We start from the raw sequence: 72,089 nt of genomic DNA, 5'->3' as shown, positions 1-72,089 counted from the left end.
TGATAGACTTTTTGTTTTCTTTTTTGTTTCTTGTTGTTTTTTTTTTTTTTTGTTTTGTTTTTCCCGCTCTCACCACCACCGCCGCATCACGCCTTCCGTTTTCTTGGTTTCTTTTCTGTTCTTCAACATCACCGCGCCCCATTTCCACACCACAGCCATCAGCCTCCAAGACGGGCGGGCGCAGTGTGCCATTTCCGGCGCACAAGCACACCCGTACGGTACTCTCCTCGCCCCCACGCCACCAACAACACAGCGACCACGCGGCTTTCAGGCATGGCACGGCACGGCACGGCACCGGCGAAATGCGCCGCCCCCGCCCCTCCGCGCATCCGTCCGTCTCGCCACGTTCACTGACAGCCGCGTCTGCGGCTACACCACGACAACCACAACACAACACCGCTCCCCTCCCTGGCAACTCACATTGTTTTTCTCCTCCTCTTTTGCACAAACCACAACGCCGAGCACAGGCGCAAGCCACCCACACCGCGCCCCTCCCCGTCCCGTCTTTGGCCGCCGCTCCTCGTTTCCTCGTTTGCCCCCTCCCATCTCCCGAAATGCCATGCCAGCAGCGTTACGCATGCCCCTCCCCTGTCCACACAACACTACCGCCTAACGAACAGCCTTTTCCGGGCCACATGCAGGGCACGCCCACCTCCAAACACTGCCAATTCACGGACGCACACACACACTTTCCCGACACCTTTCTGTACGGAGGGTGCGTCATCTCGACCGTGACAGAGTGACGGCAACTATCGACGATCCATTTCCCCCCACTGGTAAAACATGTCCACTAACACCTACATACATCATTCAAGTACACAGACAATAGCATACACACAATGGGAGGGCACACGAACATGGACGGCACGGCACTGTCATACACTCTTCCTCAGAACCATATCAACAAACGTTACGTACATCCGGGAAAGCGAAAGCGAACGCGAAAGCGAAAGCAAAAGCAAAGGCAAAGCCCAATGCAGCCGTCAAAGGTAACGTTCACCACGGCAGACACTTGCAGCCGCGCCGCCGTTAAACGCATTTCAGTGCGGCTCCAATACGCCTCCGACACGGGAACGTTCCGTTGCTCTACGAATGCGTTTCCTCCCCTTTTTCCCTTCCTCTCTCTTTTGCCCCCCCTCCTTGCACTCTTGCCTCATTCCTCACGTTCTGCCCAGACATTCGACCGATCAAAGTCAACCTTTCGTTACCGTTCTCAGCGCGACTGTGTACAACAGTATGACGGGTGTGCCCAAGACTTCGGTTCAGTTGCGTGACGCCGGTCTATCGCGCCGATCGACAGTTACTCAGGGGGCGACGGATCGGACCACGTCACCGACACACAAAACACTTTCAAACAAACAAATACATACCGGATGGACACAGACAAACACGTGTACAGACATTCGCCAAACAAACGACCGCCGCCGCCGCCGTCGTCGTCTAGCGTGCATCTTGAATGACGACATCGGTGTGCGTGCGTCGTACGCAATCAGTCAGACACGGCTATCAAACATCAGAGTCGAATGGTACATCATCGTGCGTGTCGCCGTACACGTACAGTACAATACAACAACAAAACAATGCGTCTTAATGGCACGTTCATTTCAACGTCACTCACACACCTCCACGCTGCAGTTACGTCGCACCATTGTCAAACTCGGCGTACAGCAAAGGGAATAGTGGGCGGCAAAAAAAACCAAACAAAAACATTTCACATTTCACCCTCGCCATGTATGATGTGCAAAAAAACAAACCCGCAAACGGCCGTCGTTACGGTGACACAAAAGTCGCCGATCACACTGTCCCCCCTCGCAGACGGGTAACACACACACACACACACACACACACACCAACAACACCAATGGGTCAAAAACCACGCCAACGAGGCGTGCCACCATTCCACGCCACGGCGACCAACCTCGTGGCCGTACCCCGCGCAACACGCTTTGACGCGCCCCCCCACCCACAATCAAAATGCACACATACATCACAGCCGTCCACACAAACAACAACAACAATTCCGCCCTTCCCGCAAAAGGCAAGTTGGTGGCCCTGAAAAGGGCCGTTTTGCCGCTCTCGCAACGGAGGAGCCTTCTCCATCCTTCCTTCCATTCCAGAGCCACCTCCTTACTTGGAGCTCGTGTACTTGGTCACCGCCTTCGTGCCCTCGCTCACGGCGTGCTTGGCCAGCTCGCCAGGCAGCAACAGCCGCACAGCGGTCTGGATCTCGCGGGACGTGATGGTCGAGCGCTTGTTGTAGTGCGCCAGGCGAGAAGCCTCGGCCGCAATGCGCTCGAAAATGTCGTTCACGAAGCTGTTCATGATGCTCATCGCCTTCGACGAGATGCCCGTGTCAGGGTGCACCTGCTTCAGCACCTTGTAGATGTAGATGGCATAGCTCTCCTTCCTCTTGCGCTTCTTCTTCTTGTCGCCCTTCGAAATGTTCTTCTGCGCCTTGCCAGCCTTCTTGGCGGCCTTCCCGCTAGTCTTGGGCGGCATCTCGAACCAACGTACGGCAGCAGCAACACCAGTAGCAAGCGCTCCGCTCTAGTCAGCGTCTCCCCACACAGTGGCACCCGCCGACCGACCTGATATGTTTGGGGTTTTCTCCCCCTTTGTTAATTGAAGTACCGGCATCCTAATGATGCCCTGACTTTCGAGATGGTACCTTTAGGTTAAGATTGGCTTTTTGTCTGTAACTGTTTGGGGGTGTTCCCCGGGTATATGAACTGTGTTTGATTAATGATGGTTATGATATGAGTGGATGAAAGTCAGTGTAGCTCGTCATCTGAACTGACGGTGAATGGTAGTGATGGGAGTTCTGTGTGTAGGGAGAATATCTGGTCCCAGGGATCTAATGAGAGGGAAAGGTGAAGAATGAGATGTTTCATAGAATTTCGTTGACTTGATTTTTATGAGATGGTTAAATGCTGGTTGACCTAGCATACCTCTAATTTCCTCGTTACTGGAGAACCAGGGGGCATCTGTGATTATTCTAAACGTCTTATTTTGTATCACTTCTAGTGAGGCCAGGTGTGTGTTTGCCGCCATGCTCCACACCTCCGATCCATAAAGAATAACTGGCAAAATTATTGTTTTCCATATTCGGAGCTTCGCCTCTGTTGATAAGCCCCTGCCCTTAAGAAGGGGATACAGTTGGTAGAGCCGGGCGGAACCTTTGTTTTTGGCCTCTGTTATATGCTGTTTGAACGTGAGATTTTTGTCTATGTTCAGTCCCAGGTATTTTATAACTTTTCTCCATGGGAGTTGTTGTCCATTGTGGTTGAGATTTCTGATGGGTCTTGTTATTTTGTGTGTGAAAATTATGGCTTGGCACTTGTCCGGATTTACTTTTACTTTCCACAAGTTACACCAGTGGTCGACTTTGTTGAGGTGCCGCTGGAGGCTACACGTTATACGATTTATGTTACGCCCGCTGTGGTATAGCGCTGTGTCATCAGCGTAGAGCGCTATGTTCCCACCCGGCTCTTTTGGGATATCATTTGTGAACACAAGATAGAGGAGGGGGCCAAGCACAGATCCCTGTGGGACACCTGCTTCTATATTAGTTATTGGACTTTTCGCTCCATCAACTGAAGCGAAAAACCTCCTGTCTGTCAGAAATGAGTGAATCATTTTTAACAGGTGATTGGGGCAATTTAGCTTCGACAGCTTGTAGAGTAGGCCGTCGTGCCAGACACGGTCAAACGCCTTCTCTATGTCGAGGAATATGGCTGCTGTGCTGTCTCCATGTTGTTTCTCGGCACAGATGTGCTCCACCAGGCGGATGGCTTGCTGGGTGGTGCTATGGCCAGCACGAAAACCGAATTGTTCCGGGGTAAGGATAGTGTTATCATTTAGGAATTTAAGTAGGGCGTTTAGGATGAGGATTTCGAGAAGTTTTGATAAGTGATTTAATAGCGAGATAGGACGATAGTTTTGTGGGAATAGATGGTCTTTATTGGGTTTGGGGATTGAGATGATCTTGGCAACCTTCCAGGCTGAAGGGAAATATTGTAGTTTGAGACAGTGGTTGAGGATATTTGATAGATGGGAAATGGCAGGTGGTGGAAGGTGTTTAAGAAGTGGGGGTTTTATAAGGTCAGGACCAGGGGCCTTTGCATTGCCGATCCGCCTGATGTAAGCTGTTATTTCGCGTTCATTTGTGTCTGCGAAGGTGGTGTTAATCCTCTCATTGAGTTTTCGTGCGAGGTGCCTCTCGATTCTCCTCTCTAGCCTCTCTGCTTCTCCCTCGTCGTTCTCTACTATGTTTTCTTGGAACTGGAGTTCGTAAGTGTCTGACATGGCGGCCGCCTTATCTGCAGGGGTGTAAACCAGCCCCTGTTGCCCATGCAGTGGTCTTGTGGCTGTCTGGGGTTGCCGCCTAGCCTTTATGATTCGCCAGAATTGTTCAGGGTTTGATTCGGCTGCCTGCAAGCTATGTTGGTACCTGCTGCACCGGAGCATATGCAGTCTGGTTTTGATTTCACGGGCCATTTGGTCCATTATCCTCCTATCTTGAGGGTAACGGTATGTTTGCCATCGCTTCCTGGTCCGGTTTTTGTCTGTTATCAATTGGGCTAGGTCTGGTGGTAAGTTGGTCCTGCCCCTATTTTGTGTGAGTTTGATAGTTGTGACTTGGGCACAGCTTTTGATGATGTTAGTAAAGTCTGCTGCGGCTTTGTCTATGTCTTCTGTCGATGCATATTCCGGTGCTGGGTCTGGTATGTGATGTGCCACTAGTTCTTTATATCGTACCCAGTTTGTGTGGTACGTAGTGTGGATGCTTTCTGTTGGTATGATGTGGTCATTTTCGAATCTTAAGATGACTGGGTTATGGTCAGAGTTCAGCGTGTTTATGACTTCTGTGCTTGTGCCCAGGTCAATATTTTTTAGTAAGAATATGTCCAGCTTGTCTGGCAGATGGCGTGAGTTGTACGGGAAGTGGGTGGGTTCATCTGGGGCTACCACTTGAACTGCTGGGTGGGTATCCAGGTATCTCAGCAGCTGGTTCCCACTTGTATTTCCAGTGCGGCAACCCCATGCCCTGTGCTTGGCATTCAGGTCCCCCCCTACTATGGTCCTGTTGTTCACATTTAGCAAGCTGTCGAGGTCACTGTGATGGAAGCGTTCGTTTGGAGGGTGGTAGGTTGCCACCAGGACAGTTGGGTGTTGGTTTAACATGATTTCTATTGCAGTTGCCTCTGTGTTGATTAGAGGTGGGATGGTGACTTGTCGGTGGCATATCCGGTGTTTTATGAGGACTCCAGTTCCGCCACCAGGTCTGTTAGGACGGTCAGTCCGGATTAGAATGTAATTTTTGACTCGAAACTGTTCATCAGGGGTTAGATGGGTTTCATTTACTAGTGCTACGTCGATGCCGTAATCTTCTAGAAACATTTCCAGTTCGTGTCGGTCGTGGAATACTCCGTCTGCATTCCAGATGGCGATGGTGATGTGTCGTTTTCTATTCGCCATCGGAAAACAGCGGGAGAATGGTGGTGAAGAACATTGATACCTTCGTGAAGGTGTCTGGAGCTGCTAGGATTTGGCTTATTGCTTTTTTCACTTTCGTGAAGAAGTCGGTGGTTAATAATTTCTGGATAAGGTTTATAACCTTCTTGACGAAGTCCCAGGGCTGGTTTTGGTTTGGACTATGCTCCTGGGTATTTTGGTTTTGTTGGATATGTGGTGATTGGTGCTGTGTTGGAGATGCTGTGATCTCGACAGTTCTGATATCTGATTCTGTGTGGGGTGTTGTGGAAGAGATGGGGGTTTGCAGGAGCTGCTGGGATGCTGTTTGTGGTGGTGGAGTTGTTGCGGTGGTTGGTGCCAGTAGTGGCAGGGGAGGTACTTCTGTGGATGTTGCTGCTGGTGATAGCATGGGTGTGGGGAGAGTTGGTGAGTCTGGATTGTTGGCAGGGTTTGTGGGCAGAGGGGGGGTTTTTGTCCTTTTGGGGGAGGGCCGTGAGACCTGGGTGGCAACTGGTTGGTTTGGTGGGGTGGCTGGGCGTCTTTGCGCTGCTGGTAGACGTTGGGGTCGTGGTTGGGCTTCTGGTTTTGTCGCCTTTGCCGGTTGGGGGTTTGTTTTTACCACCTGGGCTAAGGTGCGGTTATCGTTTCTGTGTTCTTTAGGTGGTCCTGTTGTGCAATCTTGCGGAGGAGGTGGCGAAGTGGTTTGGTTATTAGGGTTTCCTCCCGCATTTGCGGGTGTTGGTGGCGTGGAGAAGTGCGCTTCCTCCAAGATTGATGGTGGGGGGGGTGGGGGTGGGGCATTTCTGGCTGTGGTCGTGTGTCTCGCTTCCCAGGCCTCGACAAGCTTGATACGTACTGGGCATCCCCCATAGGATGCAGGGTGAGCCCCTCCACAGTTTGCGCAAGTGGCTGGCGTGTCTCTCGATTTTGAGCAGGTGCTCGACAGGTGTGGTCCAGCACACTTCACACACCTTGGGGCCATGTTGCATTGCTGAGCTCCGTGCCTGAAGCGTTGGCAAATGTAGCATTGGGTTGGACCTGCTGGTTTTTTATAAAGCTCTACTGCGATCGTCATGTGCAGCAGTCTTTGCAGCTTGAAAATCTTCCTGGATTCTGCTGTATTTAGTAAGTTTACTTGGAAGTTCCTGGTCTTCCTGCGTGGGGCAGAGATGACTCTACCTTCTGCATCTATTTCTGTTTGTGGCTGCGCCACCTGGTACACGCCCTGCACCTGAAAGCCGCTTTCTAATAGTGCCTCCTTCACTTCGTCTGGGGTCCAATGTGGGGTTAATCTCTTTATGACCACTTTTAGTGTGTGTTTGGGGTCATCATTATAAGTATAGAATTCTATTTGTCTTTTTCGGAATTCCTGCTTTAGGAAATAGAAGTCTTCTGAGTTTGTCGCCTGGTAGACAATACTGTCTCCCTTGTATGTTGTGCTGAGGGCCCCTTTCAGCTTGCCTTGTATCTGGCCGATAAAAGTTGTGTACCCCTTTGTCTCGAAAACTGTAATGGGGGGTATTTTTCTTCCCCTGACTTGTGATGCCTTTGGTATTTGGGTGACTTGTGTGTCTTTGTTCTGCGGTGCAGGCTGGGCAGTGTCCAACTCTCCTTGTTGTGATGTAGTTGGCTCCTGATTCGCTGCATGGCGCCTGCTCGTTTCTTGTGGGATGGTTTTGTGGTTGCCTTTTTGGGCTGGCTCCGCGATGTTTTTGGTTGTAGGCAGTTGTTGCTCTTGCCTCATAAGTGTCACTCTCTTTCCGTTTCGGAGATGGAGGGGAGAATTTGGTTCAATTCCAGGTGTTGAGGAATTAGAGTTGCTGTCAGAGCCAGAAGAGTCGGTGTCTACTATGAGCTTATCTGAGTCAGAGCTGCTGCTCAGTGAAGGTGTATGAATTGGTGAGATTAGTGGGGGATGTGGGGCAGAAGATGATATTGACAGGTTTGCAGGTGGGTCCATTTTGGCCTCCTGATGTTCAAAGTCATGCGGGCGCTCCATGGAGGGGTAGCCACGATATGAAATGGTTTACTAGTACTTCCCTATATTTCGACAATTTCCGTGCCAATGTATTTTCCCTACACCTGGCAGGCGCGGGATGCCACCACGGGCCTCACAGTCAGGCTGTTTGACTGTGTGGCTCGGCGGGTCCCTGGACTGCAACTTCCCTAACGCCTATGGCACCGAAATTCTCGAAAGATGGTGATTTATAGCCACCTTCTCTAGGCGGGATGTTCTTCTTTTCTTCTCCTCGAGCTATGCCATTCGTCCGAACGAGCGCCCCAGTAGTCTAGAGCTCCGTCCCGTGTCGTACGTGTGCTACACGACTTTTGCTTTTCTCGACACGACAATTTGCTTTTTCAGATAGCACACGCCCGACCACGTCCGGAAACCCAGAAAAACAGCGCGGCTCGATAGCCCTTACGATCCGGCGAAACACGCCGCTACGGCGCGAGCACGCAAGGCGACGACCAAGCACACGAGAAGCAAGCAACGAGGCGAGCTCTGGACAAAGGCGGCGAGAGCGCGCGGTGGGAATTTCCAGGGCTGGGAGCACAATAGCGGCGCGGAGCACAGGTAGACGCACGTCCGTCCGCTTCGCAGTCCCACCTCGGAATGGCCTGGCCTGGCCTGGCACCCGCCGCCAGCCGCCGCCGCACCTTTACCAGCTCGCCCTGTTGCGGCCGCCGACCAATGGGGCGCGCGCGCAACCGGCCGCCGCACCCGAGCCCATAAAGCACCCCCACCCCGGCTGCGCCGGCACGCACTCCGCTGCTCGACTCGCTGCCGCTCGCACCGGTCGTTTTCGTTTCCGTTTCGTGTGCACCGTCGCTAGCCCATCGCCATGTCCGGACGCGGAAAGGGAGGCAAAGTCAAGGGCAAGTCAAAGTCCCGCTCAAGCAGGGCTGGGCTCCAGTTCCCGGTCGGCAGAATCCACCGCCTCCTGCGCAAGGGAAACTACGCAGAGCGCGTCGGCGCCGGGGCGCCCGTCTACCTCGCCGCCGTCATGGAGTACCTCGCGGCTGAGGTGCTCGAGCTGGCCGGAAACGCGGCCCGCGACAACAAGAAGACGCGCATCATCCCGCGCCACCTGCAGCTTGCCATCCGCAACGACGAGGAGCTCAACAAGCTCCTGTCGGGCGTCACCATCGCACAGGGTGGTGTCCTGCCCAACATCCAGGCCGTCCTGCTGCCAAAGAAGACCGAGAAGAAGGCCTAAAGGAGGCCAGGCAATCGCAGCGCCGCGTGCTCCCCTGCACGCAACGCGCTTTGCCGGCTCGGCCCACAACAATCGGCCCTTTTCAGGGCCACCACACACACCTACGTCCAAAGCAAAATTTCAGTCGTCCTCGCCGCACCTTGTTTTGTTTTAACTTTGCACTGTCACAGCACAGCCGCCGCCGGCGCACGTCCGCCATCTTGTCGTCCACACAGCCCGTGTGGCCCAACACACACACACACACACACACACACACATTTTGCACGGTCGCAGTCGCCTTCCAAACCGACAACGGCAGCAATAATGACCATTGTTAAAGGGAGGCGTGTCGACACACCGCCCTCCACTCCCGCGCGCAACGGCCGTCGACACGAACGAAACAGCTGATCCGGCCGCCTATGCCCACACGCCTTGCCTCGGAAACCCCAACGCCGCCGCAAACAAACACACAGAGACAAACCACGCAAGCAAATAATCACCGCCTCTCGCACAACAACACACAGCCCGCCATCTCCGTCGCGATCGATACAAAGACACACAATAACAAACACACAAACGAAGCAGCTCCACACACAGCCAGCCACATGACACGTTTCCTTTCCTTCTCCCCTCCCAGTCACATCACGTCGCTCAAACGGAAAGAAAGAAAGAAACAAACAAACAAACAACACAGCGCACACACGCAGCAACAACACAGACTCTTTCGCACTTTTCAACTTCCGAACAGTGTGGTGGCCCTGAAAAGGGCCGTTTTCTAGTCTCTCCCACCCACAAGCACGGCCGCGGGAAGGCCAGCGCCCGCTGCGACGCAGCCTAACCGCCGAAACCGTACAGGGTGCGCCCCTGCCTCTTCAGGGCGTACACCACGTCCATGGCCGTCACAGTCTTGCGCTTGGCGTGCTCAGTGTACGTCACCGCGTCGCGGATCACGTTCTCCAGGAACACCTTCAGCACCCCGCGGGTCTAGTCGTAGATCAGACCAGAGATGCGCTTCACGCCGCCCCTGCGAGCCAGGCGGCGGATGGCGGGCTTCGTGATGCCCTGGATGTTGTCGCGCAACACCTTGCGGTGCCGCTTGGCGCCACCCTTGCCGAGCCCCTTTCCTCCCTTGCCGCGGCCTGTCATCCTTCCTTCCTCGGGCAAAGCAAAACGTGCACAAACAGCAGCTGCAGCGGCTGGCGAGTCGGCTACGGTCTGCGCCCAGCGCGCCCGCCGCCCCCCTATATAGACTCTGGCCCGCCCTCCCCCCACCACGCGCAACCGAGGGCATATAAGCGCAGCACGGAGGCGCGCGGGCCCGTTGTCAAGGCAGCACCGGACGCCGCGCCGCACCTAACCTCCACGCACGCCGCTCCGCTACCGCTACCGCTACCGCCATGGCCCGCACAAAGCAAACGGCCCGCAAGTCCACCGGCGGAAAGGCGCCGCGCAAACAGCTCGCCACCAAGGCGGCGAGGAAGAGCGCGCCCGCCACCGGAGGCGTCAAGAAGCCCCACCGCTACAGGCCGGGCACCGTCGCCCTGCGAGAAATCAGGCGCTACCAGAAGAGCACAGAGCTGCTCATCCGCAAGCTGCCATTCCAGCGCCTAGTGCGCGAGATCGCCCAGGACTTCAAGACCGACCTGCGCTTCCAGAGCTCCGCAGTCATGGCCCTGCAGGAGGCCAGCGAGGCCTACCTCGTCGGCCTCTTCGAAGACACCAACCTGTGCGCAATCCACGCCAAGCGCGTCACCATCATGCCCAAGGACATCCAGCTCGCGCGCCGCATCCGCGGCGAGCGCGCCTAAACCGCGCCGCGGCACCGCACCGCACAAACAAAAACGGCCCTTTTCAGGGCCACTAACATCTCTCCGTCGCGAGCAAACTTTGTCGGTCGCCTGCCTCTCGCCCCGCAACCCAAAAACAAAAACCACCACTTCCCGTCCGTCCGCCACACCCGCTCACTCTGCCTGCCTGCTAGCAGCGCGCAACAATCACACATCATCCCTCCCCGGCGCTCAAAGCGCACAATACCCAACGGCCGACGTCACACCGCACGGGTGGCTGGCCGGCCGCCGCTTTCGTTTCGAAAACAAAACAACCCGCACTCCACTCCGACGGCCAACGGCCAGGCAGGCGCGCTCGCTCGCTCTACACGCCACCGAAATCCCCGCCGACTCCTTCCGCATCTCAACGTGCCCCCCGTTGCAAAACATAACACACACACACACACACACACACACACACACACAAAGGAACAAAACAAAACAAAGACCAGACACGACTCGACAAGACAGACATCCGAGAAGAACGAACGCAGGCAAGCCAACCAACGTATTCAAACAAAACAACGTGACAGAAAACCAACCGTCGGCCGCCGCCACAAACACGGCGACAATCAACCACGACAACAACAACAACAACAACACCGCTTACCGCTACCGCCGCCCACACCCGCCACCGACCCCCGCAATCCAACCACCACGGCACGCAAACAGCATCCCCACGGGCATACAGAAACGCCAGACAGACACCCACACCAAACGCAACACGACAATCAAAACCTTCCCCGACGTGCTTTGATGGCCCTGAGAAGGGCCGTTTTGGGCCGCGCGTCTCTTGCGCGCCACTAGACGACGACGGGGGGTGGGGACGACGGAGTCAAGCGCCAAACCCTTCCTTTCCCATCTCTTTCTCCTCTACTCTACTTCTTCTTCTTGGGCGAAGCCTTCGCCTTAGACGGCGTCGTCGCCTTCTTCGGGCGCGGCGCCTTCGGCTTCTTCGTCGGAACCTTGGCGGCCTTCTTCGCCTTCGACGGCGACTTGGCCTTGGCCGGCTTGGCCGCAGCCGCCTTCTTCGCACCCGCGGGAGCGGCCGACGCCGCAGACGCCTTCTTGGCGGCGCCCGCCTTCCGACCGGTCGCCGCCTTCACGCCACCAGCCTTCTTTGCGCCGGCCGCACGGGCGCCCTTCTTCTCCTTGCTGGCCGGAGCGGCGCGCTTCTTCTTGGCACCGCCGGCACGAGCCTTGCCGCCCTCGGCCGCCCCCCCGCCGCCGGCGCCGGCAAGCTTGAACGAGCCGGACGCGCCCTTCCCCTTCGTCTGCACCAGCTCGCCCGCCACGACGGCCGACTTGAGGTACTTCTTGATAAACGGCGCCAGCTTCTCCGCGTCCAGCTTGTAGTGCGCGGCTATGTACTTCTTGATCGCCTGCAGCGACGACCCGCCGCGCTCCTTCAGACTCTTGATGGCGGCCGTCACCATCTCAGAGGTGCGCGGGTGCGCAGGCTTGGCGCGCGGCTTCTTCGCAGACGACGCAGACTTGGCCTTCTTCGTAGTGCCGGTGGCGGCGGGTGCCGCAGCAGTCTCGTTCGTAGCCGCCTGATCTGCCATTTCGACGACGCGCGTAACACACAGCGAGAGCGAGCGGGACGGCAGGCACGCAAGCACAGCACAGCAGCAGAGCAGAGAATCATTTTTTTTTTTTTTTTTTTTTTTTTTTTTTTTTTTTTTTTTTTTTTTTTTTTTTTTTTGGTGTGTTGTGCGTCGGCAAGGGTACTACCTCCGGAGGAGGTTGGCCCCTCAAGTGTGCGGGGTAAGGATTGCTTATTGGGGACACCATTTATTTTACAAAAATGGGACACCTTGTTTGCTTTGGAGAGCCTTTGGGCACATTATGTTGGTCCTTTAGGCTCACGTTCTTGGTATTTTTATATTTTGTTGAAGGTTCGTTGTTCTGATGGAGCTGTTCTATTGATTTTTCCTCTCTTAGTTGTCTTGAAGGATGGAGAGTGGAACTCTTATTTTTTGCCATTGGGCTGGTTCTGTAGTTGCTAGGTCCTGTAATTGCTGCGTGGTAGGTCTGAGCCTTTCAATCTTTTCGATTAGTCTTCTTGTTGTGGTGATGATTTGACTGTCGACGGTCGGCATGTTAAGTTCTTCATGTATGTGAGTAGTCCTCGTCCACCATGGTGCATTCAGGATAAGTTTTAGACATCTATTTTGGAGTGTTTGGAGTGGTTTCCGATTTGTTCTGCTGGTTATGCCCCACGACGAGCAGCCGTAGAGTATCATGGGAATTACTATTGCTTTGTATATGTTTAATTTCGTTTTTTGGAACATTTCCTTGCTAGCCAAAAGAGGGTAAATCGCGTGAATGGTTCTTGAAATACGTAGACGTTTTTGTTCAATATGCTGCTTGAAGAGCATTTTGTTGTCTACTGTTACACCGAGGTATTTGACGGATGTTTTCCATGGTAATTGCGTTCCATTTAGTTCAATTTGGTCGTGAATCTGTGGGCGCCGGCGTGTAAATAGTATGGCAACTGTCTTCTCCGGGTTTAGTTTAATCCTGTTTCTTTTGGCCCATTTTTCTGTAAGGTCCACTTGTTGTTGCAGTCTAGTTATTGTCGTTGCTAACCGTCGGTGCGTCTCGAGGAGTGCCGTGTCGTCTGCAAATTGGGCTATTGTCGAAGTTTCAGTTTTTGGTATGTCATTGACGTATACTGTGAATAGGGTCGGCGAGAGCACCGAACCCTGCGGTATTCCTTCTTGTAATGTTTTTCGAGCTGAGTGTTTGTTATCAATTTGAACAAAACATCTTCGGTCCTGTAGAAAACTGTCAATGATTTTAATGTAACATTCGGGTATGTCTGTCTGGTCTTTTAATTTAGTTAGTAGGTTGTCCTTCCACACTTTGTCATATGCTTTTTCAACGTCTAGAAAAACTGCGGCTGTATATCGTGAGAGGTTCATGTTTTTGGTGATGTGTTCTGTAATACGGAGGATCTGGAGTTCGGCTGATAGTTTCTCTTGAAATGCAAATTGTTCTTGTCGGATAATGTGGCCATCGAGTAAAGGTTGTCGGATTCTTGGGAGCAGGATACGTTCCAGGAGCTTGGACATCGTAGGGAGAAGGCTTATCGGTCTATAGTTCTGTGGTTTCTTCAGGTCTTTTCCAGGTTTAGGTATCGGTACTATTTTAGAAATCTTCCATGCTTGAGGAAAGTATTGGTTGATTAGGCAGGCATTGATGATTCTGGTGAGCAGGACGAGAGGTTTCCTTGGCAGGTTCTGGAGATGAATGTTGGATATGAGGTCCGGTCCAGGAGCAGAGTTTTTTCCAAGTCGGTTGATGATCGTTTTTAATTCAGCTGGAGTGGTAAGTTCTAGTAGATCGCGCGGAGGTGTCTGACGGATATTCTGTGCTGTAGTTGTGACATGTTGTTGATATTGTATGATGTCGGGTTGTAGGTTTCCAAGTGGTTCTATGGTGTTTTGCTGTTCATATGTGGCTGCGAAAAGTTCTGCCTGGCTAAAAGCATCGAATATGAGATTATTATTATGAAGTAAAGCCGGTTTGTGTGTTTTCGTACGACGGAGGTTCTTGATGAGTTTCCAGTCATTTGTATTACGAAGTTGTAGTGTACTCATGCGGTCTTCCCAGACTTCTGCTCTCCATTCCTGTACTCGGTGATGGATTTGCTTTTTTAGTCTGTTTAACTGTCTTCTGTCGTCGTCCGGGTTTCGAGTGTGGAGCCATCGGCGTCTAGCTGCATTTTTCAGGTATTTTAGATCTTGTATGAGTGGTGGCAGATTGTGAGTGTTTGATTCCGGAAATATTGTAGTTGCAGAAGCTTTTTTTTTTTTTTTTTTTTTTTTTTTTTTTTTTTTTTATATGCTGTTTTAATTTTGTCTGTTAACAATCCGATAGCTTCTTCTATTTTTTGTGTGGTAGTTAGGTCCAATGTGGGACGAATGTTGTTATTCAGCCATCTCTGAAACTGGTCCCAATTGATAATGGTTTTGTGTCGTGGGTGAGGCGGTTCTATTGCATTTCCGATGTGGCCGATTACTGGTAGGTGGTCAGAAGTGAGGTCTTGAAGGGTTCGGAGATGTAAATCAGGATCGAGGTTCTTGGTTATACAGATATCCAGGACGTCGGGTTGCTGGCGGTGATTGAATGGAATGTAGGTGATGTCTTGAGGAGCGGAAATTACGGCGTTCAGTCTTCCTTGTAAGTTATAAAGTGTGTTTCCACGTGCATTGTTCCTTCGCGAGTTCCAGGTAGTGTTTTTAGCATTTAAATCACCGGCCAGTAAAATTTTATTGTTATTGTCAAATATTTGGAGTAGGTCGTTTTCTTCGAGTGTAACTCTGGGGCTGAGGTATGCAGCCACCAGGGTTACTTTCCCTTGTGTTGTTTCAATTTTTACGATTGTGGCTTCTAGAGATGTCATCTGTGGCGTGATTTCCGGGTTGTGTCGAATATGAGATCGAATGAAGATGGCTGTTCCGCCTCCCCGTCGATTAGTCCTGTCTGTTCGGTGGCATATCATATTGCGAAGTTTAAATGACTGTGATGGACGTAAATGAGTTTCCGTGGCAAATAGTATGTCAATCTTATTGTCTTCAATAAATTCATTTAGTAAGTCTGCTTTGTTGTGAATCCCTGACGCATTAAAATTACAAAAACGGAGGTTTTGGCTCTTAGTTGGTCTAATTTCCATTGTCGGTTGCAAAGAATTTCATGATTCCGCCGACAATTGCCATTACTTTAGCTACTAAGTCTGGTGCAGTCATGAAATTTTGAAATGTGGTGGTAATGATTGAAATGAAGTTCGTCCACTGTGAATTCTTCCAGAAATTTGTCATATGATTTAGGAAATCGAGGAAGGAAGCAGGTCCAGTTGATTGGTTTGAGGTTGAGGTTGTTGTCTGGTGAGCCTGGGTGGTTGAAGGTGATTCCTGGGTTGTCTGAATATTTGTCCATGTTTTCCGTCCTCTGCGGCTGGCTTCGGCTGGAGTTGGCATTGGTGTGTGTTTAATGGTTGGTTGGATTGTCGCTACTGTGGGATTGGTGGTTCTTGGTCGTTGTGCGTTGTATATCCGGATTGCTTTCTGAAATTCTTCGCAGCCGCGAAAAGATGCGGGGTGGCCGTCTTGTTTGCAATTAACGCAGTGTGAGGTGGCATTAACTGGAAGGTTACAGTCTCGTGCTCTATGTGCGCCACCGCAGCGGACACAGCGAGTGGGCATGGAGCAGTAATTTGCAGTGTGGAAAAATCCCTGGCACTTTTTGCATTGCGGAGGACCATCTTTGTTCTGGTATGATTCGACTGTTACTTTCGTATCAAGGATGTATCGGACATGGTAGATGGCATCGTTTTCTGGTTTCCGGTCAAGCGTTACACAGAATACATCCATGGGTCTGAGTTGTTTCGTGTTATTATCTCTCTTCTTGTATTGGTGGACGTTGCGCGGCATAAAGTTGAGGTCTCGTAAGTCTTTATCTACTTCAGCTTCTGTCACTGTTTCAGGTAGACCTTTGATTACTACTTTTAACTGTCTTTCGTGCTGTGGTTGGTGCGTGAAGTTGGAAATGTTGTGGTGCTGGAAAAAGTCGAGTGCTGTTCTTTGGTCCTTCAATGAATCGAAATGGTACTTGATTGTATCTCCTTTGTAGATCGCCTGTATTGGTCCGTCCATATGTTTCTTGAGTGCAGCATTGAGTGTTAAGTAATGTCCCTTGTACTGAATTGTGATAGGCGGGATTCTTGGTTTTCTGGCGGTAGCTTGGGGAGCAGTTGATGATGATGGAGTTGGATGGGGTGCCGGTACTGGATTTACATTGCTATTGCTTCTCTGAGGTGGAGGTGAAAGAGGTTCAAATCTGTTTTCAATCTGGATGGAGAATTGTTTGTGTGGTACGGTGTCATCTTCTGTGTTTTTCCTTTTCGCTGTTTTACGTGGGGGAGGGGTTTGGAATTCCCCTTCCCCATCGTCCTGTTCCATGTCTTCTGTTTCAGAGATTTCAGAGTCGGATGAGCGGTAATATTGTGAGCAGTTATCGTCGTCATATGTTTGGTTGGTGTCTTCATTTGTTGAATTTTTGTCAGTGTCCGAACGTGGTGCGTCGTGATTGGCTGGTTTATCATTTCGAAGTGTCTCCATGTTGTTGTCTTGTTGTGCTTGTAATTTTTGAATCTGCTGTCGTATTGCTAGTTCTACGTCTGTATCTTGTGTGGTGTTGGAGTTAGGCTCAGACCTACCCGCGAGCTCGGCCTCGGCCCTACTACTAAATCTTTGCCTCGAAGGCCGCGGACGTACAGCGCGCGGGGGGCCGGCCTGCTCCCGGTCGGGCCCCCGCGTCTGAGGCCCTGGGTCTTCATCTTTCCCTGTACTACTCATTACTAGTCCCAGCTAGTCCGGGCACGTTCTCCTGCCACCTATCTCGCCCTAACACCCTGACGGCACGACAATTTTGCGCTCCGATCACCAGGTGCGAAGTAATAACGCCGCCCCTAGGTGATCGACACACAGCACAAGCTGCTCGGAGTCCGAGCGAGAGAATCACAAGGCCCAGCCAGTGTCGCGGGCGGGCGCGGACGGCCGAGAGAGCGGCCGCCACTCTGCGCGCCGCCGCGCCGCGCCTCCCGCGCTTGCTACCGCCCAACGTCCGACAGCCTGTGCGGAGCAGCCCCAAACCTGCGCCACAACCGCCCGCGCCTTTCAAACCACCGAGGATGGGGCTACACACAGCCACACCACAGTCGCCAACCAGTCGCCACGGCAGCGCCGCAAACCACGGCCAAACTGCAGCTACCGCGCGCTACAGCCTGGGTCGGCCCGCCGAGAATCGCCGCCCCCGCCCAAATGCCGCCCCCACAGCCCCAGCCGACGACCCGCCACAATGGCCAAACCTTCGGCAAAACTCCCACACCGTCGCCGCGGCAGCCCGGCCAGCGCGGCCGGCGCCACAGCCACACAAGCCGAGGCGTGCGGCGATGACGGCCGTGCAAACGCGCCTCCGCCGCCCCATCGCCTTCCGTCGCCCTCCCGCCGTTTCCCGATCGGCCCGCAGCCGTCGGGCCACATCGCGCGCCGTCCTCCTCCTCTCGCCCGCCAACATTCACAGCCGTTTCTCAACAATTGCCCGCCGCAAACGGACGCCGCCTGCGCAACAGGCGCCGTCGCCCCTCGCCGCTTCCGACCCAACCCCTCGACCGAGGCAAACCGCAATCCGAATCTACAGACCAACCCAATCTGCCGTCAAGCACACACGACAGCCGACCTTACACGTTACGCGTTACACATTACGTTTACACGTCTACGTTAGGTTAGGTTAGGTGGACGTGGGTTAGGTTAAGGGGACTTGGGTTAGGTTAAGCGTCAAACTTAGGTTAAGCATTCAAACACGTCAGGCGTCAGAGGTTAGGTTAGGTTGGGTTAGGTTAGGTTAGGTTAGGTTAGGTTAGGTTAGGTTAGGTTAGGTTAGGTTAGGTTAGGTTAGGTTACACGTTAGGTTAAGGGGTCAGTGCTAGGTTAAGAAGCGTCAAACGTAGGTTAAAAAAGCGTTCAAACGTGAGGCGTGAGCCGGACAGCTTACCTTACGTAGACGTTAGGGGCTCACAGGCTGAGCTCACCTCGCCACACCACAGGTTAGGTTCGGTTCGGTTCGGTTCGCTCGGCTCAGCGTAAAGCGCCGAGGTCAGGGTTACGTTCGTTCACCTTCGGGCGCCACACTTTCGGTTGAAAGGTCGCGACGGGACGACGTCGGCAGGCACGCCGCAAACGAACAAAAACGTACAGACGACGTCGGAAACCGCCGACAGACGGGGGAGCAGCACGACCACGACCAGACACCGAGCGCGAACGAGACACACGCGAACCACCCCCACCGGCCAAAGGGCACCACACAACAACCCAGAGCACCACGTGTCGACACCAGAGCAACCCGCCGCTCACGCGACATGGCTGGCACCGAAGGGCAACCGCCCGCAACTGCGCTTTCCGCGCCGGCCCGGATGCACGTCGTGCTACAACAACACCACTACCGTACACAGCCGCTGTTCACAACATCACTATCAATGGCGCGCCCGCGGCTCGCCGCCGTCGCAGTCGCAGCCCCAACGCCAGCACTTTTGCACCACCATTCACACGCACCGCAACACAGCTCGCCGACACAGCCGAACAAAACAAACACCACACAACAACAGCAACAGCAACAACGCCGCCGCCTCTACTTGTGCCGGCGACCCACCCCGCCGATGGCGCACCTTTCGCCAGCCGGCAATCGACACACACGCACCCACCCACCGGGGCCCAGTGCAAAAAAAAAAAAAAAAAAAAAACACACAAAAACAAAAAAACCAAACAACACAAACGACACGGGAAGCGCACACCGCCACTTCGCGCGCACGCCACCAACCAGTCGTCGTCTCAAAATAACAAACACAAACAAAATAAACTAACAACTAGGGCAACACAAAACAAAAACGCCTCGCACGAACCGCCCACAAAAAGGACAAGCACACGCACAGCCTCTGCTGACGACCACGACGCAGCGGCACGCTGCTCCTGTCCCGCGCCCCGCGCCCCACTCGATTCACAACTCACGCGACACCGTCAACGACGGGCTCGCTTCCCGCAACCTACCACCTTTCCGCCACGACGCACAGCCCCAGCCCCACCCGACGACGCCCGTGGCAACGACTGCACTTTCACCACCGCCTCCCCCTTCCCCCCCAAAACACACACACACACACAGCCAGCCAAAAACGCACTCGCGACCCACACATGCACGTGCATCGGCACACGCCAACCAGTCAACGTCGACAACCACACGCAAGGCTCGAAACGAAACCGGCGTCCTTCCACGTTGCCATCAAGCTACGCGACACAAGACACAAGGAACCAACACAACAGCCGGCCCCACTAATTCCCACTCTCACGCCGCAAAAAGCACACCGAAACCGCCAAACGCACGCACATTCCCCTTCGCACTGACACCACCGACCGGCTCGCTACCACACACCTCTCGGCAGCCGTTTCACGCCAATTCGCCACACCGCCCACACAGTCGACAAGCGCCCGCCCTGTACGGCACACGCAACGACGCAGCGCAGCAAAGGGCGCCCGCAACACATACCTCTCCGCCGCCCGACGCGCCAACCGCCACACCACACCGCCAGCCACTCGCAAATTGTGCACTGCCACCAGCCACACGTCCAACACGCCGCGCCGCCTCCGGCCACCCGCCAGGGGGCGCTCACGTCCGCGACAACAGCGCGGCCCGCCGGGCCGGGCCGGGCCGAACCGAACCGAGCCGCCGCTGCTCTGCACTCGGCACGGCCACACCCTGCTGCAGACCGGGCTCGTCCCTCTGTACGCGTCTGCCTGCGCATCAACACAACACGACCTTTTTTTTTTTTTTTTTCTCTCTACCGCCATCCCTCCTTCTCGCGTTTTACTCGTTGTTGCAGCAGCGGCGCACACCTACACATCCACAGCCCCAGCCGAGCCGGCCTCACCTCAGGGCCCGCCGCCAGCGTCTCCTCCTCGGGCACAGGTGCGGTGCTGTGGCCGCCCATCCAACCGCATTGCTGGCCGTCCAGCCACCACCAGGCGTTCCCACTGCCGCGAGCCACGCCGCGCACCGACCCTGCTGCAGAAAACGAAGCATAGCCAGAGACCGACCGATACACAAAGCAAGCCGTCGCCTCGCCTCTTGTCCTTCCTGCCTTCCTTCCGCCCCCGCCCTTCTCACACCACCGCCTCACCACTTTCGCCCCCCCCCCCCTCCTTTTTTTTTTTTTTTTTTTTTTTTTTGTTTTCTTCTTTCTTTCTTTCTTTCTTTCTTTCTTTGGCCCTCTCTCCTTCCCGCCATGGCGGTTACGGCACCGCCTGCAGCGGCAGATTTTTTTTTTTTTTTTTTTTTTTTTTTTTTTTTTTTTTTTTTTTTTTTTTTTGCGCCTACTCCTACCACCATTAACCTTGCCCTGCCCTGCCCATCAACGTCGCAGTCGAACCGACGCTTGCCAACACACTGCCCACGTTCCTTTCTCTTTTCGGCCTACGCCCATTACGCGCCGCCGCCACAGCACCTTCCCTTCCCACAACACACCGACGTCATCACACGCACCCAAAACAGGGGCCACGACCGTGTTCCTCGCCCACTCCCATCCCGCACGGTACGCACATTCCCAACTACTACCGCGCACCCTCCCTTTCCAATCTGTGTGTCTCTGTGTCTGTGTCCTGTCCGCGCGTGACGCCTCTCAACATCCGCCGTCCCCCGTCCCGTTTTCGCCCCCATGCCGTCGTCGCGCCGCCTCCTCCCCGTCCACCGCCGCCCCTGTCCGCCCCGCACCACACCATACACCGCTGCTTGTCCCGGCCGTTGCCACCAAAGGCGCCGACCGCAAACGCGCCACGCCGCAGCCCCCGTGCGTCTCGCGCTCGCTTGCATCTCCGTGCCGACGCTGCCTCTCTTCCCACTCGCACTCGACCTCGACAACACAGTCTTTGGCTCCGCCACTGCGTGTTCCGGTGGTACGCACGCTGCAACACGTATGTATTCATTACCAGAGCGATGGCGAGGCATGACAGCATCTCTGTCTGACCAGAGAGTTCTTTATCGCTGCTAGTCGGCGCTTGGACCGCGCCAGACGACAGTAGTGGCACGCACCGGGTCGCCAGGAACAGTTGTTATATATATTGTAGCGCGAGTCGGGAGAGGTAGTAGTCGGTCGACAGTAGTAGCGGGTGGACGGTTGTACTGAGCGGGCGTCGGCGGCGTGCTCTGCTCGTCTCGCGACTCTGGTCACGGTTCGGGACGATGTATAGTATATTGTGTTATAATCAAAAAGGTGGTGTGACGCTGCATTGCGCAAATCTGATAACGTATGTTCATTGTACTTCTTTTGTTCAACAACAAAAGCCCCACTATTACTTTTTTTCTAAAGTAACTTTTGTCTCTTAACGAAAAACATTCACTTTTTAAAGACTACTTCCTATGGCATTTCCCTCCAAGGAGTGCAATTAATTACCAGCCAGCACTCATTCATTGCACACAGCTGTGTAAGGGGTATCTACAATTGAGGAGCGGATATAAATGCAATTTTTTTGTTTTTTTTTTTTTTTTTGTGTGTGTGTTGTAACCTCCCAGCAAAATTTAAAATAATGGACAATGTTATTTACGGATGCTAATGGACATTGCGCTAATTGTAACCTCGCCCACAATGAGAGGTATTGAAAATGGCAACAAAAATGTGAAATTCGCAATCTGACTCAAATATAAAGTCTTCACACAACATTTACAAAAGTCCGTTCAGTGACAAGAAACTTCAATTAAACCGAAATATCGGTCTTTGGCCCTGTGCAAAACAATCAGAATTAAAGTCTTACCTCCGAATAAATGGATGTCACATTTCTGCTCTGGTTGTTGCGCAGCGCTTGGAGGAACTGCATTGCAAATAATAATATTCTCTTTTTTTGTGATTTTAGTGACATTTTTCTTCAAAGACGTGGAATGAAATGTGAAGTGCAACGAACTCTTTAGTTCAATAAAAAATTAAATGTTTGAAAAATGCTTTTGAAATAAAGATTATTATTGGGGAACTTGTTGGAGAATAATTACAATTTTTCATTATCTAATGATTATATTAATTAACAGTATACCTTATTCACCATCTTGACCAGTGTTGCCGACCGCCTACATCACACAACCGCACTCGGCTGCTACTACTGACCGACCGCTCTGCATGACGACTATTAGCGTACTGCACGCGACGACTACTGACAGAGTACAGCCCTCAACTACACAGAGCTACGGACTCGCAACGACTACTGACAGACTGACTGACTGAGAACCGCTCGCAACACTCGCGCAGTCCAGCGCAAACTCTCTGGTCACAGATGCTACAATGTCTCGCCATCGCTACTATGTTACATACGTGTTTCAGTGTCTTTTTCATTGGGGTAACGATCTTTGGCTCTTTTTATTCTGAATACAGGGCCAAAGGTCAACGCTGCTGCCCTTATACAATTTATCAGGTTTCATTATGTCTGTTGCAATGTTACATACGGTTCACTCTTTCATTAATATTATCGTTGGGTTTGTTTTGTAGGGACGTTAACATTCTGGCACATTTTTATTATCATCGGACTCTCTGCTATTTGTGCAGGGAGGTTATACCTGGGTCCATTTCCATTTCCATTTACATTTTAATATTGATAGACTTTTTGTTTTCTTTTTTGTTTCTTGTTGTTTTTTTTTTTTTTGTTTTGTTTTTCCCGCTCTCACCACCACCGCCGCATCACGCCTTCCGTTTTCTTGGTTTCTTTTCTGTTCTTCAACATCACCGCGCCCCATTTCCACACCACAGCCATCAGCCTCCAAGACGGGCGGGCGCAGTGTGCCATTTCCGGCGCACAAGCACACCCGTACGGTACTCTCCTCGCCCCCACGCCACCAACAACACAGCGACCACGCGGCTTTCAGGCATGGCACGGCACGGCACGGCACCGGCGAAATGCGCCGCCCCCGCCCCTCCGCGCATCCGTCCGTCTCGCCACGTTCACTGACAGCCGCGTCTGCGGCTACACCACGACAACCACAACACAACACCGCTCCCCTCCCTGGCAACTCACATTGTTTTTCTCCTCCTCTTTTGCACAAACCACAACGCCGAGCACAGGCGCAAGCCACCCACACCGCACCCCTCCCCGTCCCGTCTTTGGCCGCCGCTCCTCGTTTCCTCGTTTGCCCCCTCCCATCTCCCGAAATGCCATGCCAGCAGCGTTACGCATGCCCCTCCCCTGTCCACACAACACTACCGCCTAACGAACAGCCTTTTCCGGGCCACATGCAGGGCACGCCCACCTCCAAACACTGCCAATTCACGGACGCACACACACACTTTCCCGACACCTTTCTGTACGGAGGGTGCGTCATCTCGACCGTGACAGAGTGACGGCAACTATCGACGATCCATTTCCCCCCACTGGTAAAACATGTCCACTAACACCTACATACATCATTCAAGTACACAGACAATAGCATACACACAATGGGAGGGCACACGAACATGGACGGCACGGCACTGTCATACACTCTTCCTCAGAACCATATCAACAAACGTTACGTACATCCGGGAAAGCGAAAGCGAACGCGAAAGCGAAAGCAAAAGCAAAGGCAAAGCCCAATGCAGCCGTCAAAGGTAACGTTCACCACGGCAGACACTTGCAGCCGCGCCGCCGTTAAACGCATTTCAGTGCGGCTCCAATACGCCTCCGACACGGGAACGTTCCGTTGCTCTACGAATGCGTTTCCTCCCCTTTTTCCCTTCCTCTCTCTTTTGCCCCCCCTCCTTGCACTCTTGCCTCATTCCTCACGTTCTGCCCAGACATTCGACCGATCAAAGTCAACCTTTCGTTACCGTTCTCAGCGCGACGGTGTACAACAGTATGACGGGTGTGCCCAAGACTTCGGTTCAGTTGCGTGACGCCGGTCTATCGCGCCGATCGACAGTTACTCAGGGGGCGACGGATCGGACCACGTCACCGACACACAAAACACTTTCAAACAAACAAATACATACCGGATGGACACAGACAAACACGTGTACAGACATTCGCCAAACAAACGACCGCCGCCGCCGCCGTCGTCGTCTAGCGTGCATCTTGAATGACGACATCGGTGTGCGTGCGTCGTACGCAATCAGTCAGACACGGCTATCAAACATCAGAGTCGAATGGTACATCATCGTGCGTGTCGCCGTACACGTACAGTACAATACAACAACAAAACAATGCGTCTTAATGGCACGTTCATTTCAACGTCACTCACACACCTCCACGCTGCAGTTACGTCGCACCATTGTCAAACTCGGCGTACAGCAAAGGGAATAGTGGGCGGCAAAAAAAACCAAACAAAAACATTTCACATTTCACCCTCGCCATGTATGATGTGCAAAAAAACAAACCCGCAAACGGCCGTCGTTACGGTGACACAAAAGTCGCCGATCACACTGTCCCCCCTCGCAGACGGGTAACACACACACACACACACACACACACACCAACAACACCAATGGGTCAAAAACCACGCCAACGAGGCGTGCCACCATTCCACGCCACGGCGACCAACCTCGTGGCCGTACCCCGCGCAACACGCTTTGACGCGCCCCCCCACCCACAATCAAAATGCACACATACATCACAGCCGTCCACACAAACAACAACAACAATTCCGCCCTTCCCGCAAAAGGCAAGTTGGTGGCCCTGAAAAGGGCCGTTTTGCCGCTCTCGCAACGGAGGAGCCTTCTCCATCCTTCCTTCCATTCCAGAGCCACCTCCTTACTTGGAGCTCGTGTACTTGGTCACCGCCTTCGTGCCCTCGCTCACGGCGTGCTTGGCCAGCTCGCCAGGCAGCAACAGCCGCACAGCGGTCTGGATCTCGCGGGACGTGATGGTCGAGCGCTTGTTGTAGTGCGCCAGGCGAGAAGCCTCGGCCGCAATGCGCTCGAAAATGTCGTTCACGAAGCTGTTCATGATGCTCATCGCCTTCGACGAGATGCCCGTGTCAGGGTGCACCTGCTTCAGCACCTTGTAGATGTAGATGGCATAGCTCTCCTTCCTCTTGCGCTTCTTCTTCTTGTCGCCCTTCGAAATGTTCTTCTGCGCCTTGCCAGCCTTCTTGGCGGCCTTCCCGCTAGTCTTGGGCGGCATCTCGAACCAACGTACGGCAGCAGCAACACCAGTAGCAAGCGCTCCGCTCTAGTCAGCGTCTCCCCACACAGTGGCACCCGCCGCCAGCCGCCGCCGCACCTTTACCAGCTCGCCCTGTTGCGGCCGCCGACCAATGGGGCGCGCGCGCAACCGGCCGCCGCACCCGAGCCCATAAAGCACCCCCACCCCGGCTGCGCCGGCACGCACTCCGCTGCTCGACTCGCTGCCGCTCGCACCGGTCGTTTTCGTTTCCGTTTCGTGTGCACCGTCGCTAGCCCATCGCCATGTCCGGACGCGGAAAGGGAGGCAAAGTCAAGGGCAAGTCAAAGTCCCGCTCAAGCAGGGCTGGGCTCCAGTTCCCGGTCGGCAGAATCCACCGCCTCCTGCGCAAGGGAAACTACGCAGAGCGCGTCGGCGCCGGGGCGCCCGTCTACCTCGCCGCCGTCATGGAGTACCTCGCGGCTGAGGTGCTCGAGCTAGCCGGAAACGCGGCCCGCGACAACAAGAAGACGCGCATCATCCCGCGCCACCTGCAGCTTGCCATCCGCAACGACGAGGAGCTCAACAAGCTCCTGTCGGGCGTCACCATCGCACAGGGTGGTGTCCTGCCCAACATCCAGGCCGTCCTGCTGCCAAAGAAGACCGAGAAGAAGGCCTAAAGGAGGCCAGGCAATCGCAGCGCCGCGTGCTCCCCTGCACGCAACGCGCTTTGCCGGCTCGGCCCACAACAATCGGCCCTTTTCAGGGCCACCACACACACCTACGTCCAAAGCAAAATTTCAGTCGTCCTCGCCGCACCTTGTTTTGTTTTAACTTTGCACTGTCACAGCACAGCCGCCGCCGGCGCACGTCCGCCATCTTATCGTCCACACAGCCCGTGTGGCCCAACACACACACACACACACACACACACACATTTTGCACGGTCGCAGTCGCCTTCCAAACCGACAACGGCAGCAATAATGACCATTGTTAAAGGGAGGCGTGTCGACACACCGCCCTCCACTCCCGCGCGCAACGGCCGTCGACACGAACGAAACAGCTGATCCGGCCGCCTATGCCCACACGCCTTGCCTCGGAAACCCCAACGCCGCCGCAAACAAACACACAGAGACAAACCACGCAAGCAAATAATCACCGCCTCTCGCACAACAACACACAGCCCGCCATCTCCGTCGCGATCGATACAAAGACACACAATAACAAACACACAAACGAAGCAGCTCCACACACAGCCAGCCACATGACACGTTTCCTTTCCTTCTCCCCTCCCAGTCACATCACGTCGCTCAAACGGAAAGAAAGAAAGAAACAAACAAACAACACAGCGCACACACGCAGCAACAACACAGACTCTTTCGCACTTTTCAACTTCCGAACAGTGTGGTGGCCCTGAAAAGGGCCGTTTTCTAGTCTCTCCCACCCACAAGCACGGCCGCGGGAAGGCCAGCGCCCGCTGCGACGCAGCCTAACCGCCGAAACCGTACAGGGTGCGCCCCTGCCTCTTCAGGGCGTACACCACGTCCATGGCCGTCACAGTCTTGCGCTTGGCGTGCTCAGTGTACGTCACCGCGTCGCGGATCACGTTCTCCAGGAACACCTTCAGCACCCCGCGGGTCTCCTCGTAGATCAGACCAGAGATGCGCTTCACGCCGCCCCTGCGAGCCAGGCGGCGGATGGCGGGCTTCGTGATGCCCTGGATGTTGTCGCGCAACACCTTGCGGTGCCGCTTGGCGCCACCCTTGCCGAGCCCCTTTCCTCCCTTGCCGCGGCCTGTCATCCTTCCTTCCTCGGGCAAAGCAAAACGTGCACAAACAGCAGCTGCAGCGGCTGGCGAGTCGGCTACGGTCTGCGCCCAGCGCGCCCGCCGCCCCCCTATATAGACTCTGGCCCGCCCTCCCCCCACCACGCGCAACCGAGGGCATATAAGCGCAGCACGGAGGCGCGCGGGCCCGTTGTCAAGGCAGCACCGGACGCCGCGCCGCACCTAACCTCCACGCACGCCGCTCCGCTACCGCTACCGCCATGGCCCGCACAAAGCAAACGGCCCGCAAGTCCACCGGCGGAAAGGCGCCGCGCAAACAGCTCGCCACCAAGGCGGCGAGGAAGAGCGCGCCCGCCACCGGAGGCGTCAAGAAGCCCCACCGCTACAGGCCGGGCACCGTCGCCCTGCGAGAAATCAGGCGCTACCAGAAGAGCACAGAGCTGCTCATCCGCAAGCTGCCATTCCAGCGCCTAGTGCGCGAGATCGCCCAGGACTTCAAGACCGACCTGCGCTTCCAGAGCTCCGCAGTCATGGCCCTGCAGGAGGCCAGCGAGGCCTACCTCGTCGGCCTCTTCGAAGACACCAACCTGTGCGCAATCCACGCCAAGCGCGTCACCATCATGCCCAAGGACATCCAGCTCGCGCGCCGCATCCGCGGCGAGCGCGCCTAAACCGCGCCGCGGCACCGCACCGCACAAACAAAAACGGCCCTTTTCAGGGCCACTAACATCTCTCCGTCGCGAGCAAACTTTGTCGGTCGCCTGCCTCTCGCCCCGCAACCCAAAAACAAAAACCACCACTTCCCGTCCGTCCGCCACACCCGCTCACTCTGCCTGCCTGCTAGCAGCGCGCAACAATCACACATCATCCCTCCCCGGCGCTCAAAGCGCACAATACCCAACGGCCGACGTCACACCGCACGGGTGGCTGGCCGGCCGCCGCTTTCGTTTCGAAAACAAAACAACCCGCACTCCACTCCGACGGCCAACGGCCAGGCAGGCGCGCTCGCTCGCTCTACACGCCACCGAAATCCCCGCCGACTCCTTCCGCATCTCAACGTGCCCCCCGTTGCAAAACATAACACACACACACACACACACACACACACACACACAAAGGAACAAAACAAAACAAAGACCAGACACGACTCGACAAGACAGACATCCGAGAAGAACGAACGCAGGCAAGCCAACCAACGTATTCAAACAAAACAACGTGACAGAAAACCAACCGTCGGCCGCCGCCACAAACACGGCGACAATCAACCACGACAACAACAACAACAACAACACCGCTTACCGCTACCGCCGCCCACACCCGCCACCGACCCCCGCAATCCAACCACCACGGCACGCAAACAGCATCCCCACGGGCATACAGAAACGCCAGACAGACACCCACACCAAACGCAACACGACAATCAAAACCTTCCCCGACGTGCTTTGATGGCCCTGAGAAGGGCCGTTTTGGGCCGCGCGTCTCTTGCGCGCCACTAGACGACGACGGGGGGTGGGGACGACGGAGTCAAGCGCCAAACCCTTCCTTTCCCATCTCTTTCTCCTCTACTCTACTTCTTCTTCTTGGGCGAAGCCTTCGCCTTAGACGGCGTCGTCGCCTTCTTCGGGCGCGGCGCCTTCGGCTTCTTCGTCGGAACCTTGGCGGCCTTCTTCGCCTTCGACGGCGACTTGGCCTTGGCCGGCTTGGCCGCAGCCGCCTTCTTCGCACCCGCGGGAGCGGCCGACGCCGCAGACGCCTTCTTGGCGGCGCCCGCCTTCCGACCGGTCGCCGCCTTCACGCCACCAGCCTTCTTTGCGCCGGCCGCACGGGCGCCCTTCTTCTCCTTGCTGGCCGGAGCGGCGCGCTTCTTCTTGGCACCGCCGGCACGAGCCTTGCCGCCCTCGGCCGCCCCCCCGCCGCCGGCGCCGGCAAGCTTGAACGAGCCGGACGCGCCCTTCCCCTTCGTCTGCACCAGCTCGCCCGCCACGACGGCCGACTTGAGGTACTTCTTGATAAACGGCGCCAGCTTCTCCGCGTCCAGCTTGTAGTGCGCGGCTATGTACTTCTTGATCGCCTGCAGCGACGACCCGCCGCGCTCCTTCAGACTCTTGATGGCGGCCGTCACCATCTCAGAGGTGCGCGGGTGCGCAGGCTTGGCGCGCGGCTTCTTCGCAGACGACGCAGACTTGGCCTTCTTCGTAGTGCCGGTGGCGGCGGGTGCCGCAGCAGTCTCGTTCGTAGCCGCCTGATCTGCCATTTCGACGACGCGCGTAACACACAGCGAGAGCGAGCGGGACGGCAGGCACGCAAGCACAGCACAGCAGCAGAGCAGAGAATCACAAGGCCCAGCCAGTGTCGCGGGCGGGCGCGGACGGCCGAGAGAGCGGCCGCCACTCTGCGCGCCGCCGCGCCGCGCCTCCCGCGCTTGCTACCCATTCGGAGTTAGTCTTCCGACGAGAGCGGACGTGTCGCGCGAGAGCTCGTTATGTCTACCTACGCTACTCCGGCTGAGGGTGTGGCGGATCGCCGTCCGGCGGAGAATACTTCGTCGGCGGCCTCATCCGGCCCCCCACCTATGATGACCAGGCAACGCCTCCGTGAAAACGATCTGTTGACGACCTGTGCAAGGACTTTGGATCTCGGTATGGATTGCACTCATGACTCTTCGGGTGAAGATGACGACGGCCACCAGCAGCATAGTCGTAAGCGTACCGGCGACGCCGCCACCGGCGCAGATGACGGTTTCCGGAAGCCACCAAAGAAGAAGGTCTCGAAGCAGCCGCAGCGGCGGCCTGACACGGACGCGGTGCCAACGTCTAACCGCTACGACGTCATCCAAGACGGCGCGGACGACGTTCCACCGCCCCAGCAGCAACAGCAACAGCAGGGGGCGCAGCAGCAACCGTCCCCGCCTCAGCTGCAGCGGAAGGTGCCGCCCATTGTGTTGCAGTTTAAGAACTCCTACAAGCAACTGCACACGTGGTTAAAGGAACATTGTAAGCAGTCGTTTACTGCCAAGCAGACAGGGGGTGATACCCTCAAACTCAACCTCTCCTGTACTGAGGATTATGTGACTGTAATGGATATGGTTGGGCGAGAGGGTATCCCCATGTATACCTATCCAGCGGTCCGTCCGCCGACTCTGAAGGCGCTGTTGAAGCACATTCCGGCGTCTCTCACCCATGACGAACTGAAGGAAGAACTGGAGGACCTCGGCTTCGTCGCGACGGTGGTGGATTACCATCGTATGCCCGGGACCAATCAGCTTACTGGCCACCGCGTCGTCGTCCTGCAGGACACTCCTCGGCATCGGGAAATATTCCAGCTAACCAGGATTTACGACCTCTCCGTCACCGTGGAACGTCTGCGGAAGTCCCGTGGCCCGGTCCAATGCTTCCGGTGCCAAGGGTTCAACCACGTGGCCCGTCACTGCACTATGCCGCCTATGTGCGTCAAGTGTGGTGCTGGCCACGACAGCCGCCTTTGTCCACGAAGCAAGGATGAGCCGCCCGTCTGTGGCCTGTGTGGAGGCAGTCATCCTGCCAATTTTCGTTCCTGCGCGAAGCATAAGGAGGCTAGCCGTCGGCAGCGGGGTCTTCCTCCCGTCCCGCCTTCCCGACGTGCTGATACCCGCCGGCGGCGCCAACCGCCGCCCACACGGCCGGCCAATGACAACCGTACGTGGCCCTCCCTCATGGAACGCCGGTCCGCGAGGATCCAGCCCGGTGTCACAGTGGCCGATGCACTGAAGGGCGTCTCCCACCCACGGGCTACTGCAGCTGCCGAGGTGCCAAGCGTCCCGCCGCCTCTTCCGCGCCAGGACCGCCAGCCAGCTTCTCCTTCACCCACTGCGGTGCCTACTGTTGGGCTCCACGACGTTTTCCAGCTGCTGCAGCATCTGACCACGATGGTGACCGAGTTGACCAATGCCATCGTCCACCTGCCTGCAACCATCGCCGCCACGGTGGAGGCGACGATCTCACGCAGCCTTCAGGCTCCTACTGCAGACACTTCAGTAGCCCAGCATGCCTAGACGCCGCCGCTTGGATGATTTCCGCATCGTGGCTTATAACGCCGCCAACCTCACCTACGACCTTGAGGAGCTCCGGCAGTTCTTGTTTGAACATGACGTGGACATATGCCTGGTGAATGAGACATTTCTCAAACCAGGCATCCGCTCCAACATCGCAAATTACCGATGCTTTCGGACCGACAGACCGACGCAGGGGGGTGGCACGGCGATCTTCATCCGCTCCTCCATCCCGCATTGTGAAATTCAACCGCCTGCCATCGGGTCTATAGAAGTCACTGCTGTCCAGGTTGAAACAGCCACTGGACCAGTCACGTTTATGGCTGTCTACCGGAGCCCTCGCCGCCAGCTCCTCATCGATGATGCCCGTCTCCTTCTACGGACTCCAGGCAAATATTTCATCGCAGGTGACCTTAATTGCAAACATGCGGCCTGGAATTCATTGGTCACCAATCGTAATGGGCGCCTTCTACTCCAGGCCACTGAAGAGGTGAACGCGTATGTCTGTGGGCCCGTGGAGCCGACGTGTTATCCTAGCAGAGGGAGGCCCGACATTCTTGACATCGCCATTACTCGGGGACTTAATCAGTTCCTGACTGCTGAAGTCCTTCACGAACTGAACTCCGACCATCTGCCCGTTCTCTTTCAACTGGACGTCGCCCCGGCACACAGTCCGGGCCACCTCAATTTCAACCACACGGATTGGCCCTGCTTCCAGCGACGAGTTACTGCAGCCCTGCAGCAACAAGTGGATGGCGTCGGCGTTCACGAGGCCTCTGTCGACCAGTTCGCTGATACTCTCACCGCCGCTCTGGAGGGAGCGACACCCCGCCAGCGCCCCAGCACATTCGCATCTTCCGCTCTCCCGGCGGAAATCCTCCAGGACATCCGCACTCGTAACCGCCTCTGCAAGGATTGGCGTGTGACCCGGGACCCACAGCTGAAGCGCCAAATCAACAGCCTGCGCCGTGACATCAAGGCGGCGATTGTCCAGCATAAGAATCGACGCTGGGCTGCGAAATTGCAGGCGTTCACCCCCGACCCCTTGCACTGGAATGCGGTCCGCTTTTTTACGAGACGCAGGACACGGATACCCCCTCTTGCAACACCGACTGGGACGGCCTATCTACATGTGGATAAGGCGAATCTCCTTGCGGACATCTTTCAGGAGAATTTTACCCCCCTTCAAGATGGTGTGGACCAGTTGCACGTCGCCCAGGTTGACACCGAGGTGCAGACCATCCTCCATGGGGACGAGGAGGAGGACCACGACGACATCCCGCCTATTTCCGTGGCTGAAGTCCGTGCGGGCATCAGGGCTCTCCCGGCGTCCAAGGCTCCAGGTGTTGATAACATTACTGGCCGGGTCCTTAAGAACCTGCCGCTCCTGGCAGTTGTTCGTCTCACTGCCATCTTCAATTGGGTTCTACGGACTTGCACCTACCCTGCAGCGTGGAAGCACTCCATCGTTATTGCTGTTCCCAAGCCGGGCACGGATCGGAAAGACCCAAAATCCTACCGGCCTATCAGTTTGCTTCCACACATCAGCAAGTTGTTTGAGCGGCTACTTCTTCAGCGACTCCGGGCCATCCTGGATCTTCGGGAAATCCTCCCCCTGGAACAGTTCGGCTTCCGCCGCGGCCACTCCACGACCCAGCAGATTGTACGTGTTGTGGAGTACATCACTCGCGCCTTCAATAACCGGGAATACTGTGGAGCGGTTCTTCTAGATGTCACGAAGGCCTTTGACAGTGTTTGGCATGCTGGACTTCTCTGGAAGATGGACCACCTTGGCATTCCCCGAGCGTACGTGCGCCTCATTGCGTCGTACCTGCAGCACCGTACTTTCGCTGTCCGAGTTGACGCGGCTCTCTCCACTGCCAGACCTATCGTCGCCGGGGTGCCGCAGGGCTCTGTCCTGGGCCCCGTCCTTTATACTATATTTACCTCGGACCTTCCGACGTCGCCCCGAGTGGAGAAAGCCGTCTACGCCGACGATACGATGCTCTACACCAGGAGCCGGTGGCATGCAGCCATGCATTCCCGGTTGCAGCGGGCGTGCGACGATCTGGAGATCTGGGCAGCTCGCTGGCGCATCCGGTTCAACCCCCTGAAGACGCAGGCTATCGTCTTTACGAGGAAGACAACGATGCCGGCCCCGCCACTTCACCTTTACGGGACCGCTCTCCCCTGGCAGAAGACTGTCCGGTACCTGGGCGTCATCATGGACGATCGCCTACTCTGGAAGCCGCATATCGACGCCGTCCGTGCAAAAGTCCACCAGCGGATGGGCGCACTGTACCCATTCCTTAATGAGGGGTCTGACCTCTCCATCCGGAATGGCCTCCTCCTCTTCCGATTATTTATTCGGCCGATTGTTGACTATGCATGTGAGGCTTGGGGCAATGCAGCCCCAACGCATATCCAGCGTCTACAGGCGCAACAGAATAAGATTCTTCGGCGGGTCTACCATGTCCACCCGCAGTTCCCGCATGGCTACCTACACCAAGCAGCTGATGAATTGGACGTGATGCTCCGCATCCAGCAGACTGCCGACCGTTTTTACCGACGGTCGCATGCCTCTGCCAATCCCCTCATTCGAGACATTGGTGCTCCTCAAGATGTTCGCGACCGCTATCAGCGGCCTGTCGCACTCCTCGACAGATGAGAAACCGGGAGTGCACTAAGCGGACGCTGCTTGCAGCTCCGTCCCTATGATTCACTTTTTATAATCCCGCATACCCTGCTGCCATACCACAAATAAAGAAGTTCAACCCAATCTCTCTCCTCTGACGAATGCAGGCAATGCCGTCAGGTAAATCCTGTGTTATTCTCCTCTTCTTGGGACATACGACTGGCGGATGGGCGCTTGCTACCGCCCAACGTCCGACAGCCTGTGCGGAGCAGCCCCAAACCTGCGCCACAACCGCCCGCGCCTTTCAAACCACCGAGGATGGGGCTACACACAGCCACACCACAGTCGCCAACCAGTCGCCACGGCAGCGCCGCAAACCACGGCCAAACTGCAGCTACCGCGCGCTACAGCCTGGGTCGGCCCGCCGAGAATCGCCGCCCCCGCCCAAATGCCGCCCCCACAGCCCCAGCCGACGACCCGCCACAATGGCCAAACCTTCGGCAAAACTCCCACACCGTCGCCGCGGCAGCCCGGCCAGCGCGGCCGGCGCCACAGCCACACAAGCCGAGGCGTGCGGCGATGACGGCCGTGCAAACGCGCCTCCGCCGCCCCATCGCCTTCCGTCGCCCTCCCGCCGTTTCCCGATCGGCCCGCAGCCGTCGGGCCACATCGCGCGCCGTCCTCCTCCTCTCGCCCGCCAACATTCACAGCCGTTTCTCAACAATTGCCCGCCGCAAACGGACGCCGCCTGCGCAACAGGCGCCGCCGCCCCTCGCCGCTTCCGACCCAACCCCTCGACCGAGGCAAACCGCAATCCGAATCTACAGACCAACCCAATCTGCCGTCAAGCACACACGACAGCCGACCTTACACGTTACGCGTTACACATTACGTTTACACGTCTACGTTAGGTTAGGTTAGGTGGACGTGGGTTAGGTTAAGGGGACTTGGGTTAGGTTAAGCGTCAAACTTAGGTTAAGCATTCAAACACGTCAGGCGTCAGAGGTTAGGTTAGGTTGGGTTAGGTTAGGTTAGGTTAGGTTAGGTTAGGTTAGGTTAGGTTAGGTTAGGTTAGGTTACACGTTAGGTTAAGGGGTCAGTGCTAGGTTAAGAAGCGTCAAACGTAGGTTAAAAAAGCGTTCAAACGTGAGGCGTGAGCCGGACAGCTTACCTTACGTAGACGTTAGGGGCTCACAGGCTGAGCTCACCTCGCCACACCACAGGTTAGGTTCGGTTCGGTTCGGTTCGCTCGGCTCAGCGTAAAGCGCCGAGGTCAGGGTTACGTTCGTTCACCTTCGGGCGCCACACTTTCGGTTGAAAGGTCGCGACGGGACGACGTCGGCAGGCACGCCGCAAACGAACAAAAACGTACAGACGACGTCGGAAACCGCCGACAGACGGGGGAGCAGCACGACCACGACCAGACACCGAGCGCGAACGAGACACACGCGAACCACCCCCACCGGCCAAAGGGCACCACACAACAACCCAGAGCACCACGTGTTGACACCAGAGCAACCCGCCGCTCACGCGACATGGCTGGCACCGAAGGGCAACCGCCCGCAACTGCGCTTTCCGCGCCGGCCCGGATGCACGTCGTGCTACAACAACACCACTACCGTACACAGCCGCTGTTCACAACATCACTATCAATGGCGCGCCCGCGGCTCGCCGCCGTCGCAGTCGCAGCCCCAACGCCAGCACTTTTGCACCACCATTCACACGCACCGCAACACAGCTCGCCGACACAGCCGAACAAAACAAACACCACACAACAACAGCAACAGCAACAACGCCGCCGCCTCTACTTGTGCCGGCGACCCACCCCGCCGATGGCGCACCTTTCGCCAGCCGGCAATCGACACACACGCACCCACCCACCGGGGCCCAGTGCAAAAAAAAAAAAAAAAAAAAAACACACAAAAACAAAAAAACCAAACAACACAAACGACACGGGAAGCGCACACCGCCACTTCGCGCGCACGCCACCAACCAGTCGTCGTCTCAAAATAACAAACACAAACAAAATAAACTAACAACTAGGGCAACACAAAACAAAAACGCCTCGCACGAACCGCCCACAAAAAGGACAAGCACACGCACAGCCTCTGCTGACGACCACGACGCAGCGGCACGCTGCTCCTGTCCCGCGCCCCGCGCCCCACTCGATTCACAACTCACGCGACACCGTCAACGACGGGCTCGCTTCCCGCAACCTACCACCTTTCCGCCACGACGCACAGCCCCAGCCCCACCCGACGACGCCCGTGGCAACGACTGCACTTTCACCACCGCCTCCCCCTTCCCCCCCAAAACACACACACACACACACAGCCAGCCAAAAACGCACTCGCGACCCACACATGCACGTGCATCGGCACACGCCAACCAGTCAACGTCGACAACCACACGCAAGGCTCGAAACGAAACCGGCGTCCTTCCACGTTGCCATCAAGCTACGCGACACAAGACACAAGGAACCAACACAACAGCCGGCCCCACTAATTCCCACTCTCACGCCGCAAAAAGCACACCGAAACCGCCAAACGCACGCACATTCCCCTTCGCACTGACACCACCGACCGGCTCGCTACCACACACCTCTCGGCAGCCGTTTCACGCCAATTCGCCACACCGCCCACACAGTCGACAAGCGCCCGCCCTGTACGGCACACGCAACGACGCAGCGCAGCAAAGGGCGCCCGCAACACATACCTCTCCGCCGCCCGACGCGCCAACCGCCACACCACACCGCCAGCCACTCGCAAATTGTGCACTGCCACCAGCCACACGTCCAACACGCCGCGCCGCCTCCGGCCACCCGCCAGGGGGCGCTCACGTCCGCGACAACAGCGCGGCCCGCCGGGCCGGGCCGGGCCGAACCGAACCGAGCCGCCGCTGCTCTGCACTCGGCACGGCCACACCCTGCTGCAGACCGGGCTCGTCCCTCTGTACGCGTCTGCCTGCGCATCAACACAACACGACCTTTTTTTTTTTTTTTTTTCTCTCTACCGCCATCCCTCCTTCTCGCGTTTTACTCGTTGTTGCAGCAGCGGCGCACACCTACACATCCACAGCCCCAGCCGAGCCGGCCTCACCTCAGGGCCCGCCGCCAGCGTCTCCTCCTCGGGCACAGGTGCGGTGCTGTGGCCGCCCATCCAACCGCATTGCTGGCCGTCCAGCCACCAGGCGTTCCCACTGCCGCGAGCCACGCCGCGCACCGACCCTGCTGCAGAAAACGAAGCATAGCCAGAGACCGACCGATACACAAAGCAAGCCGTCGCCTCGCCTCTTGTCCTTCCTGCCTTCCTTCCGCCCCCGCCCTTCTCACACCACCGCCTCTCCACTTTCGCCCCCCCCCCCTCCTTTTTTTTTTTTTTTTTTTTTTTTTTGTTTTCTTCTTTCTTTCTTTCTTTCTTTCTTTCTTTGGCCCTCTCTCCTTCCCGCCATGGCGGTTACGGCACCGCCTGCAGCGGCAGATTTTTTGCGCCCACACGCCTACTCCTACCACCATTAACCTTGCCCTGCCCTGCCCATCAACGTCGCAGTCGAACCGACGCTTGCCAACACACTGCCCACGTTCCTTTCTCTTTTCGGCCTACGCCCATTACGCGCCGCCGCCACAGCACCTTCCCTTCCCACAACACACCGACGTCATCACACGCACCCAAAACAGGGGCCACGACCGTGTTCCTCGCCCACTCCCATCCCGCACGGTACGCACATTCCCAACTACTACCGCGCACCCTCCCTTTCCAATCTGTGTGTCTCTGTGTCTGTGTCCTGTCCGCGCGTGACGCCTCTCAACATCCGCCGTCCCCCGTCCCGTTTTCGCCCCCATGCCGTCGTCGCGCCGCCTCCTCCCCGTCCACCGCCGCCCCTGTCCGCCCCGCACCACACCATACACCGCTGCTTGTCCCGGCCGTTGCCACCAAAGGCGCCGACCGCAAACGCGCCACGCCGCAGCCCCCGTGCGTCTCGCGCTCGCTTGCATCTCCGTGCCGACGCTGCCTCTCTTCCCACTCGCACTCGACCTCGACAACACAGTCTTTGGCTCCGCCACTGCGTGTTCCGGTGGTACGCACGCTGCAACACGTATGTATTCATTACCAGAGCGATGGCGAGGCATGACAGCATCTCTGTCTGACCAGAGAGTTCTTTATCGCTGCTAGTCGGCGCTTGGACCGCGCCAGACGACAGTAGTGGCACGCACCGGGTCGCCAGGAACAGTTGTTATATATATTGTAGCGCGAGTCGGGAGAGGTAGTAGTCGGTCGACAGTAGTAGCGGGTGGACGGTTGTACTGAGCGGGCGTCGGCGGCGTGCTCTGCTCGTCTCGCGACTCTGGTCACGGTTCGGGACGATGTATAGTATATTGTGTTATAATCAAAAAGGTGGTGTGACGCTGCATTGCGCAAATCTGATAACGTATGTTCATTGTACTTCTTTTGTTCAACAACAAAAGCCCCACTATTACTTTTTTTCTAAAGTAACTTTTGTCTCTTAACGAAAAACATTCACTTTTTAAAGACTACTTCCTATGGCATTTCCCTCCAAGGAGTGCAATTAATTACCAGCCAGCACTCATTCATTGCACACAGCTGTGTAAGGGGTATCTACAATTGAGGAGCGGATATAAATGCAATTTTTTTGTTTTTTTTTTTTTTGTGTGTGTGTTGTAACCTCCCAGCAAAATTTAAAATAATGGACAATGTTATTTACGGATGCTAATGGACATTGCGCTAATTGTAACCTCGCCCACAATGAGAGGTATTGAAAATGGCAACAAAAATGTGAAATTCGCAATCTGACTCAAATATAAAGTCTTCACACAACATTTACAAAAGTCCGTTCAGTGACAAGAAACTTCAATTAAACCGAAATATCGGTCTTTGGCCCTGTGCAAAACAATCAGAATTAAAGTCTTACCTCCGAATAAATGGATGTCACATTTCTGCTCTGGTTGTTGCGCAGCGCTTGGAGGAACTGCATTGCAAATAATAATATTCTCTTTTTTTGTGATTTTAGTGACATTTTTCTTCAAAGACGTGGAATGAAATGTGAAGTGCAACGAACTCTTTAGTTCAATAAAAAATTAAATGTTTGAAAAATGCTTTTGAAATAAAGATTATTATTGGGGAACTTGTTGGAGAATAATTACAATTTTTCATTATCTAATGATTATATTAATTAACAGTATACCTTATTCACCATCTTGACCAGTGTTGCCGACCGCCTACATCACACAACCGCACTCGGCTGCTACTACTGACCGACCGCTCTGCATGACGACTATTAGCGTACTGCACGCGACGACTACTGACAGAGTACAGCCCTCAACTACACAGAGCTACGGACTCGCAACGACTACTGACAGACTGACTGACTGAGAACCGCTCGCAACACTCGCGCAGTCCAGCGCAAACTCTCTGGTCACAGATGCTACAATGTCTCGCCATCGCTACTATGTTACATACGTGTTTCAGTGTCTTTTTCATTGGGGTAACGATCTTTGGCTCTTTTTATTCTGAATACAGGGCCAAAGGTCAACGCTGCTGCCCTTATACAATTTATCAGGTTTCATTATGTCTGTTGCAATGTTACATACGGTTCACTCTTTCATTAATATTATCGTTGGGTTTGTTTTGTAGGGACGTTAACATTCTGGCACATTTTTATTATCATCGGACTCTCTGCTATTTGTGCAGGGAGGTTATACCTGGGTCCATTTCCATTTCCATTTACATTTTAATATTGATAGACTTTTTGTTTTCTTTTTTGTTTCTTGTTGTTTTTTTTTTTTTTGTTTTGTTTTTCCCGCTCTCACCACCACCGCCGCATCACGCCTTCCGTTTTCTTGGTTTCTTTTCTGTTCTTCAACATCACCGCGCCCCATTTCCACACCACAGCCATCAGCCTCCAAGACGGGCGGGCGCAGTGTGCCATTTCCGGCGCACAAGCACACCCGTACGGTACTCTCCTCGCCCCCACGCCACCAACAACACAGCGACCACGCGGCTTTCAGGCATGGCACGGCACGGCACGGCACCGGCGAAATGCGCCGCCCCCGCCCCTCCGCGCATCCGTCCGTCTCGCCACGTTCACTGACAGCCGCGTCTGCGGCTACACCACGACAACCACAACACAACACCGCTCCCCTCCCTGGCAACTCACATTGTTTTTCTCCTCCTCTTTTGCACAAACCACAACGCCGAGCACAGGCGCAAGCCACCCACACCGCGCCCCTCCCCGTCCCGTCTTTGGCCGCCGCTCCTCGTTTCCTCGTTTGCCCCCTCCCATCTCCCGAAATGCCATGCCAGCAGCGTTACGCATGCCCCTCCCCTGTCCACACAACACTACCGCCTAACGAACAGCCTTTTCCGGGCCACATGCAGGGCACGCCCACCTCCAAACACTGCCAATTCACGGACGCACACACACACTTTCCCGACACCTTTCTGTACGGAGGGTGCGTCATCTCGACCGTGACAGAGTGACGGCAACTATCGACGATCCATTTCCCCCCACTGGTAAAACATGTCCACTAACACCTACATACATCATTCAAGTACACAGACAATAGCATACACACAATGGGAGGGCACACGAACATGGACGGCACGGCACTGTCATACACTCTTCCTCAGAACCATATCAACAAACGTTACGTACATCCGGGAAAGCGAAAGCGAACGCGAAAGCGAAAGCAAAAGCAAAGGCAAAGCCCAATGCAGCCGTCAAAGGTAACGTTCACCACGGCAGACACTTGCAGCCGCGCCGCCGTTAAACGCATTTCAGTGCGGCTCCAATACGCCTCCGACACGGGAACGTTCCGTTGCTCTACGAATGCGTTTCCTCCCCTTTTTCCCTTCCTCTCTCTTTTGCCCCCCCTCCTTGCACTCTTGCCTCATTCCTCACGTTCTGCCCAGACATTCGACCGATCAAAGTCAACCTTTCGTTACCGTTCTCAGCGCGACGGTGTACAACAGTATGACGGGTGTGCCCAAGACTTCGGTTCAGTTGCGTGACGCCGGTCTATCGCGCCGATCGACAGTTACTCAGGGGGCGACGGATCGGACCACGTCACCGACACACAAAACACTTTCAAACAAACAAATACATACCGGATGGACACAGACAAACACGTGTACAGACATTCGCCAAACAAACGACCGCCGCCGCCGCCGTCGTCGTCTAGCGTGCATCTTGAATGACGACATCGGTGTGCGTGCGTCGTACGCAATCAGTCAGACACGGCTATCAAACATCAGAGTCGAATGGTACATCATCGTGCGTGTCGCCGTACACGTACAGTACAATACAACAACAAAACAATGCGTCTTAATGGCACGTTCATTTCAACGTCACTCACACACCTCCACGCTGCAGTTACGTCGCACCATTGTCAAACTCGGCGTACAGCAAAGGGAATAGTGGGCGGCAAAAAAAACCAAACAAAAACATTTCACATTTCACCCTCGCCATGTATGATGTGCAAAAAAACAAACCCGCAAACGGCCGTCGTTACGGTGACACAAAAGTCGCCGATCACACTGTCCCCCCTCGCAGACGGGTAACACACACACACACACACACACACACACACCAACAACACCAATGGGTCAAAAACCACGCCAACGAGGCGTGCCACCATTCCACGCCACGGCGACCAACCTCGTGGCCGTACCCCGCGCAACACGCTTTGACGCGCCCCCCCACCCACAATCAAAATGCACACATACATCACAGCCGTCCACACAAACAACAACAACAATTCCGCCCTTCCCGCAAAAGGCAAGTTGGTGGCCCTGAAAAGGGCCGTTTTGCCGCTCTCGCAACGGAGGAGCCTTCTCCATCCTTCCTTCCATTCCAGAGCCACCTCCTTACTTGGAGCTCGTGTACTTGGTCACCGCCTTCGTGCCCTCGCTCACGGCGTGCTTGGCCAGCTCGCCAGGCAGCAACAGCCGCACAGCGGTCTGGATCTCGCGGGACGTGATGGTCGAGCGCTTGTTGTAGTGCGCCAGGCGAGAAGCCTCGGCCGCAATGCGCTCGAAAATGTCGTTCACGAAGCTGTTCATGATGCTCATCGCCTTCGACGAGATGCCCGTGTCAGGGTGCACCTGCTTCAGCACCTTGTAGATGTAGATGGCATAGCTCTCCTTCCTCTTGCGCTTCTTCTTCTTGTCGCCCTTCGAAATGTTCTTCTGCGCCTTGCCAGCCTTCTTGGCGGCCTTCCCGCTAGTCTTGGGCGGCATCTCGAACCAACGTACGGCAGCAGCAACACCAGTAGCAAGCGCTCCGCTCTAGTCAGCGTCTCCCCACACAGTGGCACCCGCCGCCAGCCGCCGCCGCACCTTTACCAGCTCGCCCTGTTGCGGCCGCCGACCAATGGGGCGCGCGCGCAACCGGCCGCCGCACCCGAGCCCATAAAGCACCCCCACCCCGGCTGCGCCGGCACGCACTCCGCTGCTCGACTCGCTGCCGCTCGCACCGGTCGTTTTCGTTTCCGTTTCGTGTGCACCGTCGCTAGCCCATCGCCATGTCCGGACGCGGAAAGGGAGGCAAAGTCAAGGGCAAGTCAAAGTCCCGCTCAAGCAGGGCTGGGCTCCAGTTCCCGGTCGGCAGAATCCACCGCCTCCTGCGCAAGGGAAACTACGCAGAGCGCGTCGGCGCCGGGGCGCCCGTCTACCTCGCCGCCGTCATGGAGTACCTCGCGGCTGAGGTGCTCGAGCTGGCCGGAAACGCGGCCCGCGACAACAAGAAGACGCGCATCATCCCGCGCCACCTGCAGCTTGCCATCCGCAACGACGAGGAGCTCAACAAGCTCCTGTCGGGCGTCACCATCGCACAGGGTGGTGTCCTGCCCAACATCCAGGCCGTCCTGCTGCCAAAGAAGACCGAGAAGAAGGCCTAAAGGAGGCCAGGCAATCGCAGCGCCGCGTGCTCCCCTGCACGCAACGCGCTTTGCCGGCTCGGCCCACAACAATCGGCCCTTTTCAGGGCCACCACACACACCTACGTCCAAAGCAAAATTTCAGTCGTCCTCGCCGCACCTTGTTTTGTTTTAACTTTGCACTGTCACAGCACAGCCGCCGCCGGCGCACGTCCGCCATCTTGTCGTCCACACAGCCCGTGTGGCCCAACACACACACACACACACACACACACACACATTTTGCACGGTCGCAGTCGCCTTCCAAACCGACAACGGCAGCAATAATGACCATTGTTAAAGGGAGGCGTGTCGACACACCGCCCTCCACTCCCGCGCGCAACGGCCGTCGACACGAACGAAACAGCTGATCCGGCCGCCTATGCCCACACGCCTTGCCTCGGAAACCCCAACGCCGCCGCAAACAAACTCACAGAGACAAACCACGCAAGCAAATAATCACCGCCTCTCGCACAACAACACACAGCCCGCCATCTCCGTCGCGATCGATACAAAGACACACAATAACAAACACACAAACGAAGCAGCTCCACACACAGCCAGCCACATGACACGTTTCCTTTCCTTCTCCCCTCCCAGTCACATCACGTCGCTCAAACGGAAAGAAAGAAAGAAACAAACAAACAAACAACACAGCGCACACACGCAGCAACAACACAGACTCTTTCGCACTTTTCAACTTCCGAACAGTGTGGTGGCCCTGAAAAGGGCCGTTTTCTAGTCTCTCCCACCCACAAGCACGGCCGCGGGAAGGCCAGCGCCCGCTGCGACGCAGCCTAACCGCCGAAACCGTACAGGGTGCGCCCCTGCCTCTTCAGGGCGTACACCACGTCCATGGCCGTCACAGTCTTGCGCTTGGCGTGCTCAGTGTACGTCACCGCGTCGCGGATCACGTTCTCCAGGAACACCTTCAGCACCCCGCGGGTCTCCTCGTAGATCAGACCAGAGATGCGCTTCACGCCGCCCCTGCGAGCCAGGCGGCGGATGGCGGGCTTCGTGATGCCCTGGATGTTGTCGCGCAACACCTTGCGGTGCCGCTTGGCGCCACCCTTGCCGAGCCCCTTTCCTCCCTTGCCGCGGCCTGTCATCCTTCCTTCCTCGGGCAAAGCAAAACGTGCACAAACAGCAGCTGCAGCGGCTGGCGAGTCGGCTACGGTCTGCGCCCAGCGCGCCCGCCGCCCCCCTATATAGACTCTGGCCCGCCCTCCCCCCACCACGCGCAACCGAGGGCATATAAGCGCAGCACGGAGGCGCGCGGGCCCGTTGTCAAGGCAGCACCGGACGCCGCGCCGCACCTAACCTCCACGCACGCCGCTCCGCTACCGCTACCGCTACCGCCATGGCCCGCACAAAGCAAACGGCCCGCAAGTCCACCGGCGGAAAGGCGCCGCGCAAACAGCTCGCCACCAAGGCGGCGAGGAAGAGCGCGCCCGCCACCGGAGGCGTCAAGAAGCCCCACCGCTACAGGCCGGGCACCGTCGCCCTGCGAGAAATCAGGCGCTACCAGAAGAGCACAGAGCTGCTCATCCGCAAGCTGCCATTCCAGCGCCTAGTGCGCGAGATCGCCCAGGACTTCAAGACCGACCTGCGCTTCCAGAGCTCCGCAGTCATGGCCCTGCAGGAGGCCAGCGAGGCCTACCTCGTCGGCCTCTTCGAAGACACCAACCTGTGCGCAATCCACGCCAAGCGCGTCACCATCATGCCCAAGGACATCCAGCTCGCGCGCCGCATCCGCGGCGAGCGCGCCTAAACCGCGCCGCGGCACCGCACCGCACAAACAAAAACGGCCCTTTTCAGGGCCACTAACATCTCTCCGTCGCGAGCAAACTTTGTCGGTCGCCTGCCTCTCGCCCCGCAACCCAAAAACAAAAACCACCACTTCCCGTCCGTCCGCCACACCCGCTCACTCTGCCTGCCTGCTAGCAGCGCGCAACAATCACACATCATCCCTCCCCGGCGCTCAAAGCGCACAATACCCAACGGCCGACGTCACACCGCACGGGTGGCTGGCCGGCCGCCGCTTTCGTTTCGAAAACAAAACAACCCGCACTCCACTCCGACGGCCAACGGCCAGGCAGGCGCGCTCGCTCGCTCTACACGCCACCGAAATCCCCGCCGACTCCTTCCGCATCTCAACGTGCCCCCCGTTGCAAAACATAACACACACACACACACACACACACACACACACAAAGGAACAAAACAAAACAAAGACCAGACACGACTCGACAAGACAGACATCCGAGAAGAACGAACGCAGGCAAGCCAACCAACGTATTCAAACAAAACAACGTGACAGAAAACCAACCGTCGGCCGCCGCCACAAACACGGCGACAATCAACCACGACAACAACAACAACAACAACACCGCTTACCGCTACCGCCGCCCACACCCGCCACCGACCCCCGCAATCCAACCACCACGGCACGCAAACACCATCCCCACGGGCATACAGAAACGCCAGACAGACACCCACACCAAACGCAACACGACAATCAAAACCTTCCCCGACGTGCTTTGATGGCCCTGAGAAGGGCCGTTTTGGGCCGCGCGTCTCTTGCGCGCCACTAGACGACGACGGGGGGTGGGGACGACGGAGTCAAGCGCCAAACCCTTCCTTTCCCATCTCTTTCTCCTCTACTCTACTTCTTCTTCTTGGGCGAAGCCTTCGCCTTAGACGGCGTCGTCGCCTTCTTCGGGCGCGGCGCCTTCGGCTTCTTCGTCGGAACCTTGGCGGCCTTCTTCGCCTTCGACGGTGACTTGGCCTTGGCCGGCTTGGCCGCAGCCGCCTTCTTCGCACCCGCGGGAGCGGCCGACGCCGCAGACGCCTTCTTGGCGGCGCCCGCCTTCCGACCGGTCGCCGCCTTCACGCCACCAGCCTTCTTTGCGCCGGCCGCACGGGCGCCCTTCTTCTCCTTGCTGGCCGGAGCGGCGCGCTTCTTCTTGGCACCGCCGGCACGAGCCTTGCCGCCCTCGGCCGCCCCCCCGCCGCCGGCGCCGGCAAGCTTGAACGAGCCGGACGCGCCCTTCCCCTTCGTCTGCACCAGCTCGCCCGCAACGACGGCCGACTTGAGGTACTTCTTGATAAACGGCGCCAGCTTCTCCGCGTCCAGCTTGTAGTGCGCGGCTATGTACTTCTTGATCGCCTGCAGCGACGACCCGCCGCGCTCCTTCAGACTCTTGATGGCGGCCGTCACCATCTCAGAGGTGCGCGGGTGCGCAGGCTTGGCGCGCGGCTTCTTCGCAGACGACGCAGACTTGGCCTTCTTCGTAGTGCCGGTGGCGGCGGGTGCCGCAGCAGTCTCGTTCGTAGCCGCCTGATCTGCCATTTCGACGACGCGCGTAACACACAGCGAGAGCGAGCGGGACGGCAGGCACGCAAGCACAGCACAGCAGCAGAGCAGAGAATCACAAGGCCCAGCCAGTGTCGCGGGCGGGCGCGGACGGCCGAGAGAGCGGCCGCCACTCTGCGCGCCGCCGCGCCGCGCCTCCCGCGCTTGCTACCGCCCAACGTCCGACAGCCTGTGCGGAGCAGCCCCAAACCTGCGCCACAACCGCCCGCGCCTTTCAAACCACCGAGGATGGGGCTACACACAGCCACACCACAGTCGCCAACCAGTCGCCACGGCAGCGCCGCAAACCACGGCCAAACTGCAGCTACCGCGCGCTACAGCCTGGGTCGGCCCGCCGAGAATCGCCGCCCCCGCCCAAATGCCGCCCCCACAGCCCCAGCCGACGACCCGCCACAATGGCCAAACCTTCGGCAAAACTCCCACACCGTCGCCGCGGCAGCCCGGCCAGCGCGGCCGGCGCCACAGCCACACAAGCCGAGGCGTGCGGCGATGACGGCCGTGCAAACGCGCCTCCGCCGCCCCATCGCCTTCCGTCGCCCTCCCGCCGTTTCCCGATCGGCCCGCAGCCGTCGGGCCACATCGCGCGCCGTCCTCCTCCTCTCGCCCGCCAACATTCACAGCCGTTTCTCAACAATTGCCCGCCGCAAACGGACGCCGCCTGCGCAACAGGCGCCGCCGCCCCTCGCCGCTTCCGACCCAACCCCTCGACCGAGGCAAACCGCAATCCGAATCTACAGACCAACCCAATCTGCCGTCAAGCACACACGACAGCCGACCTTACACGTTACGCGTTACACATTACGTTTACACGTCTACGTTAGGTTAGGTTAGGTGGACGTGGGTTAGGTTAAGGGGACTTGGGTTAGGTTAAGCGTCAAACTTAGGTTAAGCATTCAAACACGTCAGGCGTCAGAGGTTAGGTTAGGTTGGGTTAGGTTAGGTTAGGTTAGGTTAGGTTAGGTTAGGTTAGGTTAGGTTAGGTTACACGTTAGGTTAAGGGGTCAGTGCTAGGTTAAGAAGCGTCAAACGTAGGTTAAAAAAGCGTTCAAACGTGAGGCGTGAGCCGGACAGCTTACCTTACGTAGACGTTAGGGGCTCACAGGCTGAGCTCACCTCGCCACACCACAGGTTAGGTTCGGTTCGGTTCGGTTCGCTCGGCTCAGCGTAAAGCGCCGAGGTCAGGGTTACGTTCGTTCACCTTCGGGCGCCACACTTTCGGTTGAAAGGTCGCGACGGGACGACGTCGGCAGGCACGCCGCAAACGAACAAAAACGTACAGACGACGTCGGAAACCGCCGACAGACGGGGGAGCAGCACGACCACGACCAGACACCGAGCGCGAACGAGACACACGCGAACCACCCCCACCGGCCAAAGGGCACCACACAACAACCCAGAGCACCACGTGTCGACACCAGAGCAACCCGCCGCTCACGCGACATGGCTGGCACCGAAGGGCAACCGCCCGCAACTGCGCTTTCCGCGCCGGCCCGGATGCACGTCGTGCTACAACAACACCACTACCGTACACAGCCGCTGTTCACAACATCACTATCAATGGCGCGCCCGCGGCTCGCCGCCGTCGCAGTCGCAGCCCCAACGCCAGCACTTTTGCACCACCATTCACACGCACCGCAACACAGCTCGCCGACACAGCCGAACAAAACAAACACCACACAACAACAGCAACAGCAACAACGCCGCCGCCTCTACTTGTGCCGGCGACCCACCCCGCCGATGGCGCACCTTTCGCCAGCCGGCAATCGACACACACGCACCCACCCACCGGGGCCCAGTGCAAAAAAAAAAAAAAAAAAAAAAAAACACACAAAAACAAAAAAACCAAACAACACAAACGACACGGGAAGCGCACACCGCCACTTCGCGCGCACGCCACCAACCAGTCGTCGTCTCAAAATAACAAACACAAACAAAATAAACTAACAACTAGGGCAACACAAAACAAAAACGCCTCGCACGAACCGCCCACAAAAAGGACAAGCACACGCACAGCCTCTGCTGACGACCACGACGCAGCGGCACGCTGCTCCTGTCCCGCGCCCCGCGCCCCACTCGATTCACAACTCACGCGACACCGTCAACGACGGGCTCGCTTCCCGCAACCTACCACCTTTCCGCCACGACGCACAGCCCCAGCCCCACCCGACGACGCCCGTGGCAACGACTGCACTTTCACCACCGCCTCCCCCTTCCCCCCCAAAACACACACACACACACAGCCAGCCAAAAACGCACTCGCGACCCACACATGCACGTGCATCGGCACACGCCAACCAGTCAACGTCGACAACCACACGCAAGGCTCGAAACGAAACCGGCGTCCTTCCACGTTGCCATCAAGCTACGCGACACAAGACACAAGGAACCAACACAACAGCCGGCCCCACTAATTCCCACTCTCACGCCGCAAAAAGCACACCGAAACCGCCAAACGCACGCACATTCCCCTTCGCACTGACACCACCGACCGGCTCGCTACCACACACCTCTCGGCAGCCGTTTCACGCCAATTCGCCACACCGCCCACACAGTCGACAAGCGCCCGCCCTGTACGGCACACGCAACGACGCAGCGCAGCAAAGGGCGCCCGCAACACATACCTCTCCGCCGCCCGACGCGCCAACCGCCACACCACACCGCCAGCCACTCGCAAATTGTGCACTGCCACCAGCCACACGTCCAACACGCCGCGCCGCCTCCGGCCACCCGCCAGGGGGCGCTCACGTCCGCGACAACAGCGCGGCCCGCCGGGCCGTGCCGGGCCGAACCGAACCGAGCCGCCGCTGCTCTGCACTCGGCACGGCCACACCCTGCTGCAGACCGGGCTCGTCCCTCTGTACGCGTCTGCCTGCGCATCAACACAACACGACCTTTTTTTTTTTTTTTTTTCTCTCTACCGCCATCCCTCCTTCTCGCGTTTTACTCGTTGTTGCAGCAGCGGCGCACACCTACACATCCACAGCCCCAGCCGAGCCGGCCTCACCTCAGGGCCCGCCGCCAGCGTCTCCTCCTCGGGCACAGGTGCGGTGCTGTGGCCGCCCATCCAACCGCATTGCTGGCCGTCCAGCCACCAGGCGTTCCCACTGCCGCGAGCCACGCCGCGCACCGACCCTGCTGCAGAAAACGAAGCATAGCCAGAGACCGACCGATACACAAAGCAAGCCGTCGCCTCGCCTCTTGTCCTTCCTGCCTTCCTTCCGCCCCCGCCCTTCTCACACCACCGCCTCTCCACTTTCGCCCCCCCCCCCTCCTTTTTTTTTTTTTTTTTTTTTTTGTTTTCTTCTTTCTTTCTTTCTTTCTTTCTTTCTTTGGCCCTCTCTCCTTCCCGCCATGGCGGTTACGGCACCGCCTGCAGCGGCAGATTTTTTGCGCCCACACGCCTACTCCTACCACCATTAACCTTGCCCTGCCCTGCCCATCAACGTCGCAGTCGAACCGACGCTTGCCAACACACTGCCCACGTTCCTTTCTCTTTTCGGCCTACGCCCATTACGCGCCGCCGCCACAGCACCTTCCCTTCCCACAACACACCGACGTCATCACACGCACCCAAAACAGGGGCCACGACCGTGTTCCTCGCCCACTCCCATCCCGCACGGTACGCACATTCCCAACTACTACCGCGCACCCTCCCTTTCCAATCTGTGTGTCTCTGTGTCTGTGTCCTGTCCGCGCGTGACGCCTCTCAACATCCGCCGTCCCCCGTCCCGTTTTCGCCCCCATGCCGTCGTCGCGCCGCCTCCTCCCCGTCCACCGCCGCCCCTGTCCGCCCCGCACCACACCATACACCGCTGCTTGTCCCGGCCGTTGCCACCAAAGGCGCCGACCGCAAACGCGCCACGCCGCAGCCCCCGTGCGTCTCGCGCTCGCTTGCATCTCCGTGCCGACGCTGCCTCTCTTCCCACTCGCACTCGACCTCGACAACACAGTCTTTGGCTCCGCCACTGCGTGTTCCGGTGGTACGCACGCTGCAACACGTATGTATTCATTACCAGAGCGATGGCGAGGCATGACAGCATCTCTGTCTGACCAGAGAGTTCTTTATCGCTGCTAGTCGGCGCTTGGACCGCGCCAGACGACAGTAGTGGCACGCACCGGGTCGCCAGGAACAGTTGTTATATATATTGTAGCGCGAGTCGGGAGAGGTAGTAGTCGGTCGACAGTAGTAGCGGGTGGACGGTTGTACTGAGCGGGCGTCGGCGGCGTGCTCTGCTCGTCTCGCGACTCTGGTCACGGTTCGGGACGATGTATAGTATATTGTGTTATAATCAAAAAGGTGGTGTGACGCTGCATTGCGCAAATCTGATAACGTATGTTCATTGTACTTCTTTTGTTCAACAACAAAAGCCCCACTATTACTTTTTTTCTAAAGTAACTTTTGTCTCTTAACGAAAAACATTCACTTTTTAAAGACTACTTCCTATGGCATTTCCCTCCAAGGAGTGCAATTAATTACCAGCCAGCACTCATTCATTGCACACAGCTGTGTAAGGGGTATCTACAATTGAGGAGCGGATATAAATGCAATTTTTTTGTTTTTTTTTTTTTTGTGTGTGTGTTGTAACCTCCCAGCAAAATTTAAAATAATGGACAATGTTATTTACGGATGCTAATGGACATTGCGCTAATTGTAACCTCGCCCACAATGAGAGGTATTGAAAATGGCAACAAAAATGTGAAATTCGCAATCTGACTCAAATATAAAGTCTTCACACAACATTTACAAAAGTCCGTTCAGTGACAAGAAACTTCAATTAAACCGAAATATCGGTCTTTGGCCCTGTGCAAAACAATCAGAATTAAAGTCTTACCTCCGAATAAATGGATGTCACATTTCTGCTCTGGTTGTTGCGCAGCGCTTGGAGGAACTGCATTGCAAATAATAATATTCTCTTTTTTTGTGATTTTAGTGACATTTTTCTTCAAAGACGTGGAATGAAATGTGAAGTGCAACGAACTCTTTAGTTCAATAAAAAATTAAATGTTTGAAAAATGCTTTTGAAATAAAGATTATTATTGGGGAACTTGTTGGAGAATAATTACAATTTTTCATTATCTAATGATTATATTAATTAACAGTATACCTTATTCACCATCTTGACCAGTGTTGCCGACCGCCTACATCACACAACCGCACTCGGCTGCTACTACTGACCGACCGCTCTGCATGACGACTATTAGCGTACTGCACGCGACGACTACTGACAGAGTACAGCCCTCAACTACACAGAGCTACGGACTCGCAACGACTACTGACAGACTGACTGACTGAGAACCGCTCGCAACACTCGCGCAGTCCAGCGCAAACTCTCTGGTCACAGATGCTACAATGTCTCGCCATCGCTACTATGTTACATACGTGTTTCAGTGTCTTTTTCATTGGGGTAACGATCTTTGGCTCTTTTTATTCTGAATACAGGGCCAAAGGTCAACGCTGCTGCCCTTATACAATTTATCAGGTTTCATTATGTCTGTTGCAATGTTACATACGGTTCACTCTTTCATTAATATTATCGTTGGGTTTGTTTTGTAGGGACGTTAACATTCTGGCACATTTTTATTATCATCGGACTCTCTGCTATTTGTGCAGGGAGGTTATACCTGGGTCCATTTCCATTTCCATTTACATTTTAATATTGATAGACTTTTTGTTTTCTTTTTTGTTTCTTGTTGTTTTTTTTTTTTTTTGTTTTGTTTTTCCCGCTCTCACCACCACCGCCGCATCACGCCTTCCGTTTTCTTGGTTTCTTTTCTGTTCTTCAACATCACCGCGCCCCATTTCCACACCACAGCCATCAGCCTCCAAGACGGGCGGGCGCAGTGTGCCATTTCCGGCGCACAAGCACACCCGTACGGTACTCTCCTCGCCCCCACGCCACCAACAACACAGCGACCACGCGGCTTTCAGGCATGGCACGGCACGGCACGGCACCGGCGAAATGCGCCGCCCCCGCCCCTCCGCGCATCCGTCCGTCTCGCCACGTTCACTGACAGCCGCGTCTGCGGCTACACCACGACAACCACAACACAACACCGCTCCCCTCCCTGGCAACTCACATTGTTTTTCTCCTCCTCTTTTGCACAAACCACAACGCCGAGCACAGGCGCAAGCCACCCACACCGCGCCCCTCCCCGTCCCGTCTTTGGCCGCCGCTCCTCGTTTCCTCGTTTGCCCCCTCCCATCTCCCGAAATGCCATGCCAGCAGCGTTACGCATGCCCCTCCCCTGTCCACACAACACTACCGCCTAACGAACAGCCTTTTCCGGGCCACATGCAGGGCACGCCCACCTCCAAACACTGCCAATTCACGGACGCACACACACACTTTCCCGACACCTTTCTGTACGGAGGGTGCGTCATCTCGACCGTGACAGAGTGACGGCAACTATCGACGATCCATTTCCCCCCACTGGTAAAACATGTCCACTAACACCTACATACATCATTCAAGTACACAGACAATAGCATACACACAATGGGAGGGCACACGAACATGGACGGCACGGCACTGTCATACACTCTTCCTCAGAACCATATCAACAAACGTTACGTACATCCGGGAAAGCGAAAGCGAACGCGAAAGCGAAAGCAAAAGCAAAGGCAAAGCCCAATGCAGCCGTCAAAGGTAACGTTCACCACGGCAGACACTTGCAGCCGCGCCGCCGTTAAACGCATTTCAGTGCGGCTCCAATACGCCTCCGACACGGGAACGTTCCGTTGCTCTACGAATGCGTTTCCTCCCCTTTTTCCCTTCCTCTCTCTTTTGCCCCCCCTCCTTGCACTCTTGCCTCATTCCTCACGTTCTGCCCAGACATTCGACCGATCAAAGTCAACCTTTCGTTACCGTTCTCAGCGCGACGGTGTACAACAGTATGACGGGTGTGCCCAAGACTTCGGTTCAGTTGCGTGACGCCGGTCTATCGCGCCGATCGACAGTTACTCAGGGGGCGACGGATCGGACCACGTCACCGACACACAAAACACTTTCAAACAAACAAATACATACCGGATGGACACAGACAAACACGTGTACAGACATTCGCCAAACAAACGACCGCCGCCGCCGCCGTCGTCGTCTAGCGTGCATCTTGAATGACGACATCGGTGTGCGTGCGTCGTACGCAATCAGTCAGACACGGCTATCAAACATCAGAGTCGAATGGTACATCATCGTGCGTGTCGCCGTACACGTACAGTACAATACAACAACAAAACAATGCGTCTTAATGGCACGTTCATTTCAACGTCACTCACACACCTCCACGCTGCAGTTACGTCGCACCATTGTCAAACTCGGCGTACAGCAAAGGGAATAGTGGGCGGCAAAAAAAACCAAACAAAAACATTTCACATTTCACCCTCGCCATGTATGATGTGCAAAAAAACAAACCCGCAAACGGCCGTCGTTACGGTGACACAAAAGTCGCCGATCACACTGTCCCCCCTCGCAGACGGGTAACACACACACACACACACACACACACACACACCAACAACACCAATGGGTCAAAAACCACGCCAACGAGGCGTGCCACCATTCCACGCCACGGCGACCAACCTCGTGGCCGTACCCTGCGCAACACGCTTTGACGCGCCCCCCCACCCACAATCAAAATGCACACATACATCACAGCCGTCCACACAAACAACAACAACAATTCCGCCCTTCCCGCAAAAGGCAAGTTGGTGGCCCTGAAAAGGGCCGTTTTGCCGCTCTCGCAACGGAGGAGCCTTCTCCATCCTTCCTTCCATTCCAGAGCCACCTCCTTACTTGGAGCTCGTGTACTTGGTCACCGCCTTCGTGCCCTCGCTCACGGCGTGCTTGGCCAGCTCGCCAGGCAGCAACAGCCGCACAGCGGTCTGGATCTCGCGGGACGTGATGGTCGAGCGCTTGTTGTAGTGCGCCAGGCGAGAAGCCTCGGCCGCAATGCGCTCGAAAATGTCGTTCACGAAGCTGTTCATGATGCTCATCGCCTTCGACGAGATGCCCGTGTCAGGGTGCACCTGCTTCAGCACCTTGTAGATGTAGATGGCATAGCTCTCCTTCCTCTTGCGCTTCTTCTTCTTGTCGCCCTTCGAAATGTTCTTCTGCGCCTTGCCAGCCTTCTTGGCGGCCTTCCCGCTAGTCTTGGGCGGCATCTCGAACCAACGTACGGCAGCAGCAACACCAGTAGCAAGCGCTCCGCTCTAGTCAGCGTCTCCCCACACAGTGGCACCCGCCGCCAGCCGCCGCCGCACCTTTACCAGCTCGCCCTGTTGCGGCCGCCGACCAATGGGGCGCGCGCGCAACCGGCCGCCGCACCCGAGCCCATAAAGCACCCCCACCCCGGCTGCGCCTTTGTTCGTTCCAACCACAAGCTATGGCAGGACGCAAGGGGAACAAGCTAGCAGCCGCGCTGGAGCATCTCATCAGTGCTTTGGGGAGCTCCCGCGGCCGCAGGCGACCACAGAAGCCGAAGCACAAGCGGCGATCACTGCAACATGTGCAGTGCTACAGGTGCCAGCAGCTGGGGCATGTGGCGGGTGTCTGCAGGAACGCAGCCGCGTGTTTGAAATGCGCGGCGGCACACGACACCCGAAACTGCCCCAAACCACGTGGAGCAGCCAACAGATGCGTGAATTGCGGCGGACCTCACGCCGCCAACTCGCGCAGCTGCAGCTACCGCCGGCAGCACACCACAGCAAGCTCTGAGGTGCCTGCCGCCAAGGCGGCCGCACTGCCTCCCCGCTCCGGCGAGGGGCGCCCGTCGTGCCGCGTCGAAGCGGCAACCGACCAAGCGCTGGCCGACCTGCAAGCAGCCATCGCGGCCGAAAGGGCCGCAACGAGGGACGAGCTCGTGGCCGTCCACCGGCAGCTTCAACAGCTGCGGGAGGAGCTGCGGCTTCTCAAGAAGTCGCCGCCTGTGCCAGCTCCCCCCGCCCCTGTGAGGCGGCCAATGCTGGTAGATGCCGCCACGCAGACGTCCACCGACTCGCCTCCTGCAGCAATGCAGGCGGCGTGTCGCATGGAAGTGGACGTCGGGACACCTGCACCGTCTCCCCGCCTGGAGACAGAGGCAGAAGAAGAACCATCCGACGACGACTTGCCGACCGCTTCTTCGCAAGATGAAGAAGAGGCGGAAACCGAAGGACTGCCCCTCCCGCTCCCTGACGAGCGGAGTGTGCAGCCCTTCCTGAAGAAGATCGTGGCGTCGCTGAAGGACGGGACGTACCCTCACGGGGACAATCCGTACCCCTTCACGCCGGCGCACGCGAAGCCACCCCTTCCGCACGTACCGTGCGACCTTCGCCACTCGCGTGGCATGTTGCACGACGCGGTAACACGGAAGGAACTCAAACTGCTGAACAGCCACCCCATCTTCACCCCTTCGGACTGGGACCACATCACTGAGGTGACAGCGAAGTGGGTGCAAGAAGAGTTTCGCTCCGGCAGGCGACAGCCTGCCCCAGAAGATCAAGCAGCAGCCGACTACTTCGCTCGATTAAACTCAGCGAGGTAGCCAGAGGCCAATTCCACCGAGAGGCCACAAAGATGACAACAGCGCTGATAAAGGAGGAACAGCAGCCACGCTGCTTAGCCTCCCCCATCTCCAGACAGATGATGTCTGTGATTTTGAGTGAGTGAGTGAGTGCGCCGGCACGCACTCCGCTGCTCGACTCGCTGCCGCTCGCACCGGTCGTTTTCGTTTCCGTTTCGTGTGCACCGTCGCTAGCCCATCGCCATGTCCGGACGCGGAAAGGGAGGCAAAGTCAAGGGCAAGTCAAAGTCCCGCTCAAGCAGGGCTGGGCTCCAGTTCCCGGTCGGCAGAATCCACCGCCTCCTGCGCAAGGGAAACTACGCAGAGCGCGTCGGCGCCGGGGCGCCCGTCTACCTCGCCGCCGTCATGGAGTACCTCGCGGCTGAGGTGCTCGAGCTGGCCGGAAACGCGGCCCGCGACAACAAGAAGACGCGCATCATCCCGCGCCACCTGCAGCTTGCCATCCGCAACGACGAGGAGCTCAACAAGCTCCTGTCGGGCGTCACCATCGCACAGGGTGGTGTCCTGCCCAACATCCAGGCCGTCCTGCTGCCAAAGAAGACCGAGAAGAAGGCCTAAAGGAGGCCAGGCAATCGCAGCGCCGCGTGCTCCCCTGCACGCAACGCGCTTTGCCGGCTCGGCCCACAACAATCGGCCCTTTTCAGGGCCACCACACACACCTACGTCCAAAGCAAAATTTCAGTCGTCCTCGCCGCACCTTGTTTTGTTTTAACTTTGCACTGTCACAGCACAGCCGCCGCCGGCGCACGTCCGCCATCTTGTCGTCCACACAGCCCGTGTGGCCCAACACACACACACACACACACACACACACATTTTGCACGGTCGCAGTCGCCTTCCAAACCGACAACGGCAGCAATAATGACCATTGTTAAAGGGAGGCGTGTCGACACACCGCCCTCCACTCCCGCGCGCAACGGCCGTCGACACGAACGAAACAGCTGATCCGGCCGCCTATGCCCACACGCCTTGCCTCGGAAACCCCAACGCCGCCGCAAACAAACACACAGAGACAAACCACGCAAGCAAATAATCACCGCCTCTCGCACAACAACACACAGCCCGCCATCTCCGTCGCGATCGATACAAAGACACACAATAACAAACACACAAACGAAGCAGCTCCACACACAGCCAGCCACATGACACGTTTCCTTTCCTTCTCCCCTCCCAGTCACATCACGTCGCTCAAACGGAAAGAAAGAAAGAAACAAACAAACAAACAACACAGCGCACACACGCAGCAACAACACAGACTCTTTCGCACTTTTCAACTTCCGAACAGTGTGGTGGCCCTGAAAAGGGCCGTTTTCTAGTCTCTCTCACCCACAAGCACGGCCGCGGGAAGGCCAGCGCCCGCTGCGACGCAGCCTAACCGCCGAAACCGTACAGGGTGCGCCCCTGCCTCTTCAGGGCGTACACCACGTCCATGGCCGTCACAGTCTTGCGCTTGGCGTGCTCAGTGTACGTCACCGCGTCGCGGATCACGTTCTCCAGGAACACCTTCAGCACCCCGCGGGTCTCCTCGTAGATCAGACCAGAGATGCGCTTCACGCCGCCCCTGCGAGCCAGGCGGCGGATGGCGGGCTTCGTGATGCCCTGGATGTTGTCGCGCAACACCTTGCGGTGCCGCTTGGCGCCACCCTTGCCGAGCCCCTTTCCTCCCTTGCCGCGGCCTGTCATCCTTCCTTCCTCGGGCAAAGCAAAACGTGCACAAACAGCAGCTGCAGCGGCTGGCGAGTCGGCTACGGTCTGCGCCCAGCGCATATAAGGATGGGGCCCCTCCACGCCCGCACCAACGTGGTGACCAACACAAAAGTTCTACTGTCACCTCCGTATGCATGTTAGTTTTGAATCAAGGCGTCACAGGATGCAGGCTGTGATGTTATCCATGCGTCTGGGTAAGGCTACTCATTAACATGGTCCATCAGGAGATAGTAGTGGTCGAAAGCGATCGAAGGGTAGCGGTTGTAAGAGCAGAGGAAAAAAAGTGCCAAGGCCAGCGCCAAGGGAAAAAAACCTCTGCGACAGTAGGACGGGAAGTAAGAGCAGTAGCGGTTTGCTAGCTGCGACAGAGCATGCAAGGTGAGGGGGGTTAGCGTGAGGTATCGTGCAACGTTACCTATGTACTGCGTGGTCGTTCGCTGGGTCAGTCCGGTGCCGCGGCTGGGCTCCCTCGTTGTCTCCTGGGCCGGCCGCAGTGGCTTACTCCCTGTAACACAAAAGTTCGGCGCGGCAGCGCGGCGACGCTTGCGCGATGAAGACTGCCCTGGCGGTTTTCTTCTTTGCACCTTTCACCTGCGGTGCTGCTGGGGCAACCGCTGGGACAGGCGCGCGAACGTCCTTCTGCGAGGTCGCAGGAGTGTTCGCAGGTACGACTGCACTGAGGCCTTGGGCGAAGACTGCACGCAGTTGCCTCAAGGCCTCTTCCTTCTCTGCAGCCACGGCGGCTGCGAAGGCAGCCCTCTCCACCGCCATTACGGCTTTGAGGGCTGCTGTGGCCTCCTTCACGGCGATGCCGAGCTCGAGGTCACATCTCTTCGCGGGAGGGCGAGCTGCGTCCTGGCGGCCCGTTTCCTTCTCCCCTCCCAGTCACATCACGTCGCTCAAACGGAAAGAAAGAAAGAAACAAACAAACAAACAACACAGCGCACACACGCAGCAACAACACAGACTCTTTCGCACTTTTCAACTTCCGAACAGTGTGGTGGCCCTGAAAAGGGCCGTTTTCTAGTCTCTCCCACCCACAAGCACGGCCGCGGGAAGGCCAGCGCCCGCTGCGACGCAGCCTAACCGCCGAAACCGTACAGGGTGCGCCCCTGCCTCTTCAGGGCGTACACCACGTCCATGGCCGTCACAGTCTTGCGCTTGGCGTGCTCAGTGTACGTCACCGCGTCGCGGATCACGTTCTCCAGGAACACCTTCAGCACCCCGCGGGTCTCCTCGTAGATCAGACCAGAGATGCGCTTCACGCCGCCCCTGCGAGCCAGGCGGCGGATGGCGGGCTTCGTGATGCCCTGGATGTTGTCGCGCAACACCTTGCGGTGCCGCTTGGCGCCACCCTTGCCGAGCCCCTTTCCTCCCTTGCCGCGGCCTGTCATCCTTCCTTCCTCGGGCAAAGCAAAACGTGCACAAACAGCAGCTGCAGCGGCTGGCGAGTCGGCTACGGTCTGCGCCCAGCGACTCCGACTCCGTTACTCATGTGCCTACCTGAGGCACGTGTGTGAGCAGGGTAAGCACTTGCGTGCTGTTCCTGCAGGACCTGAAAGAGATGTTTTTGAAAAGACTTCCTAACTGTTGTTGGGGTCCTCTCGGTGTTTGTCTCGTGGGTCCTGGTGTTGTTGGGGGAAGGGTTATTCCCGCAACAGGTCCGGCCAACGGGTAGTTGGTCGATGGTGTTGCTGCTGGCCCAAGCCCCGAATGAGCCGATTGCGGGATTGACCCGCTTTTTGGTAAAACTGACGTGCTAGGACTCGGAATCGGTCCCGCAACGTCAGGATACCCGTGTCTTCATGGAGAAAGGTGGTTGGGTAGAACCTGGGAAGGCCCAGCGCAAGCTTCAGCGCCTTGTTTTGGACGCATTGTAGCGATCGTATCGAGGAGTCGGCGGCATTGCCCCACACCACGGCCGCGTACTCTAACACTGGACGTACCAGTGTCAGATACAGCGTGATGCCGTGACGGGAGGGCAATGTGGACTCCGGGTTTAACAAGGGATAGAGTGCGCGAAGCCGCCCTATCGCCTTGTTTCGGATCCACTGGATGTGTGGGGCCCAGGTGATCCGCTGGTCTAGTCTCACTCCGAGGTAGGTAGCTGTTTTTGACCACGGGATGGGGCCTCCCGCGATGTGTAGGGCTTCTAGGTTTGGCGGCACTCTGCGCTTCGTGAACGCCACCGCCTGGCTCTTGCCAGCGTTAAATTTAAGGCGCCACATGGTGGCCCAAGCACCGAGCGCTTCACATCCTTGCTGGAGGCGACGCCCCATGGTATGCGCGTTCATGCTCCGGGTGAACAGAGCAGTGTCGTCCGCATAGAGGGCCAACTCTACTCCGTTCACTCGCGGAGCGTCGGCGGTGAAGAGCGAGTAGAGTATGGGGCCTAGTACCGATCCCTGCGGTACGCCGGCACGTATGGGTCTGTTTGTGGACCTTCCCTGTTCTGCCCTGACGTGGAAAGTCCTGCCAGATAAGTAGGACCTGAGAAGCACTCCGTGCGACGTCGGTACCCCGAGTACAAACAACTTGTAGACGAGGCCGTCATGCCACACGGAGTCGAAGGCGCGTGAGACGTCCAGGAATACCGCCCCAAGGTATTCCCTCGTCTCCAGCGCCCTCATAGCTGGTTCCACGAGGCGGAGCAGCTGGTGGGTCGTGGAGTGACCTCCACGAAAACCAAACTGTTCGTCTGGCAGTATGTCTTCCTGGTCCACGTGTTGCAGAAGTCGCCGCACGTAAAGTCTCTCGAAAACCTTCGAGAGACTTGGGAGGAGGCTGATGGGTCTGTAGCTGGATGGCGACCGGGGGTCCTTGTCTTGCTTCGGGATGGCCACCACCTCGGCATGTTTCCACACCGAGGGGTAGACACCAGTGGCCAGGATTTTGTTAAAGACTGTGGCCAGGTATTGCTCGTACTCCTGAGGAAGATTTCTAAGGAGTGAGTTCGGGATGCCGTCGATGCCACCTGCCCTCCGGGCATTGAGCGATCGGAGTTGCAATGCGACTTCTTCGGCGGTGATGGGGTCTATGCTGTCACCCTCCTCTCGTGCGTCGAGGAAGACTGGGAGACGTTCTTCCACTAGACGGACGTGGACCACGTCGATGTCTTCTACCACGGGTCGGAAGTTTGCCTCAAAGGTGTCCGCTAGGACACTTGCCTTGGCGTCCGGCTCGCAGTAGTGGTCCTGACCGAGTTGCAGGGGAGGTATGCGCTGCCTGCGGCGCAGAAAACCTCTCACGACTCGCCATGCACTGCCGTCATCTGGGTCGAGGGACTCGACAAGGTCGGCCCATGCTTGGTTGCGGTGTTCGCGGACGGCCGCAGTGATGGCACGACGCATGCGGTTTACGCGGCGTTTCGTTACCGGCTGTCGCGTTATTTGCCACTCACGGAAGAGATGGTTTTTCGCAACTATGAGCTCCCGTATTGCTTGCGGGAGGCGTCGCGACCTGTCTTGCGGTCGATGAGTGCGACCAGGTGTGGCAGTCTCTGCCGCTCGCAGGAGCGCCTGATTTAGGGAGGTGATGGCGGCTTCCGCCCCCACCTCCTCCGGATCAGGGGCATCTGTGAGGTACTCCCTTACCTCGGTTTGGAAGTGCTCGACGTTGATATTTTTGAAGGATGGACGACCGGCCCGCACCGCCGCGCCGACGACGTCTATGTCGAAGATCACCGGCAGGTGATCTGATGACAAAGCCGTCCTCGTCTCGGCAGTCGTAAACCGATCGACCCCCCTCAGTATAGCAACGTCGAGAACGTCAGGTTGTCCGCGCACTGGGATGTGGGTTGGGTCGTAGGGCCCTAGAATGATGGCGCCGTGTCTGAGGGCGGCGCGTTCAAGTCGGCGCCCGCTGACATTTGTGAGGCGGGAGTTCCAGTGGGCGGACTTTGCGTTAAAGTCCCCCCCGATGAACAGCCTCCCCTCCATGTCCAGTAGGGTGTCGAAATCGGCCTCTTGCAGAACACCCCGCGGCGGCCGGTATGCCGCCACGAAGGTGATCTTGCCGACAGACGTGTTGACGGTCACGCCGGTGGCTTCAACGTGCTCGAGTTGTGGCAGTTGCACCGGGTAGTGCCGCAAGGACGACCTAACATACGCCGCCGTTCCGCCGCCGTGGGTCGGCCGGTCGGTGCGGTAGCAGCTGTAGTTTGCGACCCTGACGTGCACACCGGGTTTTAGGAATGTTTCACAGACGAGGCAGATGTCTACTGCCTCGCTGTATAGAAATTCCCTAAATTCACCCTGCTGCGGTATAAGACTGTTTGCGTTAAAAACGCAAATAGTCAGGCCATGGGTATGGTCGTTATCCATGACTGGGGGGCTTGGCGATGGCCTGGAGGGCCGTCGCAGCTGCGGAGACTAGACTGGGTAGTTGTGTCATGATTCTGTTTAATGTTTGCAGTAGCGTCTGCAGGTCATCACTGATAGCGCTCGCGGCCGCGGGGGCGGGTGGCGCTGGGGCTGTACTAGGCTGGCACTGTTTTGCGACGGGTGTCTGCGCAGCAGGGGCAGCCTGTCCATTTTCGGCGCGGGTCGGGGGGGGCGGTGGGAGTAGCCCAGCAGCACTGGGTTCCGGCTGTGTGTTGGTAGGTGGTTGCAGGTTGCGGGCGGGTAGGCGGCGTTCACCGCGAGGCGGGGCCTGCTGTTCAGCAGCCCGTCTCCCGGCAACGGACGCAAAACTGACTCCTGGCTGCACTTTTTTGGCAGCCTTGCCACGCTTGCGGGATTTGAATGCGTTACAGCCCCTGTAGCTAGCAACATGCGGCTCACTGCAGTTGCAGCATTTGGGCTGTTCGTCGCGCTTTTTTGCGCAGTCACGGCTTTGGTGTGCACCTGCACACTTTACGCAACGCGCGGGCATGGTGCAGTTGTGTGCAACATGGTCTAAGCCTTGGCAAGAGTAACACTGAAGCCTCTTGCCTTTGGCCTTGAGTAGTTCAACTGAGACGTCGATGTCCGCAATTTTGTCGAGTTGGAAGATTTTCCTGTTGTCCTCGTTGTCCACTAGGACGACAAGGAACAACGGCATCTTTTTGTGCGTACGCGGCGATGTCATTAATTCTACCGTGCGCGCGGAAAAACCCGACTCCGCGAGTTCTTGTTTAAGGTGGGTAGGGTCCATCTTGATTGGCAGGTGGCGTATAACCACCTTTAGTAGCTTCAGGGACTCGGTGTTGTGGGTATAGCAATGGAGTCCCTGATCCCTAACGAGATCCATGAGCTTTTTGTGCTCGTCTATGGATGTTGGGAGGATCTTGTAGACGTTATTCGCTTGGACTTTGAATGACTTTACTTCCACCACTTCTTTAATCATGCGGCGGAGGTCCATGAACTCGTCGTCCCACGTCACGACTACTGGAGGGGGGCGTGTGTGTTTACGTGCTGGGGCGGCGGGTTCCGCTTCCATGACAACTTCGGTTGCCTCTGCGAACCGATTTGATGTGGCTGGCGGTGGGGCGAGCACCTTCTCCAGCCTTTTGGGCTTGGCAGTGTGCCGCCGGTTTGGTACGGTAAAACCGTCTTCCTCGGCTGCAGGGGGCGCTGTGGGGGCGTCTGCAGCAGCAGCCTTCTTTTTTGTTTGGCGCCCTTCAGGCGCGGTTACTGCGGTTTGTTCCTCAGAGTCAGAGGTGGCTGGTCGTTTCCGTGATGCCTGTTGCACATCCATCGGCATTTCTGCCGATAGAAGTGTCCCCAGGTTGGCTTCAGGAATTTCTAGTAGAACTGGCGTTGTTGGGTGCCGTGTTGGGTTGGGGTGGTCGCTGTCAGTCAGTCTCTGCGCGGCGAGGACTGGCGCGCTAGCGGCTTCTTCACTGGAATTGTCCGTTGGGGCGATCAGCAGCGCACTGGCTTCTTGAGTAGCCAAGACTGGTGACGCAACACCATTCGGGGCCGCCTCCGCCAGAGCAGCAACATCTTGAGTTGCTACACCCAGCAGGGCTCCCGGCGGAACAATCACCTCTTCTATGGCCGAGCGCGGCAGTTCACTCAGCGGAAAGGAAGACTCTGTTTGCGGCTGTTGTGCCCGGGCGGCGGCTAAGTCGTGGCGCACGAAATGTGCGTACGCCCTTTCCGCGGCCTCTTTTTCTGCGGGTGTTTCTGGCTTTGCTATGCGATTCATAATCACATACAGCTCAACAGCAGAGATGGGGCGGTAGCCTGAGGGGGCGCAGGAAGCGCCGACCGTGGACGCGGTATCGCTGTGGGCGGGTGGTGTGGCGGATGTTGCCGCCGACAGAGTGCGGTCTGTCGTGACAACATCCTCTATGGCGGTTAGGCAGCTATTATTTGGGTCCATGGGGCACCTGTAATTGAGAAAGAAAAGATGTAGATATCTAACTCTAGTGATCGCGGACTGGTCCCACGTGAAGGGGGTCCTGGATCACAGCGTGCCCTAACGTTCCCTAGGCGTGACGCAAATCGATTCCTGAATCGATTTGTGCCACAGCCAGTAGCAAATAACACGACAATTTTGCCGCTAACCAACCCGCGCGCGAGTAGTCAGCAGGAGAGACAAGCTTTTGCTTTTGCCACGCGGACGCCGTTGACCAACGCACCTTAACAAAGGCGCGCAGACAAAGACGCGCGAGAACAATAGCGCGAGCGAGACAATAGCAGCTGCGGTGAGCCAGAGCGTCCTCTCGCTACGGCGGCTCAGCGCGGTCTTCGCTGCTCTGCCGGGACGGGTCTCTGCGCCCAGCGCGCCCGCCGCCCCCCTATATAGACTCTGGCCCGCCCTCCCCCCACCACGCGCAACCGAGGGCATATAAGCGCAGCACGGAGGCGCGCGGGCCCGTTGTCAAGGCAGCACCGGACGCCGCGCCGCACCTAACCTCCACGCACGCCGCTCCGCTACCGCTACCGCTACCGCCATGGCCCGCACAAAGCAAACGGCCCGCAAGTCCACCGGCGGAAAGGCGCCGCGCAAACAGCTCGCCACCAAGGCGGCGAGGAAGAGCGCGCCCGCCACCGGAGGCGTCAAGAAGCCCCACCGCTACAGGCCGGGCACCGTCGCCCTGCGAGAAATCAGGCGCTACCAGAAGAGCACAGAGCTGCTCATCCGCAAGCTGCCATTCCAGCGCCTAGTGCGCGAGATCGCCCAGGACTTCAAGACCGACCTGCGCTTCCAGAGCTCCGCAGTCATGGCCCTGCAGGAGGCCAGCGAGGCCTACCTCGTCGGCCTCTTCGAAGACACCAACCTGTGCGCAATCCACGCCAAGCGCGTCACCATCATGCCCAAGGACATCCAGCTCGCGCGCCGCATCCGCGGCGAGCGCGCCTAAACCGCGCCGCGGCACCGCACCGCACAAACAAAAACGGCCCTTTTCAGGGCCACTAACATCTCTCCGTCGCGAGCAAACTTTGTCGGTCGCCTGCCTCTCGCCCCGCAACCCAAAAACAAAAACCACCACTTCCCGTCCGTCCGCCACACCCGCTCACTCTGCCTGCCTGCTAGCAGCGCGCAACAATCACACATCATCCCTCCCCGGCGCTCAAAGCGCACAATACCCAACGGCCGACGTCACACCGCACGGGTGGCTGGCCGGCCGCCGCTTTCGTTTCGAAAACAAAACAACCCGCACTCCACTCCGACGGCCAACGGCCAGGCAGGCGCGCTCGCTCGCTCTACACGCCACCGAAATCCCCGCCGACTCCTTCCGCATCTCAACGTGCCCCCCGTTGCAAAACATAACACACACACACACACACACACACACACACACAAAGGAACAAAACAAAACAAAGACCAGACACGACTCGACAAGACAGACATCCGAGAAGAACGAACGCAGGCAAGCCAACCAACGTATTCAAACAAAACAACGTGACAGAAAACCAACCGTCGGCCGCCGCCACAAACATGGCGACAATCAACCACGACAACAACAACAACAACAACACCGCTTACCGCTACCGCCGCCCACACCCGCCACCGACCCCCGCAATCCAACCACCACGGCACGCAAACACCATCCCCACGGGCATACAGAAACGCCAGACAGACACCCACACCAAACGCAACACGACAATCAAAACCTTCCCCGACGTGCTTTGATGGCCCTGAGAAGGGCCGTTTTGGGCCGCGCGTCTCTTGCGCGCCACTAGACGACGACGGGGGGTGGGGACGACGGAGTCAAGCGCCAAACCCTTCCTTTCCCATCTCTTTCTCCTCTACTCTACTTCTTCTTCTTGGGCGAAGCCTTCGCCTTAGACGGCGTCGTCGCCTTCTTCGGGCGCGGCGCCTTCGGCTTCTTCGTCGGAACCTTGGCGGCCTTCTTCGCCTTCGACGGCGACTTGGCCTTGGCCGGCTTGGCCGCAGCCGCCTTCTTCGCACCCGCGGGAGCGGCCGACGCCGCAGACGCCTTCTTGGCGGCGCCCGCCTTCCGACCGGTCGCCGCCTTCACGCCACCAGCCTTCTTTGCGCCGGCCGCACGGGCGCCCTTCTTCTCCTTGCTGGCCGGAGCGGCGCGCTTCTTCTTGGCACCGCCGGCACGAGCCTTGCCGCCCTCGGCCGCCCCCCCGCCGCCGGCGCCGGCAAGCTTGAACGAGCCGGACGCGCCCTTCCCCTTCGTCTGCACCAGCTCGCCCGCCACGACGGCCGACTTGAGGTACTTCTTGATAAACGGCGCCAGCTTCTCCGCGTCCAGCTTGTAGTGCGCGGCTATGTACTTCTTGATCGCCTGCAGCGACGACCCGCCGCGCTCCTTCAGACTCTTGATGGCGGCCGTCACCATCTCAGAGGTGCGCGGGTGCGCAGGCTTGGCGCGCGGCTTCTTCGCAGACGACGCAGACTTGGCCTTCTTCGTAGTGCCGGTGGCGGCGGGTGCCGCAGCAGTCTCGTTCGTAGCCGCCTGATCTGCCATTTCGACGACGCGCGTAACACACAGCGAGAGCGAGCGGGACGGCAGGCACGCAAGCACAGCACAGCAGCAGAGCAGAGAATCACAAGGCCCAGCCAGTGTCGCGGGCGGGCGCGGACGGCCGAGAGAGCGGCCGCCACTCTGCGCGCCGCCGCGCCGCGCCTCCCGCGCTTGCTACCGCCCAACGTCCGACAGCCTGTGCGGAGCAGCCCCAAACCTGCGCCACAACCGCCCGCGCCTTTCAAACCACCGAGGATGGGGCTACACACAGCCACACCACAGTCGCCAACCAGTCGCCACGGCAGCGCCGCAAACCACGGCCAAACTGCAGCTACCGCGCGCTACAGCCTGGGTCGGCCCGCCGAGAATCGCCGCCCCCGCCCAAATGCCGCCCCCACAGCCCCAGCCGACGACCCGCCACAATGGCCAAACCTTCGGCAAAACTCCCACACCGTCGCCGCGGCAGCCCGGCCAGCGCGGCCGGCGCCACAGCCACACAAGCCGAGGCGTGCGGCGATGACGGCCGTGCAAACGCGCCTCCGCCGCCCCATCGCCTTCCGTCGCCCTCCCGCCGTTTCCCGATCGGCCCGCAGCCGTCGGGCCACATCGCGCGCCGTCCTCCTCCTCTCGCCCGCCAACATTCACAGCCGTTTCTCAACAATTGCCCGCCGCAAACGGACGCCGCCTGCGCAACAGGCGCCGCCGCCCCTCGCCGCTTCCGACCCAACCCCTCGACCGAGGCAAACCGCAATCCGAATCTACAGACCAACCCAATCTGCCGTCAAGCACACACGACAGCCGACCTTACACGTTACGCGTTACACATTACGTTTACACGTCTACGTTAGGTTAGGTTAGGTGGACGTGGGTTAGGTTAAGGGGACTTGGGTTAGGTTAAGCGTCAAACTTAGGTTAAGCATTCAAACACGTCAGGCGTCAGAGGTTAGGTTAGGTTGGGTTAGGTTAGGTTAGGTTAGGTTAGGTTAGGTTAGGTTAGGTTAGGTTAGGTTAGGTTAGGTTAGGTTACACGTTAGGTTAAGGGGTCAGTGCTAGGTTAAGAAGCGTCAAACGTAGGTTAAAAAAGCGTTCAAACGTGAGGCGTGAGCCGGACAGCTTACCTTACGTAGACGTTAGGGGCTCACAGGCTGAGCTCACCTCGCCACACCACAGGTTAGGTTCGGTTCGGTTCGGTTCGCTCGGCTCAGCGTAAAGCGCCGAGGTCAGGGTTACGTTCGTTCACCTTCGGGCGCCACACTTTCGGTTGAAAGGTCGCGACGGGACGACGTCGGCAGGCACGCCGCAAACGAACAAAAACGTACAGACGACGTCGGAAACCGCCGACAGACGGGGGAGCAGCACGACCACGACCAGACACCGAGCGCGAACGAGACACACGCGAACCACCCCCACCGGCCAAAGGGCACCACACAACAACCCAGAGCACCACGTGTCGACACCAGAGCAACCCGCCGCTCACGCGACATGGCTGGCACCGAAGGGCAACCGCCCGCAACTGCGCTTTCCGCGCCGGCCCGGATGCACGTCGTGCTACAACAACACCACTACCGTACACAGCCGCTGTTCACAACATCACTATCAATGGCGCGCCCGCGGCTCGCCGCCGTCGCAGTCGCAGCCCCAACGCCAGCACTTTTGCACCACCATTCACACGCACCGCAACACAGCTCGCCGACACAGCCGAACAAAACAAACACCACACAACAACAGCAACAGCAACAACGCCGCCGCCTCTACTTGTGCCGGCGACCCACCCCGCCGATGGCGCACCTTTCGCCAGCCGGCAATCGACACACACGCACCCACCCACCGGGGCCCAGTGCAAAAAAAAAAAAAAAAAAAACACACAAAAACAAAAAAACCAAACAACACAAACGACACGGGAAGCGCACACCGCCACTTCGCGCGCACGCCACCAACCAGTCGTCGTCTCAAAATAACAAACACAAACAAAATAAACTAACAACTAGGGCAACACAAAACAAAAACGCCTCGCACGAACCGCCCACAAAAAGGACAAGCACACGCACAGCCTCTGCTGACGACCACGACGCAGCGGCACGCTGCTCCTGTCCCGCGCCCCGCGCCCCACTCGATTCACAACTCACGCGACACCGTCAACGACGGGCTCGCTTCCCGCAACCTACCACCTTTCCGCCACGACGCACAGCCCCAGCCCCACCCGACGACGCCCGTGGCAACGACTGCACTTTCACCACCGCCTCCCCCTTCCCCCCCAAAACACACACACACACACAGCCAGCCAAAAACGCACTCGCGACCCACACATGCACGTGCATCGGCACACGCCAACCAGTCAACGTCGACAACCACACGCAAGGCTCGAAACGAAACCGGCGTCCTTCCACGTTGCCATCAAGCTACGCGACACAAGACACAAGGAACCAACACAACAGCCGGCCCCACTAATTCCCACTCTCACGCCGCAAAAAGCACACCGAAACCGCCAAACGCACGCACATTCCCCTTCGCACTGACACCACCGACCGGCTCGCTACCACACACCTCTCGGCAGCCGTTTCACGCCAATTCGCCACACCGCCCACACAGTCGACAAGCGCCCGCCCTGTACGGCACACGCAACGACGCAGCGCAGCAAAGGGCGCCCGCAACACATACCTCTCCGCCGCCCGACGCGCCAACCGCCACACCACACCGCCAGCCACTCGCAAATTGTGCACTGCCACCAGCCACACGTCCAACACGCCGCGCCGCCTCCGGCCACCCGCCAGGGGGCGCTCACGTCCGCGACAACAGCGCGGCCCGCCGGGCCGGGCCGGGCCGAACCGAACCGAGCCGCCGCTGCTCTGCACTCGGCACGGCCACACCCTGCTGCAGACCGGGCTCGTCCCTCTGTACGCGTCTGCCTGCGCATCAACACAACACGACCTTTTTTTTTTTTTTTTTCTCTCTACCGCCATCCCTCCTTCTCGCGTTTTACTCGTTGTTGCAGCAGCGGCGCACACCTACACATCCACAGCCCCAGCCGAGCCGGCCTCACCTCAGGGCCCGCCGCCAGCGTCTCCTCCTCGGGCACAGGTGCGGTGCTGTGGCCGCCCATCCAACCGCATTGCTGGCCGTCCAGCCACCAGGCGTTCCCACTGCCGCGAGCCACGCCGCGCACCGACCCTGCTGCAGAAAACGAAGCATAGCCAGAGACCGACCGATACACAAAGCAAGCCGTCGCCTCGCCTCTTGTCCTTCCTGCCTTCCTTCCGCCCCCGCCCTTCTCACACCACCGCCTCTCCACTTTCGCCCCCCCCCCCTCCTTTTTTTTTTTTTTTTTTTTTTTTGTTTTCTTCTTTCTTTCTTTCTTTCTTTGGCCCTCTCTCCTTCCCGCCATGGCGGTTACGGCACCGCCTGCAGCGGCAGATTTTTTGCGCCCACACGCCTACTCCTACCACCATTAACCTTGCCCTGCCCTGCCCATCAACGTCGCAGTCGAACCGACGCTTGCCAACACACTGCCCACGTTCCTTTCTCTTTTCGGCCTACGCCCATTACGCGCCGCCGCCACAGCACCTTCCCTTCCCACAACACACCGACGTCATCACACGCACCCAAAACAGGGGCCACGACCGTGTTCCTCGCCCACTCCCATCCCGCACGGTACGCACATTCCCAACTACTACCGCGCACCCTCCCTTTCCAATCTGTGTGTCTCTGTGTCTGTGTCCTGTCCGCGCGTGACGCCTCTCAACATCCGCCGTCCCCCGTCCCGTTTTCGCCCCCATGCCGTCGTCGCGCCGCCTCCTCCCCGTCCACCGCCGCCCCTGTCCGCCCCGCACCACACCATACACCGCTGCTTGTCCCGGCCGTTGCCACCAAAGGCGCCGACCGCAAACGCGCCACGCCGCAGCCCCCGTGCGTCTCGCGCTCGCTTGCATCTCCGTGCCGACGCTGCCTCTCTTCCCACTCGCACTCGACCTCGACAACACAGTCTTTGGCTCCGCCACTGCGTGTTCCGGTGGTACGCACGCTGCAACACGTATGTATTCATTACCAGAGCGATGGCGAGGCATGACAGCATCTCTGTCTGACCAGAGAGTTCTTTATCGCTGCTAGTCGGCGCTTGGACCGCGCCAGACGACAGTAGTGGCACGCACCGGGTCGCCAGGAACAGTTGTTATATATATTGTAGCGCGAGTCGGGAGAGGTAGTAGTCGGTCGACAGTAGTAGCGGGTGGACGGTTGTACTGAGCGGGCGTCGGCGGCGTGCTCTGCTCGTCTCGCGACTCTGGTCACGGTTCGGGACGATGTATAGTATATTGTGTTATAATCAAAAAGGTGGTGTGACGCTGCATTGCGCAAATCTGATAACGTATGTTCATTGTACTTCTTTTGTTCAACAACAAAAGCCCCACTATTACTTTTTTTCTAAAGTAACTTTTGTCTCTTAACGAAAAACATTCACTTTTTAAAGACTACTTCCTATGGCATTTCCCTCCAAGGAGTGCAATTAATTACCAGCCAGCACTCATTCATTGCACACAGCTGTGTAAGGGGTATCTACAATTGAGGAGCGGATATAAATGCAATTTTTTTGTTTTTTTTTTGTGTGTGTGTTGTAACCTCCCAGCAAAATTTAAAATAATGGACAATGTTATTTACGGATGCTAATGGACATTGCGCTAATTGTAACCTCGCCCACAATGAGAGGTATTGAAAATGGCAACAAAAATGTGAAATTCGCAATCTGACTCAAATATAAAGTCTTCACACAACATTTACAAAAGTCCGTTCAGTGACAAGAAACTTCAATTAAACCGAAATATCGGTCTTTGGCCCTGTGCAAAACAATCAGAATTAAAGTCTTACCTCCGAATAAATGGATGTCACATTTCTGCTCTGGTTGTTGCGCAGCGCTTGGAGGAACTGCATTGCAAATAATAATATTCTCTTTTTTTGTGATTTTAGTGACATTTTTCTTCAAAGACGTGGAATGAAATGTGAAGTGCAACGAACTCTTTAGTTCAATAAAAAATTAAATGTTTGAAAAATGCTTTTGAAATAAAGATTATTATTGGGGAACTTGTTGGAGAATAATTACAATTTTTCATTATCTAATGATTATATTAATTAACAGTATACCTTATTCACCATCTTGACCAGTGTTGCCGACCGCCTACATCACACAACCGCACTCGGCTGCTACTACTGACCGACCGCTCTGCATGACGACTATTAGCGTACTGCACGCGACGACTACTGACAGAGTACAGCCCTCAACTACACAGAGCTACGGACTCGCAACGACTACTGACAGACTGACTGACTGAGAACCGCTCGCAACACTCGCGCAGTCCAGCGCAAACTCTCTGGTCACAGATGCTACAATGTCTCGCCATCGCTACTATGTTACATACGTGTTTCAGTGTCTTTTTCATTGGGGTAACGATCTTTGGCTCTTTTTATTCTGAATACAGGGCCAAAGGTCAACGCTGCTGCCCTTATACAATTTATCAGGTTTCATTATGTCTGTTGCAATGTTACATACGGTTCACTCTTTCATTAATATTATCGTTGGGTTTGTTTTGTAGGGACGTTAACATTCTGGCACATTTTTATTATCATCGGACTCTCTGCTATTTGTGCAGGGAGGTTATACCTGGGTCCATTTCCATTTCCATTTACATTTTAATATTGATAGACTTTTTGTTTTCTTTTTTGTTTCTTGTTGTTTTTTTTTTTTTTGTTTTGTTTTTCCCGCTCTCACCACCACCGCCGCATCACGCCTTCCGTTTTCTTGGTTTCTTTTCTGTTCTTCAACATCACCGCGCCCCATTTCCACACCACAGCCATCAGCCTCCAAGACGGGCGGGCGCAGTGTGCCATTTCCGGCGCACAAGCACACCCGTACGGTACTCTCCTCGCCCCCACGCCACCAACAACACAGCGACCACGCGGCTTTCAGGCATGGCACGGCACGGCACGGCACCGGCGAAATGCGCCGCCCCCGCCCCTCCGCGCATCCGTCCGTCTCGCCACGTTCACTG

Source organism: Schistocerca americana, chromosome 8, assembly GCF_021461395.2.
Source record: "Schistocerca americana isolate TAMUIC-IGC-003095 chromosome 8, iqSchAmer2.1, whole genome shotgun sequence".
Taxonomy (NCBI): Eukaryota; Metazoa; Arthropoda; class Insecta; order Orthoptera; family Acrididae; genus Schistocerca; species Schistocerca americana.
This window is presented reverse-complemented; position numbering follows the sequence as displayed.